This window comes from Rhineura floridana, chromosome 4, assembly GCF_030035675.1.
Source record: "Rhineura floridana isolate rRhiFlo1 chromosome 4, rRhiFlo1.hap2, whole genome shotgun sequence".
Classification (NCBI taxonomy): domain Eukaryota; kingdom Metazoa; phylum Chordata; class Lepidosauria; order Squamata; family Rhineuridae; genus Rhineura; species Rhineura floridana.
The window spans coordinates 88,986,864-89,058,952 of NC_084483.1; the positions used below are offsets into that span (position 1 = coordinate 88,986,864).

The following is a 72,089-nucleotide window of genomic DNA, read 5'->3' on the forward strand; positions in this document are numbered from 1 at the left end:
CAGTAATCATGCCTTGATATCACCAATTCATGTGTCACTGTGGACAAATCAACTGCTTCCAGGAACGGGTGCAGCTAGTAGACCAGTTTGAGTTGACTACCACACCTTAATTGAATACCTTAATTGCTGCTTGAATACCACCTGATATTCAAGCAGCAGGGCAGGATCCAGGAGTACTCTCAAACTGCAGACCTGTTCCTTCAAGGGGAGTGCAACCCACTCCAGAACAGGTTGCAGCCCTGTTCCTGATGCTGTTTTACCCTTGACCAGCTATACTTCCATCTTATCTGGATTAAGTTTCAGTTTGTTAGCCCACATCCAGCCCTTCACATCACAGCCTCCAGGCACCCGCTTAGGATGAGCACTCCCTCGCTGCAATCAGGTGGAGTTGTGTGTCATCAGCATATTGATGACATTGTGCTCCAAATCTCCAGATGACCTCTTCTAGTGGTTTCATATAGATGTTAAAGAGCATGGAAGACAGAATGGAACCCTGAGGGACCCTGTAGGCCAGCGACCAGGGGGGCCTGCAGTAGTCTCCCAGCACTACTTTCTGGGACCTGTCTGCCAGGTAGGACTGGAGCCACTGTAAAACAGTGCCACCCAATCCCATCCCAGCTAGATGGGCCAGAAGGATACCATGGTTGATGGTATTGAAAGTCCCTGAGAGGTCCAGCAGCACCAATAGGGATGCACTCCCTCGTCTGATGCCCGGCATAGGCCATCAAGCAGGGTGACCCAGGCAGTCCCATGACCAGGCCTGAAGCCTGATTGGAAAGGGTCTAGATAATCTGATTCATCCAGGAAAACTTGGAGCTGAGTAGCCACTACCTTCTCAATCACCTTGCCCAAAAAGGGAAGATTAGAGACTGGGTGGAAGTTGTTATGATTGGCAGAGTCAACGAAGGCTTCTTTAACAGAGGTCTTATCACAGCCTCCTTCCAGAATGATGGGATAGAACCTTCCCTTAGGGAGGTATTAATTAAATATGCCAACCAGCCAGCCACTCTTGCAGATTTGATTAACCAGGATGGGCAAGGGTCAAGAGAGCAAGTAGTGGCCCTCATTTCTCCCAGAGTCCTGTCCACATCCTCAGGCTTTACAAGCGGAAAGGTATCCATAGAAGAATGACAAGAGGAAGCCTTGGGGACATCTGGCACAACTGTAGTTAATGAGGAGTCCACTTCGGTCCAAATGCAGGCAATTTTCTCTGCAAAGTGCCTTGCAAACATGTCGCAGCAAGTGACTGAGGGCTCAGGATCCAAAAGAGCCCAAAAGAGCCTGGACCACTCAGAAAGGCATCACTGGATGACACTGAGTGGACACAATGGTGGTGACAAAGAAGTGAGCTTTTTTAGCTGCCATCACCGCCACATGATAGGTTCAAAAATGAGCTCTAGCCTGTGTTCGGTTGGAAGTAGTTTTTCTCCATCGTCGCTCTAGCTGTCATTCCTGCCATTTAATCAGGCTGAAGGTTTGAGTAAACCAAGGTGCATTATGAGCCCTCCCTGGTGGGAACTTCAGAAAGATAGTGTCCACCGCCCAGATCACCTCCGTATTTCAGAGGTTTCAGAGTATTTATTCAACACCATTAGAGTTATATTTTCTTATGTTGCAGTTGTTTGTTTCTTTTTCTGTATAATGTTGATATGTTTTTATAGTTTTAATATTTTATAGTGCTGGTCTTTTACCATTATAAATTATTCATTGATGGATGGATGGATTGATTGGTATTCCAGAGATTAACCAGGGCTTCAGCAGTATTGCCAGTCATGCTGGGAACATCCCCCAGAGCATTCAGTAGATCATCCGGATCCATAAGTCTCCGAGGGCAGACCATCTGAATAGGCCCTCCACCCCTGCGAAGATTACAGGGGGCACATAGCCTAAACTTTGTCAGGTGGTGATCTGTCCGTGACAAAGGAGTCACTAAGAATCCCTCCACTCTCTGATCACCCTCTTTCTGTCCCAAACAAAACACCAAATCAAGTGTGTGTCCTGCCACATGCATTGGTCCAGATGGTATTAGAGACAGCAACGTAGTTGTCATGGTGGCCATGAAGTCCTGAGCCAGATCTGTGAGTCCACCATTGGCTTGTATGTTGAACTCACCCAGGACAACCAGCTTGGGGAATTCCAACACTAATGCTGAGGCCAACTCTACCAGCTCAGGGAGGGAGACAGTTGGGCAGCGGGGTGGACTTTACATCAAGGGCTCATTCACACAGGAACTGAACTCCATATTAAAGATGAAGCTATTGCCTTCATGATAGATTTGCAAAGTTCACACTCCTACCTTCCAATCTGTTGTTTTCCATTTATACTGAAGGGAAAGGATCAATCATGCAGCTTCCTAATGACCCCACCCTCTTAAAGGCAAACTACCACTGGTTACCTTGGCAACTGAGCATGCTCAGTTTGTTCCAGAGTAAGTTTCATAAAAAAAGAAAAAATCCTGAAGTGCAATTATTTGTATATTCACAATCCTGCTGAAATACAAATATTTGTTTGAACAGTGTTATGCTTTTTTGCACAAGTTGGGGGGGGAAGAAAAATAAAGCACTGTTTGCAGCAGGCTTGCAGAACGGGAGCCAGCAGGAAATGACATGAACAAAGGGAGGAGGAGGGAGTAGCTGTGGAGAGGGGAATGATTGGCACACCTACCTAAATGCATCGGAGCAAAACATCTGCAAGCCCTAGAGATATGAACTGGAGATGCTTTTTCTGTCCCTTTTCGGATTATAAATGGATTGGTTTGATACAGGAAAACTGTGTGATAGCTGCTGATTGCCTGCTAATTGGCTTCAATGTCACGTGAACCATCCAAATTAAATGGGGATGCAAACAGCACCTATCTCACAGTAAGCTACTGTGTGAACCAGCCCCAAGAGAATCCCCACTCTGTCTCTCTGACCTAATGCCAGGCACACACACTCAAAATCTGGAGGTGTTAGAAACAGGATACCTGACAGGGGAGATGGGTTCTCTATAGACATTTCCCTATAGACAAATGCAGCTCCCCCTCCCCGTCCCCTTAATCTAGGCTGCTGGAGTGCTGCAAAGCCTGGTGGACAGACTGGGAAAGACCTACTCTGCTTTGGTCATTTAGCCAGGTTTCAGTGATTCAGGCAAGGTTCTTCCAGGAATGTTAATAGTTTTATAAATCACTGACCTTGCATTCATCAGCAAGACCATAAGAACCAGGGGATTCCCAGCATAGTTACCAGTGCCCCAGAGGTTAGAAAGGGGACCAGAAGAAATGCAAACACAAAGATGTCTTGCATCCTTTTCCTTGTAATGGCCAGTATGCCTCCCACCGCTCTTACATCCTTTGCCCAATGTTACTTCAATGACAGGCCCCGACTGCTCCTACCCTGACACGTTAAAAGGCGCCACATACTGAAAAATTAAATTTAATAAAAAAAGATAAACTGAGGGAAGAAGCCCCCCCCAATAGAATCCTCTATAACAATCCTATTCCCTCCTCCCCTGTCTTCCCTACCCCTAGAAACTTATATAGCCACACTTGCTATCTTGGTAGCCTTCTCAGCAGCGCTTCAGCATCAGTTCTCTTTATTGGGAGAGGATTCCTTGATGATTCCACAACTGCCTGATTTGTGTTTGGCGATTCCTTGGCGACTCCAAGCATGACACTAAGTGCGCACTTAGCGATGCACTTTGTGCACACCAAGGCGCTTGCCGTGGCTGGAAGTGGTTTTTTATAAAGGAAGCTCTGTTTCCCTCCTTCTTTAAAGTGTGGGAAACCTTCACAGAATAACAAAAGAAGAAAGCTATGCAACAATTGTAGCCACTGTGATTGGGCGGGCTTTCCCCTGCTTCTGGAAGGGCTCCTGTGCCTGGAATCCCCATGTGGCAAACAAAAATTCAGCAGGTGAGTTTTCTCAGCTTGTGGAAGCAGTCATGGGGAAAGGTGCATGTTTTGGATCTCTGTTCCTCATGCAGGTATTAAGCCACAGGAACCATTTTGGAAAACACATTTTGGAAAACGGGCTGCTATAGCTTTTGTTGTATGCTTTTGTTTATGATTTTCTTGTGACCATCTGTCTCATGATCTTCAGTCAAACTGTTTTCTCTGAGTGTGTGGGTTTTTTTTAAGTGTGTTGTTGGAACAGTGCTCTGTATAGAATTCCTCCAAATACTCAAACTCAGGGCTTTTTTTGTGGCGTGGAACTAGGTGGAACTGAGTTCTGGCACCTCTTTTTTCGCTGCTGTGCAGGCAAGGGAGTGGAAGGAACAGCACGGGCACAAATTATATAAGGATAGAATGCACTCAGTTTCCATAGTTATTAAAAAAAAAACCTGCCCAAACTATACCAATCATAGGCCTAGCCTGAGTCTGAGCTGGACCATCTAGAAACCCTCTAAAAAAGCTTCACTGGTTGGCAACAACTTGATTCTACAGACAACACAAAATGCTCTGGCAGAAGGAATTGAGCAGACCATCCTGCTGATTGCAGAGCACACACTGAACACAACTGCCAGTCTGACTTTGGATATGCTTTGATTCCATTGAGTCGCCAGGATGAAGAAGCAACTTGAGTTTATTGCTGCTTTGTTGTGGAATTTTTTTTTAATCACATAAAGCCAAATATCAGTAGGTTTCTCTCATTCAAAAGTAATTTTCAGACAATCAGTAGATCAGCATATATTTCAGTAGATCTACTGATCTGCAGCGTTTAAGTGTCCTCTGTTTCTTTGTAAAGAAAAAAGGTAAAGAGAGAACTAGAGCGGGAGTGGAGGCATATACCTTTTCTCCCAGCAGAGAAGCAACTGTGACAGCAGGGACCCCTTCATTTCAGTTAGTAAGACACTTTTCAGTTGACTCAGGTGCCCTGTATCTGTACAACTGCAATACTTACATGTCCATGGTATCTTTGCAAGTGAGGAAGATGGGGAGAATAGTAGGACAACTGGCTAAGCCCTATCTGAAGACACCGGGGATGAAACCTAGGGCCTTTTGTGTGCAAAATATGTACTCTACCACTGAGCTCTGGCCATTCCCACATAGATGACTTTGAGATGATTTGCTGAGGCTGTGGGATTTCCAGCAACCTGGGAGTTTCAGAATGGGGACTTTCACTCCTTTCCATATGGCCACAAATGTCAATTCATACAAATTTATTTATTTATTTACTGTTACGTTTATATTCCTCCTCCCCTCTAACGAGCTCAAAGTGGTGTACAGGGTTCACAACAACCCTATGAGGTAGATTATGCTGAGAGACTGTCACTGGCCCAAAGTCACCCAGCAAGCTTCATGGCTGAGCGGGGATTTGAACCCTGGTCTCCCCAGCCCTAGTCTAACACTCTTACCAAATGAAAGTACACCAGTGTCAGACAGAGATTTTTTTTTTGAGAGTTTACAAGTCCTAATCACCAAACAAATAGGGGGAGGTGAGGGAAAGAAATGTCAAAGGGAATTACCACTCCAAAACTCTCTCTCTCTCTCTCTCTCTCTCTCTCTGGTTGTGTGTGTGTGTGTGTGATGCAAATAATTTCCAGACTCTTGCAGAAATTTAAATGCCCTGAATTTTGCAACGAAAAGGCCTGCAAGAAATATCCACACTTTTTGTTCATTCTGCATGGCCACTAGAGAACGGTGACGCAGAATTAACAGCAACTGTGATTATTCAAGCATCACTGTTTGCAGGTGGTGGATGCATTCATTTTTAAAAATCAGTTTCATGAACATCATGCTTGTAATCCCTAAATACCAACAGAAAACTGAGCAACAGAATATGACAGAAGGTTGAGACTGATTTGCTTGTCTGTTAGCAGCAAGGCTGTCTGGGCAGCTGGCTTCCATTCCATTGGTGGGAAATGCTAACCACAACAGCTACACAATTCAGCTGCTAACCTGCTTTGCAGTATATCTTGCTGCCTAATGAAGTGCGTAAACACTACCCAGCTCTGATTAAAATTGGAAGAAAAGAATAATCCCTCTGGGACTGCAGCTAGTGATGCAGATATTTGCACTGTAAACTTTTACTGTACATCTTATCTGATTGCCATGTTGGTGCTGGGAAGGAATTTCCCCCATCTGGTTGGTGAGCCTGGGATTTGTTTTTGCATAGGAATCTTTTGTTTTTGCCATGCTGGTGGATTTATATCAATTTATTCCATAGGTGTCACCCCCCCAATTATGGTGCTCCTTGATAGCTTCTACTCTCTGCTGCCCCAGTCCTCACATATTGCAATGAACAACATATATACATTGTAATGTAACTGATTTTATTTATTTATTTATTTGATTCCTATCCCACCCTTCCTCCCAGCAGGAGCCCAGGGCGGCAAACAAAAGCACTAAAAACACTTTAAAACATCATAAAAACAGACTTTAAAATACATTAAAACAAAACATCTTTAAAAACATTTTTAAAAAAGCTTTCAAGACATCTTTGAAAAAAGGTTAAAAACATATTTTTATTTTAAAAAAAGGTTCAAAAATATATTAAAAAGCAATTCCAACGCAGACCGGGATGAGGTCTCAACTTGAAAGGGGAAGGTCTTTATATGTCTGCATTGCTCATTTCTCCAATGCAGAGTGGGCCATCATCTATCTTATGTTCTTAACTAGTATAACAAAGTAGTGAGTGACTCAACAGCTCTACTGCATCATGATGATAAGCAATCCTTTAAAGCAGGGATGGGGAATCAATGGCCTTCTGGATGTTGCTGGACTACAACTCCCAGCAACCCTGACCACTGGCCATGCTGGCTGGGGCTGATGGAAGTTGGTCCAACAACATCTGTGGAGCCACAGTTCTCCCACCATTGCTTTAAAATTTCTGTAGCATGTTCCCAGGGTACACTCCATAAAACCGTAGGCATGCTTTAGTAATCTCATTGATTCCAGGATTGATAGGGAGGCTTTTTTTGTTTTTCAACAGCCTTGGTTTATTAGACTTTGTTTGGTAGATCTCTGCACATTGTCTTTAAAAGCTAATAAATCTTTACTTGCCCCCAAATTAATGACTGAAAGTGAGAGGGAAAACCCCTATATTTCTCCATAAATTTCTGTGAATTGAAAATAAAAGGAATAAAAAATGTGAAAACACACTTTTTTAGGGCTAGGGTTAGGGTCACTACTAGGGATGGGTGAGAATTTCAATTCAGTTCACATTTCAAGTGGAATTTATCAAATTTTCAGTTTCCAAAACAATATGAGGACCGAAACACAGCCTTCCGAAATTCACATTTATTAGAATTTTGGGATGTAGTTTGCCAACTAAACAACATTTACAAAAATGCATATATTAGGGGAAAGTGTGCATAAAAATGAATACTTGAGTGAAAATAACATGTAAAAGGCATGAAATGATGAGAAATGGCTTGCAAAAATGTGTACCTTTGTCAAAAATGGTGGAAAATTCTCGTGAGGATTTTTTAAAAAAAAGTTTGCAGATTGCTGCAGAAATGGAGGGAACTGAATTTAACATTGGAAAAATGAGAAAGAACCGAAACAGACAGATCTTTCCATCCCTAGTCACCACTTGCCTCCAAGCTTGGTAAATTGCCTGCTGGATGCCAGGATGTTTTTCACACTTCATCACTGAGGATTACTCTTACCAAGAGCTCCAAATGCTTTCCTCCCAGTTCTTGTTTTCTACATTCCTTTTTTTACCCAGTTGACAAGCACAAAATTAGCTGGGGGTGGATTTATATCCTGTCCTGCTGTGATAATCTTTTGTTGGGCAGCCTGCACAGTTCCAGAGCTTGTTAGGGGCAAATGGAATGCTCAGATTGGATGAGCACAGTGGACTTTCTTTCTTTCTTTCTTTCTTTCTTTCTTTCTTTCTTTCTTTCTTTCTTTCTTTCTTTCAGAGCAGGGAGACTGAGAAACATCTGAGCTCTTAGGGCAGCTGTAGTGGCTTTATGTTTCTGGTAACCATAGCAGCCAACATTACATTGCAGGGAGAAAATAAAAATCCTGTGTCATATTCGCATTGAATTCACCCATGAGGTTTTGTATTAACAAACCAACCTATTGTACATCATGTCTGGTGGAATTGTCTGTTTCAGGTCGTTGTAGCATTCTTATTATTCTAAGAGCTTATTTTGTTCAAGTTTTATTTTTACAATTCTTTACGGATGTTTAAAAAGATACAGACACAGACCTTCACCCTGTTTTCCATCACCTCATGGGGAATTTTGACATTCATTTATTCTGAGAATTTTGCAAGGGAGAACTCCCACTGATTTGTAATGTAAATGCAGCAATAGCGTGCGTCCAAAATGAAAACCAAAACTTAAAAAAAAAATCTTCCAGGAAAAAGAGTTTCAACTGAATGACAGAAAGTTTGACATTGGTCGGAAAAAGTTAGAATTATTGTTGGGTTTACCCTGGGCTATAGATCTCTTGCAATCCCCCATACAATACCTCCATTCCAGAACTGCCATTTTGAAATGTAAAGCAGCTGTTTTTCATATGCAGTATATTATATGTACAGTAAAAATATGCAGTTGTATCTTTTCTTCTCCACCCAGATGAGCTCATTTCCCTTCGTCAGTATTACTTTCATTCTCTTGAAGTGGAAGGAGGTGGGAAAGACAAAGTCAACATATTAAACATACAAAATACACATATTAACAGAGTAATCATAACTAAAGAAAGCCAGTGTAAATTACACTGGCATAAATTATGTTGGTATAAATTACCACTATTCCGTACTCTGTTCAGGAAGAATTTGACCTATACTACCTTTTTGCTGGGTATGTTTCACCAGGTTGCTAGATCTATCTGATTTAACCCATGCAAACCCACCCAAGCTGAGTTGTGTCCCCACACTTCCAACAATGCAACTGAGCTGAAAGGGATTTGGAATAGGTTTAAGTCTCTTCTTGCCCTGTCCTGTCTGTGCCACACTCCTGGAATGCCCCCCTTTTGGGACTTATGCTGGTGTAAGTTATAGCAACATAAATTCCTCTGGCTGAGCACTGGTTGAGCCGTGATGAGGGACTTATGCCAAGATATATCCGGCTCAGTCAGGGTGATTGACATTTGCTAGCTGAGCCAGGAAAGTCCAAGATCTGCCAAATCCAAACCCTCTTGTCCAAGCAGATCTTGGACTTGGATTGTATTGTTAATATGCATATTTTGACCTCAATTCTCTACATGACTGTAGAGAATTCAGTTCTCTGTAATGATTGCTGAAATGCCTCTTCACTTTTTTTGGAAAGTGGTTTAGGCTGCAGTCTCATACATGGAGGAGTAAGCCCCACTGAACTCAGTGGGGCTTACTACTGAGTAGGAAAAAAAAGTAGGATTGCACTATTAGGAAGTTTACAGGCCAACCCTGGCATTTAAATTATGAATGGGGAACCTGTGGCCCTGCAGATGGTCTTGGACTATAAGCCCCATCGTTCCGGACCATCAGCCATGACGACTGGGTCTGATGCGAGGTGAAGTTTGACAAAATTGGGAGGGCCTCAGGTTCCTCTTCCCTGATTTATAGTGATCTACTGCAATATGCATTTGATTACATGTTGTTTGCTATACAAACATAATATGAAGGCCCCAAAGAAAGAGCAGTTGTTATTGAAACACAAGGTTTTGCAGATTTGGAACTTAAATTCATTTTTAGAGATAGCTTTTCCTCCAGGCTACAAATAATGTTCTAGAAAGAGAAATTTGGCAAACATAGAAAGCTCACAGGTTTTCTGACCACTGTTAAGCTTTTGTGAAGGTGGAAGAAGGAAATGAGGGTATCTTGCTCCTTAGTGCCTCAGACTGCGGAGCTCTCCAAATATACATCTCCAGTTTAGAGGACCTTTTCTGTTTCTTGCACAAGGCTATTTTGAAATTAATCCCACAGCTCAGAAAATTAGTAGCCATTGACTTATTACAAGGGGATATCTGCACTTTGTAGGAAAATTAAAAATACTGGTTGCTTTTTTAAATATGAAAACTGGAATACTTTCCGTAATGTGGATTTAGTGAGGAAGGGGAACTTCCTGGCTGCATTTGAACACTGTTATCTTGGCTCAGTAGCTGAGATATACACAAGCTCTTTGCTCCTGCATGCAGTTCTTTCTTTCCTCTTTTGTCTGAACTGAGAAGCTATGATTGCCAAGTTAGAACAAGGCATGTTCTTAAACCAACTTCAGAGTTTGGTTTGAACCTAACTATAGTTTTCCAATTCAGCCAAAAATGGGAAACTACGATTAATGGGAGATTTCTGGATTTAATTGCTCTCTGACATGAAGGAAATAGAAGGGGCTGCATGCAAGGACAAAAGGATTGTGCTTATCTCAGTTTATGAAACCAAGGTATGAGTGTCTGTACCAGGCCCCTTTCTGCCTGCACCAAAACAAGGGGTCTCTTTCTACCCAAGTGCAAGGAAGATGCAAGAAATGCCTGGCAGTGTATGGAGAAGAGATTAGCAAGTGCTGAATCCCAGCCAGTTGGAACTACAGGAGTCCTGCAGCTTAATTCTCCATGATTACATACCCTGAAAGCAGTCTTGAACAGTTGTAGAGATAGAAGCAGAGATGAACCAAAGATGTGGGAGGGCAAAGATTTAAAAGCAGTATTATTGTGCATGCCTGTAGTTTGCAGTTCCATACACTACATAGAAGAATGCTCATTCTCAGAGCTTATCTTGGACCATAGCATGTTTTCTTTTCCCCTCCCATGGCCATTTACTGTTTGTCTGTACAAGATCTTAATTCCTTGTGAGGGTGTGTGAATCCGACCTAACAGATTCCAGTATTTACAAGGCTGGAAATGGTCTCTTTTAGCCTAGAGTCACTGGCCTACTTCTCATGGAGGTGATACAAACTTGCAATTGGATCCACCATTATGAACAGCTAGTGGGGGTGGGGGTGGTATTAGCAGGATTCAATGCTTGTCTTCCCCCCCCCCAGAAAAGAACTAAAAAAATAGCTGCACACAGTAAACTAACATGTCAGGGAAAAGGGTAGACCATGGAGTCCTTCTGCCGGAAACTAGTTTTGTTGTTGTTGAGATAATTGTTTGTAAGAAGACCATCCAGTGATGTGAGTCTCATGACAGTGCTGTGTCCACTTAAACTGAGATAATATGGCTTCTTTATGCATTATATGTATGGCTGCCTCTGAAGAATGTTCAGAAATCAGCTTAATTGCACTGGCTACCAGTTCATTTCTGGGTCTATTTCAAACTGCTGGTTTAGACCTTTAAAGCTCTTCATGGTTTAGCACCAGAGTTCTTGAAGACTTGCTATCTCCATGTGTACCTGCCTGTACATTAAGATGTTTGGTGGAAGACCTCCTTTAAGTTCCTCCACCATCTCAAGTGAGGCTGTAGCTACTGAAGAGAAGATCTTCTTGCTGATGGAGCAGCAGTTGTGGATCACCCTCCCCAGAGAGATTTGCCTAGCACCAACTTTACTGTCCTTTTGATACCAGGCAACCCCTCCCTTTATTTTCCCAATCTATTCAGAAACAGTTTTAATGCCACTGACTATTTTATGCTGCTTTTCTGATTTTATGACTTTTCATTCATTTAATTTTGTTAAAATTACATTTTTAATAATTTTATTCTTGCTGTAAACAGCTCCAGAAATATGACTGAAGGATGGTATAAAAACAACCACCACCACAACTATTACTGCTATTACTACAAAATGGGAACTGATGCAGAGGCTAAGAGTATGGTAGGAACTCTCCTGCTTAATCCTTACCTTGACCATGAATTCTGCCTCAGGTAAGGCACTTATTTTTCATCACCCAACACTTGATCTGCAGTATGAAGATTAACCGACTTTCTTTACAGCATTGTTGTATATGATGAAAGTGCTATAAATGCTTCTATTTATTATTGTTGTTATTATTATTAATAATAATAAAAATAATGCAATTAAACTAAAATAATATAAACAAATTATTAATTTTATTGTATACTGCTTTACAGCCTGTGTAGAACAGCTGAATGTATCAGCAAGTTATTTGTAGCTTATTCGTTTGACATGCAATACAAGCAGCCCTAATGTAGTTATTTTTATATGTCTGCCAAAATGCTTTATCTTCACATTTTCACATACTACCTAGCTAGTACCAGTCTACAGATTTATATGGCTCCTTCATTGTATTTCACAGATTCTCTTCCAGGTCTGGCATATGATTGACAAATGATTTAACCTTCTTACACATTGCTTTTTTTCCCCTAGGAAGAAAAAGTGTCTCACTGGATAACAAGTAAAAGCTCCAGCATATCACAGAGCAAACCATGAATGATCCTACCATTACTAAGATGCTATATATATGGGTCCTAATAGAAAAAGCAGGTGGAGTCTATACAAGTAGTGGAGCAGGTGTACCTGTTGTATGTCCTTAGTCCCTGCAGACTTTGTACCCTCACACTTTTAGCCAGAACACCTGAATATGATATGTGAAAGGCAAAGGTCAGGTGGAGTGAGATGAACACACTGGTGACCATTTCTCAATAGTATTTACCCGTAATAAACCACCACTAGGACCATCAACAGCAGCACATATCCAGGTGGCTCTGGGGAGAGAAGGAGGAGGGAGGCGCTGCTGCAGGCACACTCCACAATAGGGAGATGGCTTGATTGCAGCTCCTGAGTCCTCCTGACTGACTTTAGGATGGAGAAGGAGATAGGAGGCTAGGTGCCCCTCCTGGGTGGAAGGAAAGAGTGGTACAGTGGCTGCTGCGGCAGTTCCTCTGAGCCAGGCTAGATTATGAAGGAGGAAGATGATTTTTTTTTTTGTGGGGCAAGCTGTAGCCATTCAGTGGCAGCATTGTGTGTGTGTGGATGCTTGAATTATGGTGGGTGGAGATTTGGCTGGACTCAGTGGGCTTGGGCAGGGAAGGGAAGTGTGACCAGCAGTGAGGAGGTCAACTGCAGACAGGGCTTGCACACCCTGCTATCCACTGTTGGGGAAATCCAGTGTCAGTACAATGGGACTGACTCGCAGGTAAGTGAGTACAGAGTTACTGATTAAGTGATACCTAGAAATTATGATGTTCATAAAAAAGGTTAAAAGACAACCAGTGAAATTCAAAAGTGTGTATTGTTTTACTTTGACGATAGTGGCTTCTATGTTGGTCAAGATTTGTATGACTTGAAAGGGCTGAGGCAAGGGGGAGGAGGAGTGTGATTTGAAGGAGGAAAGGGATTAGTGCTACCTAGGCCAAAAACTGTGCACAAGGTGCATCTTGTCACCCGACAGGTAGTCCGTATGAAGTAACATCATGCCCCTTCCTTTTCACTGCCAAGAAGAATCGGGGGAAGCAATGATATCATGGAAGGAGGGAATACTCCAGCAAAGCCAGAGCGTGAATCTGATCCCTCTAGGCTGACGTAGGCTCTCACTCTTTTATATTGCTATTGTATTGAAGAATAAGGGATCAGTGCCTTAGAATAAAGATTATCACTTTAAATAAGATAGGAGGCATTCCCATTTGTAAAGCTACTTAAACAGTAACATTTTTGCTGGCAAGTGTACAGAGTCACTTGGACGAAAGAGTGGCCGTTAGTAAGTTTCTTCTGCGTTATAGATCCTTATGAATGTACTCCTAATGATATGATACCCAAGGTACTGATGATACATTACATCATGTCTCCTAGTTCAGAGACAGGTGGGCAGATAGAATTATGTCTTGGTCTGAAGTATGCTAGTTCACACAATCCTCCTGTCATCAGAGACGACAGTGCATAAACTCTTGTTTCATTCCCCCCTCCTGTTTTTTTTTAATGACAAGAATTCAACCAATAGAATTTTGGTTTCAGTGAACTATAAACACGATTAATGCCATTTAGATTGGGTCTACTATGATCAGACACAAGGTTGAGTTCCTAGCAGGAGTTCTGCTAGGGCAAATGCTGATGTCTTAGATCAGGGCTGGGGCACCTGTGGCCCTCCAGATGTTGTTGGATTCCAGTTCCCATCAGCTCCAGCTTGTGTGGCCAATGGTTTCCCACCTCTGCCATAGAAGACAGATCAGAGAGATGACAATACTAAAACTACAGTTTAAGGGCACACAGATACTTCATTTTTCTGATTTCTTGCTAAGCCTTCAAAAGTTTACTTAACACACTTCTATTAATGCATAATAAAATATCACTTACCATGTATCACATAGCATCCAAGCAGTGTAGGTCAATGAGCAGGCCACTGAAAAACACAATTACTATGTGATACTTGTAGCCTGAAATGTTTAAAAGTTTGATATGTAGGGAAGAAATCTAAGCAGAAAGTGTGTTGGAAAATGCATAAAAAATACTGAAACTGCAAAATGGCTTATTTCCAGTTTCTCTGTTCATTTTATTACCTTCTCTCTTGTTTAAACTATGAGGAAAATGAGAGGAGATAATATTGATGTTTCCACAATTTTTAATTTCTGGAGGAGGAGAGAATCCAAGAAAATTTGCCAGCTAATAGTAGAAATTATTCCAGCCCGCCTGCCAACACGAGACATCCCTTCCTCTTACAGCAAAAGGTCAACAGCACAGCAGACAAAAACTACTATAGTTTGGAAGTTGTAGTTAAGGAAAGCTTTCAACATAAAAACAAGCTGCTGTTAATATTGAGGAAGACCTGTAGTTCGGGAGAAGGGCTTTGCTGTGAGACAATCCTGTTTGAAAAGCTAGAGAGCTGCTGCCAGTCAGTGTAAACAGTACTGAGCTAGATAGACAGATGGTCTGACTAGGTACAAGGCAGCTTCCTCTCTCCTATTGAGGGCCATTATGGGCTCGAACCAGGGCTGCTTTCACCTTGAGGAGGGACAGAGTAACTGGATGCCATTACACAACACAAAATTGTCTGATGCTTAATTTTTATGATCAACAGCAGGTTTGACTGAGTCAATTAATGAACCAAAGTTAGAATTGCCTATTAACTTCAATGGGTATGACTAGCATTGACTACCACCCAATATGTGGGAGATACCACCACTTCCATGATGACCGTAATGATTTGTTTTTGCCATAGCCACCAAAATGGCTTGGGGTGGCTTTGCCACACGTTTCCTAACAATCCGTTCATGGAAAAGAAGTTCCAGTTTGGCTAGTTAATCTTACATATATCTCAGGTCTCTCTGTGGCTAGTCTTTCATGGAAACTTGGAGGGGAGAGAAAAGGGGAAAAAATGAGCAGGCACTCTGCTCATTAATTTATCTGGATGGACGGCAATAAGTACAATAGCATAAGAAATGCTCTGATAGCTCAGCGCAAGGCCCACCCATCCAGCTCAGTGTTCTGTTTCAACAACAACAGCCAGCCAGATGCCTTTGGGAAGGTCACAAGCAGAGCATGAAGGTGATGGCCTTCTGCTGTTGTTTGTTCCCAGCATTTTGACACTCAGAGGTAGAGCATGACAGCCTCCCAACTAGAAAAAATGAGAGGAGATTCCACAGGAGATAAAAATGCTGCAATAATTTGAGGCAGACAAAAGCCATTCGAATGTTGCTGCGTGTATCTTGGCTTCTCAGCTAAATAAAGTGGGAAAGGGATAGCCATTCCAGCTCCCTCATGCAACCCCCAAATGCCTTCTCTGTGCAGACATTATCTTGTTTATGAACTGGCTGGCTTGTGTTGTCTGTGGCAATGTGCATAGTTTATGGCACCACTGCTCTCTATGCAGCAGAGATGAAGTGGGGAGAGACCACACAGGAGCGGCTGATGGGCACTTGACCATAATGTTTATTGGTAATAAAAGGAAGAAATACATAAGAGGCAATTTGTTAGTCTCTGAACACAAGAGCTCTGAGGTCCATTAGAGGTTCTCAGATTGCTTAAGGAAGCACTATCCACTGCACTGGACTTCAATGGATATAATACTTAGCTGTAAGGCTCTGCTGGTTGCATTATTAAAAAGCTTACTTTGGTACTAACCAAGCAAATGTCTTTGCTTTGAGGCGCAATGTATAACAAGCCCTTCATTATTTTTAGTACAGCGTTATTTGGAGATTCACTATGTTTGGAAAGCAGTGGCATCACTAGTGGGAGTGCGGGGGGGTGCGGATCTCCGGTGCGCGTCCTCCCAGGTGCATGGACGGGGGTGGCTGGTCTTGCATCGCGTGCACACACACACACACGGACTCACCACGCGCTCCAGGCTGGCGGTGGGAGGCCTGTCCTGGCTTCACCGCCAGCGAGCGGGCGCCTGATTTTGGTCTCGCCTGCCCACCTCCGAGGAGGAATTGGCGCGGGGCAACAGCATGGGGCAGGGCGGCTCTGGGTGTCACCCCCCTCAGGGTGTCACCCGGGTGCGGTCCGCACCCTCCACACCCCGGTAGTGACGCAGTCTGGATCAGTGTTCTTCAACCTTGGGTCCTTAGATGTATTGTAATATAACTCCCATTGTCTCCAGTCATCTTAACCAACGGTCAGGGATAATGGGAATTGTAGTCTAACAACCTCTGGGGACTCAGGGTTGAACAGCATTGGTCTGGATTATTTGTTATTTATTACACTGTCATCCTACCCTTCTTCCAAGGAATGCAGGGCAGGAAACATTACTCCCATTCCCTGTTTTATCATCAAGACAACCCTGTGAGGTAGATTAGGCTGGGAGGTGGTGATAACACAAGATGACTCAGTGAGCTTCAGGGCTGAACAGTCATTTGACCCATCCCTCTGTTTCTAGTCCAGCCTTCGCCAACCTTGCACTCACCAGATGTTTTGGACTGCAACTTCCATCAGCCCCAGGCAGAATAACCCTTCTTGGCTGGAGCTGATGGGAGTTGTAGTCCAAAATATCTGGAGGGCACCAGGTCAGGGAAGGCTGGATTAGTCCAATGTGCTACACATTGTTCTATATGCAAGCCATTTGCATCAGTAGTGCTGACTGTACATCTCACTGGCTTTCAGGGTTAAACAGAATTCAGCAGATGAAGAAACAGACAAATTGCAGCATGGCCATGATAGTGTGAACATGATTTAGCAAAATAAAGAAGCCTTAGGATACATTCGCATGGCTCTAATGTAGGAGTCTGGAAGGTCCTTAAAGAATACCTTGTGCTGTGTGTAAATTTCTCAAAAGTTTCTTCTCCTGGAAGATGGTTTCCATTCCCCCCCCCATTCTCAGGGCGCTTGAGAATTTTAGTAGAATAATTTCTTTAGAATTGTAGTGTGTGTGGCTTTTTGAGATTGCCTTATCTTTGCAAGGTATGAAGGGTGATGTATGTGTCTTTCTTTCCAGTAAACATTTCTCTAGCACTCTGCAATCTCCCTGGCTTTCTAATCTGAAAAAGCCTTGTGGGAGGAGTTACTGCCTGATGCCTTCCCCTGGGATTTAACTGAGGGTAGAGACACACTTACTGGTCTGCCGATTCCAGTGCATCTCCACCTCTCTGTTCTAAAAACAGGGGCACACGATGCTAGTCAATAACCCTGCTGCTTTTAACTGTAAAACCTGATGGGAGCAGCTCGAATGCATTTTTTTAAATTTAAATTTTAAATTTAAACAGATTAAACTGATCAGCAGATCAACCTGTTGCCCCTCCATTTGTGGCTAATGGAAATCTTTTGCTGTAGGTTACTAATGTGCTCACAGCCTGAAGTACAGGCAGCTGGGAAGGCTGCAAAGTAGATTGGCAAGATGATCTGGAGAATGAAATATAAGATACTCACAAACACTCCGCAGTCACCTGGAAAATAAGGTAAGCACATCTCTGCTCTCAACTCAAGATTATTTTTGACCATTTTCAAATACAGTTTCTTTTCTCATTAATTGATGGAGAATGGCAGACATTTTTGACACAGCACTAGCATACACGGGCAGCTGATATTGGCTCTTGCTGGGGCAGACAGTTAACAGCCAGTGAGTACAATTTACTGTTCCCTGTCATTTTAATAGGACTTGTAAATAACTTTTCAGATTATGTCCAGGGATGCTGGCTGTTATGGAAATATGCAGAGAAACTCAGTGTCTGAGCTGCCTGTGTGCCAGTGTATGTATTTACCTAGGTAGCAGGCGTTTACCCTGCATTTAGGTCACTGAGACTTAAGACTCAGTAAAATAAGAAAAGCTATTCTATTTATAGAAATACATAGCAGATAAGAAAGACATACCCAGTTCTAACTAAGTTGGAGGCACAATGCCCAGACTTGGGTATTGCCTTCATGGCTCAGGAGAGGGAGCAAAGACAAAGATGTCTCCTCTCTCCTTGGACAGTCAAAGAAGACAAAGGAAAGAGGGGCAGGTCAGCTTCCCTGAGCATATCAGTTTACAACGGAAGGAAGTTAGGTAGAGAAGAGCACAGATAAAGGTAGGCAAGCCTAGCCAGCTGGAGGACCCTAACTCTATCTTCCTTCTGGAATACAAACAAAAGAACCCAAACAGGAGTTGCTCTTGCCCCACTTCCAACATTTGCCACTACAGTCTGTATAGCTGCTGCCTACTTTGAGTACTGGAGGCAGTGGGAGGAGAACATTTTGCATAAGAATAGGTATCTGCATCTTCTGCACTTCAGTGTACTACAGTGCCAAACCAAGAATACAGAAAGCAACGAGTGCATATGCAATTGTTTATAGGCATGACTTGGAAGAATCCATATTCGCATGGATATATCATATGCATATATTAGTTAAATACAGATATTTGCCAAATATCCTAATGCAATGCTTGCTTCTTTTAGTGCTGTTGATAATATTTGGGAAACTTTCAGTATATCTGTGAAATTTCAAAACAGTATTGAAAATTGTTGTTTGTATTGTTTTTGCTTTATTGTTGTTTTTATATTTTTTTACAATGAAAACAAAAGAAAGAATGACAAGGAAGGGAGAAGGGGAGGGAACGTATCTGATGGTAGATTAAGTAACAGAGCACTCCAGTAAAGCTGTACATAGGGCTATTATCTGTGGCTTTTTTGTTTCAAAATTAGATAACCAAGGCTCAATAAATTTGTCTTGCTGGTTTTTGCTTGAAGCTCTCCTTTGGTATGCTTGCATTGTCATTAAGGCTATTTCCCAAACTTTTCTTAACAAATTTGTTACCAGAAGAGGATTTTTTGCCTCTCCACTGTTGAGCATTATAGAATTAAACGGTGATAAAACTCCACTTTCAACACCACTTCATCTCTAATGTCACTTCCAGATGACCTGCTTATTGAGCATTCATCTTTTGTAGGGAGATAAGACAATGGTGGCTATTTAATGAGCATTCATCCTGATTTGTCTGCATGGAGGTTAGATGATGTTGCATCAAAGCAAGCACATTTTCCTCTCACTTTCCTTATCGCAAAAAATCTGAATTTTTTTGACAAGCAGGTTTGTTGTACAAGAGCTCCCAATCAGCTATAATTGTACATCCTCAGTTTGCTGATGGGTGATTGAATCCCTGTTCTGCCTGGCAGAGGTTCGCACATGCGGCAATAACTTGTAACTTGTTGTATGGTCCATCTTCTATAACTTATTTTTTTAGAAGATAAGCCATATAACACAAGAGAGGAGAAAACAGATACACAGACTCACATTCCTTTTGTTGCTGAGGAACTCCGTATCAGCACAGACATAGTTTCAGCATGCTGTGGTACATGTCACAGTCCTGGCCCACAGAGAAAGGGGTCTTTTAGGGTTATATGCATCCCTAACACCATTTACCATAAACATATTCATGGTTACATAACTGACAGTACATGAGTCACACCTGACACTGACTAGTCCACCTCTCTTGGCTCAAAACACTTGGCCTTACCATCCACACTCCCTAAATTCCTATTCGAGGTCAAAAGCAAGTAGAAGGTACAGCAAAGACTTAGGCATAAGGAAGGATTACTGTATACACCAATGTCTAACCTCACCATACCATCTGTGTGGTCTCAACACAATCCCACCCGAAAACAGTGATAGTCTGGATGTACCCACTGATAGACCATTCAGTCACAGATGCACACAAAGGGATGTTTCTTTGTATACAGATATAGATCAATGCCTAACTTGTAGATCAATGTCTAATTCACACATGTTCATCTCTTGATACCTTGTCACCTCAATAGTTGTAACTGAATGACTCCCAACAGAATGTGTGAGTTGCTGCTACTGAAAATTAATGTGTTTGACAGAAAGTAGGGTATTGGGAAAGCTCTCCCTCTGGTGCTTGATCTGTGATGGCAGTTTCATACATGCAAATCATCTCCTCATGCTGCAGTTATCAAAGCATTGTTCTTCAAACTGCTATAGAAATTTAAAGACATAAACAGTATTGGCATGAAAGTCAGTGTTGCTGATTTTTAAAGGAAACAGAAAGCATATAAAATTGGTTTTGTATAGATGCCAAGAATATGAAAAATGTTGGAAAACTAAACGCTGGCAAGAGGAAGAGGAAGTGGCTCAGGTGAAACTACCATGAAATGGCTTTCATATTCATTATTATTCTTGCTTGCCCAGTCTAAAGGGTAAAGCAGTGGCTCCCCCTTTATAAGCTCACATGCATCTCCACATCTCCAAATATCCCTTTCCATAAAAAGCTCCATGCGGACAGGGAGGTGTTGCTTTCTTTTCTTAATGCAAAGGTCCAATCAAATTGGTATTTCCCCACACACCCATACACACACTCTGAAGATGTACAGTCCTGTCTCCCAACACCAGTGGGTTACAGTGATGGGCTAAGATCCAGGTTCAAATTCCCACCAGCCATGAAGCCCACTGGGTGACCTTGGGCCAGACTCAGTCTCCCAGCCTGACCTATCTCACAAGGTTGGTGTAAGGATGAAATGGAAAGGGGGGGGAGAACCATGTGCACCACCTTGAGCAACTTGGAGGAAAGGTGGGATATAAATGCAATAATAATTAAATGAATAAATACAGTATGTGGACCCCAGCATCAGCCAACCTGCTGAGCTTTTTAAACATCATCATCATAAAGAAGCAGCAATATGGTAGTGGTGGGGATGCTAGATTGTGAAGAAAAGAGGGTGGATAGGTTGAGGAGAGGGGTTAGTTCTTTTAGGCCTTGGAACTGATAACTTGGTTAGTGTGCACTTGGGGGATGAGAGCGGAGCAGAAGACACATCCGTGCATGCAGACACACACAAACACACCTGCCCCTCCTGCAAGCATCTGTAGGTGTACATGCACTTGGGCATTTGGGAGCGGGGAACCCTCAACTGCTGCAACATCTTGGAGAGAGAGGTTGGGGGGACAGAATGTAGATGGAAGAAAGGGGAACACTGGCACACACACACACACACACACATAGCTCAGAGATGGGGGGCAAGCAAGTCCTGAGCTTCCTCACTGCTCCTTGGGTCAGTCTGGGCCAAAGGTAAGATCTGGGCAGCCTAGCAAATAAGAACAATTTTTAAAAGGAGGTAGCAATGAAGTAGGAGTGAAGAAAGGCAGGCAAGCTGGCTGTCAGGAAGGAAGGGGGAAAGCGGCCTTCCCTTGCAGCCTTGCTTCTTTTTGCTTCACAAAAAGTCCTCTCATTCTGAGTAAGGGCATCATCATCAGCGGCACTGCGAGGAGCTGGGAGCTGGGATAGTAATCCTCTCCTTCCTGGTAGCACCTCCCTCAGCCTGCTTTGGCATCTGCCATGTGTGATGTAGGCTGATGCCTGCCCTTAGTGCACCTGAAGGACGTGCCAGCGCTTCAGAAAAGTCCTCCCCTCTCATTTGGAGCGAGGGGGGGGGAGGTGTCATCTGCAGCAGCAGAGGGTAGCAGACAGCATCCAGGTAGTGAAGACTTTTAAAAAATAATAATAATAAATAATTCATTTCTTTACTGTTCACAGCCCCCTCTGGATTACTTTGTGCCCCCTGGGGGTCATACCCCCCAGGTTGGGAACCACTGGGGCAAAGGAAGAGCAGAGGATGAGGACCACTGCAGACACATGGAACCCCTGGGGGCTGTATTCATTTCAAAAGAAGGCCATAAGAATTTTTCTGCTTGGGCCGATTGCCACTTAGATCATTGTTCATCCTCAAGTTTTGCCCTTTCCCCCCAGTTGTGCAAGAGTGAAGTGATTAAAGGAGTAAATTGGATGGCTGCCTACCACTGAGATCTCTCAATAAGAACAGCTCATTTAATTGCTTTTGTATGGACAGGAAAGACTGTCTTTGCCAGTAATCTGTGTTCAGAGCTGAAAAAATATATTTTTATTAGACTGGCGTGCTGATAAAAGGAACGCTTTTACCCATCTGTAAGCAGATAAGAAAAGCTCTTCTGGATCAAACTCGTGAAGCATTCTGTTCCAACAGCGGCCAAAACTACAAGCACAATAGCACTCTCTGGAATATATTTATGCTCTTGATTTATTTCTTGGATCTTCAGACATACTCTAGTGCAGCCTTCCCCCAGCTTAGGCCCTCCAGATAGTTTGGACTCCAACTCCTATCCACCCCTGGCAGCATGGTCAGTTGTTAGGCATGATGGGAGTTGTAGTCCAAAACATCTGGAGGACTCCAGGTTGGGGAATCATGCTTTAGTGAATCACATTTATGTGATCATCACATTTAGGTGTTCATCAGAATTCACGTTATCAACATTCACCAATTTTTGGGATGTCACTGTAGCATGCTAGAATCTATATTTAATTCTTATCTGATAGAAGGGAAAGATAGGGGACTTCATAGCTATATATGAAACAATTAAGTACCTTTGCATCATTCAGGTAGCTCCCTCTTTTTGCAGTGAATATTGAGTGTAGAGCAGGGGTTTCCAAACTGTGGTCCATGGATCACCAGTGGTCCATGAGCTTCATTCAAATGGTCCGTGGCATGTCTGTAAAGAACACTTACAATTTGAATCCTATAGAATCTTACGGAATTCAAATTGTAATACAATAAAATAAAGTATGAGAAATAAAAGAATCAATAAAAATACAATTAAAAATCATACAGCATCTAGCACAGTGAATTACAATTGCTACAACAGGCAGAAAAAAATCATTAAGTGGTCCACCAAGAGCATTGACAATTTTCAAGTGGTCCATGGGGGAAAAAAAGGGGAATTACTTGGTTATAGTATCATCTTAGCACTTCTGTTAGTGGCTGACCTTTAAAACAAGATCCAATGATGGTGCTTCACCTTTTACAATGCAAGCCAAGGATTGTGTTGCTATAGTACAGGTAGCACTCCTATACTAGGCAAATATAATTGTGTCACATCCATATAGCTTCTACTAAGTAACTCTGAAAACATCCAATATCTCTATACTCCCATTATTATATGGATTTGTCAGTCAGCAATAGTGATAGGGAGTCCAGGGTGCTCTGATGTCCCTTTTCGTGTTTTTCAGGGAACTACTGGTAGCCCTGTCCCCCTGTGGCCAGTTCCTTGCCCTGAAAACTGGGGCTGGTTACAGGGATCATACGACTCCCCTGTTACAAAAGCTCCACTGGTTGCCACTCTGTTTCCGGACACAATTCAAAGTGCTGGTGATGACCTACAAAGCCCTATACAGTTTAGGTCCAGGCTATCTGTCAGACCGTATCTCCCTATATGAGCCTGCCTGGGCCCTGAGATCCTAAGGAGAGGCCCTTCTCTCAATACCCATGTCCTCACAAGCACGACTAGTGGGGACGCGAGACAGGGCCTTTTTGGTGGCTGCCCTGAGGCTTTGGAATTCCCTTCCTAGGGAGGCAAGAATGGCCCCCTCCTTGCAGTCCTTCCATCGGCGAGCAAAGACTTTTTTATTCCAACAAGCCTTTGAAACTGAAGGCTGTTAAGGACAGGGCTTGAAGGGTGCTGCATTGCTATTGTCTAATTGTATTATTTTAAACTGAGTTTGAATTATTTTAACTGTATGTATGAATGGTTTTAATACTGTAAATAGTTTAATTATATTTTAATCTAGACTTTTGTATGTTTTTAATTATATGTGTTCTTTTATCTGGAAGCCACCGTGAGTTCCAGTTTTGGAAAAAGTGTGGGGTAAAAATAATGATAATAAATAAATAAATAAATTTGCATCCTAAATGCACCTACGGAGTGATGGCAAAGTAATGTCAGTAGCTGCTGCACTAGTGCAAGATGTGGTGTCGAGTCCTAATACTTTTGTAAGGGATTGAATAAATTTCCCCTTGCACCCACGTGTACACCAGATCCTTACTATTCCCCACAGTCACCCCCAGGTGTTGAGCACAGGTACAAAGTAGGGATGGACAAATCCATCAGTTTTGGTTTCGCTCCATTTCTCATGTTTCTAGTCTTCAGTTTAGTTCACCACATTTTTACAGAAAAGTCCTCAAAAATAGTTAGCATTTTAGTGTGCCTTTATTCTAATCTACACCTTTCTTCAAGCAATTTCCCCTAATATATTGCATTTCTGCATGTTATTTTAACTAATACATGAATCTTTATGCACACTTTCCAACATGCATTTTTGTACACATGGTTTGGCTGAAGAGCCGCATCACAAAATTTGGAGAAATGAGAATTTCAAAAGGCAGCTGCAGTTTGGTTCACATATTTTGCGAGGTGCAAATTAGGTGGGTTTGCATTAAAATACAAACCAAATTGAATTTCTCCCCCATCCTTAGTTCAGGCAAGTAGTGTGATATTTTGGGGATATAAAAGCATTTATAGGAAGCAGTATATAGGAAGCAGTTTACAAAGTTGTTACCTAATCCATGATAAGTATGAAATACTTGTATTTGAAATAGTTGAAAGATCAGTTCCACTTCCTTCCTTCCAGCCACATTGACCATTTGTGATTCTGCTGACCCCCCATTTTTAAACAACAAACAAGTGTTTGTTTATTGTACCTGGCTACTACCCAAAGTTAGTTTTTAACATCAAAGGAAAAAATATAGGAACTGCATTCCTCAAATACATCAGTTTTTCTGTAACAGCATTGTTAAAATCATCAGTCGTTTATTTCTTTCACCCACAGGAAGGAGTTTTAAAAAGAAAGCCCAAAGGCCCAAAATAGTTTGGTGCTTGATTAATAACAATAGCAGATTCTTTGGACAGGGGAGCGTATATGTTTGTTTCCACTGTGGGAGTGAAATGAATTTAAGGCCATTCCTTGCCAAGGCTAGCAACAGGAACACCTGGTATCCCACACTCCACCCAAGATTATAGATAGTGGACTACACAGGAAGACTGTATGACTCCATAGTCTTGGACCATGGCTTGAGCATGACTTAAGTAAGTTTTTGTAAGAATAGTGGTCCCAGGGTATAACAATTTCTTTTCTTGGGACCTTTCCAGGCAGTCATTTTTTTTCAACAGTAAATGCACAGTGATAGAGTATACTTTTTTGTTGCTGCACGGGTATAGGGTGTGTTCCAGATATGGCCACTTGAGGTTCCTCTTCTAGCGCAAGCGTATAGCATGTTCCCATAACACCATCAAACACCAATACTTGCTTGCTGGGAAAAATGTGATTCTTCCCTCAACTAGTATAGTTCATAGATGTGTAAGAATCTTTCTTTTAGTGATACAAGCATAACAATTGAGCGAGACATTGTTCTAGATGTGTATTTCCCTCCAAACCAAATTGTCTAAACTTCAGGTGTGTCCTCAGCATGTGGCTCAGAATTTCAGTGGAAATAGGTACAGTTGTATTGCTTGGGCTGCTGTAAATTGTTAGCTGTGCTAACAAATGGAAGAAGGGTGGTGGCGGCAATAAAGACCATCTATCAAAAAGTCACCACACACACACAAAAATGTTTGAAGAAGCTTCCAGACTAGCTGTGATTGTGACTGTATAACAATATATTTCTAACTACTGACTATTAAGATTAATTTAAATTAATAAAATTATTAATTTTTTAAAAATGAGCACAAGCTGGCATTTTGATGCTGATGACACCTAGTGGATGCTGTGAAAACCATGTGTGCATGAGAAGTTGCAAAGGGCATATATGTCTGTATCATAGCACTGAAATGACTCGGGCTCTAAAAGGGGAAGCAACTGGGAACACCCTGAAGGGAATAAAGGATCATAGCTCCAACCTAAAAGATGCAAGGGCTTTATGCTAATGAAGCATCATAACCTTGGGCATTGATCACTCGCATAGCGTGGAGAATTTTCATACCACAGCTGCAACACAATACTTTCTCTTGGAGGTCTCTAATCCGGTGTTGCCTGATTTAACTATGTACACTGGTACAGGTGAGGCAGAGGACAGAGTCTGTGGATCACATCTGTAGTTGAGAATGTCTGTAGATCATACCAATACTTTTTAAGTTAAGACAGATTTGTTTCATTTCTTAAAATGTCACTGTCATAATACCTCACATTCTCTCTAACCATCATTCTTGTTTGTCATCATGAAGATGGAAGATAATGAGAAATTGTTTTAAACTAGAATTGTAAGCTACATGAAAGCGCTAACAAAATTGGAGGGCAAGACCTTAAATTTGATAAAGAAACAATAAAATAAGGACTTTGAACGCCCCTGGAAAACAAATTGCAATAGGGGAGAATTCTGGGAGAAGTGATACAAGTACAGACGTAACTGCATTGACTGTTCATCCTATGTGATGTTACTTGAGTGGTACAGGAAGGAACTATGCTACAGTGGCTCTCATGCTAGGAAGGTAATATTGAATGGGATCCCAAAGATCTCTGAAAGAGGAAGCTCTGCAGGTGTAGGCTCCTTGTCACAGAACTGAAAGGACGTGGGGGAAAGTAATTTATCCTTCAAGCTCCTGTGCAAGTTGTTCAGTGCACATGGGTCTAGTCTAGCACAGAACTTAACAACACTAGCTTGAAGCAGATAAATTGTTCTTCTGACCTCACATCAAGGTTACACTTATCTTCCTTCGCCAGAGTACATACATCTTCTTTCTCCCCAAGGGATTTATGGCACTCTACACAGCTGCCACCACCAGTCACATTTATTTCCCTAGGGAGGCATCCTAATAATCACTGCACCTGTCCTGTGCTCAGGAAGATAGCATAAACTATGCCATTATCCTTGACTGGTTGGAGTTTAATCAAAAAGTATTTTCACATGCTTTAGAATGGTCCAGGAATGAAGTCTGCCCTCTCAAGCAGGACCCTAGTTTTTTCTTTTGTTAGATAGATGTAAGGAAATTGCAGTTGAATTTAAGTGGATGTTTTTGGCTGTCTCTGAGTGACCCAGGCACAAAGAAGCTCTAATGTCTTTAATCATGAAGAAAAAGAGGAAATTTAGATAGGGACTACTTGTCAAGCAGGGATGAACTTCTGTTGCCGAAATGCCTTTGTTTATATTATAATGTCTGAATTCTCCTCATTCTTCTAGATCTAAATGAGGACATTAGATCTAGAAGAATGAATAGAAGTCAGAGGTAGGTGCATCTGAGGGGATGGCTTATTGGCCCAATGCGTTTCAAGTCTTTGTTAGGGCAAAGTAATTTAGCTCTTTCAAAATATGTTTGAGGCAGTGTGGAAAGTAGATTTGGGCTGCAATCGTCACCCTGGGAGCAAGCCCCATTGAATTCAATAGGCCTTACTTCTGAGTATACATGGTTAGGATTGCAGTTTTGGACATTTTCTGAAAGAGCTAAACCAGTTGCCCCTGAAGAACAGACACACACACACACACACACACACACACACATACATGGCTGGGCCAATAAAGCACCCATTGTGTGCCTTTGCAGTTTCCTGCCTTTGTTCTTGTGTTTGATGCGCTTCAGATTTACACCTGACTCAAACAGAGCTCAGAAGCATCTGACCTAATTCTATGATTCTATGAAATGTGTGGTGGTGGTCTATTAAAAAAGAATGAACCCACCACTGCCTTTACCTCACAAAGTTGGACTTCAGGATTATATGGGACACCAGCTATTTCCCCTCTTCATTAGGACATTGCACATTCTTGAGATGAAGTTTGGATGTTTAAATATCTGCCTGAAAGGGAATGGTCTGGTAAAAATTACTCCTCTTGATGCAAGCTAGGTTGCTGCTTTCCTTTCCTCCTCCATCCCAGGACTCCTGTGCCTTTTACAGTTGCCTGACAGCAGAAATTCAAGAGCTAAAGATCTTCCCTAGAATTTAGATGCAGTGATAAGGAAAGTCACACACTTCATCCATTTGATGAAGTAGACTATCATCTACAAAGGCTTATGCCATAGTAACTTTGTTAGTCTTTAAGATGCTAGAACCACATGTTGTTTTTCATGGAATTTGAGACAGCATTCCCACTGGTGGTCTCTCATCTGAGCGCTGCAAGCCCTGTGTAAGATTAGCAAGATTATTGTATCATACCACTGCAGACCATGCTCTTGGATGCAGTGTCAAGTAAAATAAATAAATACCCAGCATGGGGGGGGGGGAAGCTGGATTGGGACCATGGCATGGGGGATAAGGTTTTTTAAAAAACTTTTTATTCCCACCATAGTCGAGATTTGAATCATATCCCCATACCTACTGTTTATAATGGGAGAAAATAGGAACATTCTTCCCATCTGTGAATAGCAGGCATGGGGGGACAGTTCTGATTGGGATCATGGCAGGGACAAAGGGTTAAAATCCCCTTCTCCCATGCAGTCTTCCCAACCCAGCTCCTTCCATGTTGGCTTAAAAAGAAAACTTGCATGCCAGTGGTAATCACTGTGATAAACATAACCAGGTATTTAATTTTTTTAAAAAAATAATTTTGAGCATTAACATTTTCATGACTGTATTAAATTCTGTATCTAGAATTTGAAAAGATTCACCCAGCAGTTCCTTTTTATTTGGATCATATTAAGATAGTCTCCAGATTTAAAATGCAACATTTGGTCACAAAACATACAAGAGAAATAAGCTAGGTAACATGATTATGTTACTGATCAAATTACCGACAAAGTTCCAATCACTTTAGCCACCTTATTTTTCTCTTCACAGCACTGAAAATAAAATGTACTGGAAATCACAGTAAGTTGATTACATTGTATCTTGTTCTGCCCATGCAAAATAAAAATTTATACACAGCTGTTGTCACTCAAGAATGTTTTGAAATCCAGAATAGCTTTTAAAAGCATCTTTTCCCAAATCAAAATAGGTTCTCCTGAGGGCTACCGAAGAATAGAAGGGCGCCCTCTAGTGTTTGTTTCATTTGTCTTTTGTCAATTAAGAAAATGTGTTGATTCCTTTGATCTTTTTTTAAAAAAACCTTTAGATATCACATATTTACATGCCCATTGTGGGTCAGATAAAAGCACATTTCACATTGTGTGGGCATAGCAGCACTCTCAATCAACAGCTGTTGTAGGAGGTATCGTCACATCCCCCCATGTGCACTGAAGGGAAAGAGACACTTCTGCATAGTTGCCAATTCCCCACATTTAACTCTTTTATTGCCACACATCTAATTTTCCTAGAATTTAATTATTCATTATATACTTGCACCAATATACTGATGTAAGTATTATAGTTGCCAAGACAGTGCCCTACAGATGCGGTTGAACTTTAACTCCCATCAGTTCCAGCCTCGTATCCAGCAATCTGAATTGTAGTCCAGCAGCATCTGGATGGCACAAGCAAGCCCTGGGTTATTAAACAGATATATCTCCCATTTTCTCACTCTTGTGCCTTCAAGAATGCAAAATAGTGAATGCTGACCATCTAAGGCACTGCTCTTCAACCTTGGGTGCCCAGATGTTGTTGGACTACAACTCCCATCAACCCCAGCCAGCTTAGCCAATGGCCAAGGATGATGGGAGTTGTAGTCCAACAACTTCCGGGGACCCAAGGTTGAAGAACAGATATTTTAAAGGCTATTAAAAAAAAAGTTATGTTTTTAAAGATGTTAAGTTTTAATATGTTTTAAAATCTTTTGTTTTTAAGATGTTTTGGAGTGGTTTTAGTGTTTTTGTTTGCTGCCCTGGGCTCCTTCTAGGAGGAAGGGTAGGATATAAATTTAATAAAACAAACAAACAAACAAACAAACAAACAAACAAACAAACAGTGATCTAGGGACTGAGGTGTTGGGGCATTGCAAACTATGGGAAATCAGCAATGATTTTTTAAATAGTTTTTAAATTGTTTAAATTTGTTTTTAAATTGTTTTTTGTGTTTGAAAATTTGTATATTTGTTTTTAATGTTTTTAATTGCTGTGAACCGCCCAGAGAGCTTTGGCTATGGGGTGGTATATAAATGTAATAAATAAATAAATAAATAAATAAATACTGAAACCATTGGGAAAAATAGGAATAACATTGTACTTTCCCCACACAGTCAAAATGTAAGCTAGGCTCATGCGTACCATCAACCAATTAGCCATGCTAGCAATAAATATTAAAAGTACCTAATTAAAGATCTGTAAAACAAAACAAAACCCAAACCAGGCAACTGCTAACAATAATACAAGCCAGTGATCTCATAAAGAATAACTTAATGAGTCTTGAAATTTTATTCATTAAGCACATTTTCAGGAGACAAGGAAGCACTAGTTTGTAATTGTTGTAATGTTTAAAGGTTTTACACTGAGATTTTATTAATTTGTTCACATTAGGCATTTTATAGAAAACGGGCCACTGTTGGGCTTTTCATAGGTCCTTTTCCTTTAGCCATACCGGCTGATGTTTGTGCTGCATCTGGTATGGACCTCATAAACTTGCATCTGATAACACCTAATAAACATATTCACCTCACCAAAAGGCACACACAGATTTCATTCCTTTCTGACATCAGAAAGGAAGCCACTGCAAGAACAGGATACTGGGCTAGATGGGTCTCTGGTCTGATCCAGCAGGGCTCTTATATACTTATGACTGTATGGCCTGGTCTTGGTTACTGTGTTATACTTTATTTAGATTGTTAGTTTTAATAATGCAAAATGTGCTGCCCTAGCTTATAGACCTATGAAATCTATAGTCCTTGTGCTACTGGAACTGTACATCTATAAAACATATAAAAATATATATCTATAGATTTTATTGATCTGTGCGTTTACCAGCACCATCTGCTTATAGATTTTATAAACTAGGCCAGGCCGGTTCATTTCGGGTAATTAAACATAGCTAGTAGCCACCACAGATGGGACCCAAACTTGGCTCCCATTCAAAGGTGCAGCGCCACCTGCCCAGCACTGAAATGGCTCTGAGGGCTCAGTGGGAAGGGTGGTGACTGGTGGCCCCGGGGAGTGGGAGTGATGGTGTTGCCTCTGATGCATGGTTGTGAGCAGTGCAGGTGTCCTGGTCTGGCTGGGGGATGTTAGGGGACAAGGGGGCATTGCTGACCCCATGCATGATGGTGCCTAGAATCCCTCCCTGGTTGGGGAACCCCTCAGCGACACTGTGCTGAGGGTCTTCTGAAGTCTGGCACTCACCCTGCCTGAGTGCAACAACCCTCTCCCCACTTATGATTCCCAGCAACTGTTATTCAGAGGCATACCAACTCTGATACTTGCGATATTGCATAGCCTCATGGCTAGGAGCCATTGATAGCCTTGTCCTCTGTGAATTTGTCTAACCCTCTTTTAAAGCCCCTTTAGAACAGTTGCACTCCAGGGCTAGAGTAAGCCACAACTGCCAATTATGCTGAAGATCGGAATGCGCAACCGACTATCGTTTTGATTCTGTGGTTTTGGTACAACAGACACAATGAAATGTATCTGTTTGAATGCCTTCTGAACCTACCCTAAATTGCCAGGGGTGAGCTTCAATGTCCAAAGAATCTGAAAAGGCAAGCCATTGTTGGGTGCCTAGGCAATTAGGGTGTTAGAAACAGTTAAGCTGCGAGAGTAAAAAGTGAGTACAAGTGTGCTTGCAAAAATTTCTGGAAGAAGAAAATATAGAATTGAGGTCAGGCCATGATGTCAATTAGGCCTCTTTCCAAGCAAGCCTGATGCTCCGCATTGGAATGGAGACTGACCAAGGCTGCTTGATTCCTTCCCACTCTGCCCCTTGAAACTTGCTGTATATCCCTCCAGAGAGCATGGGGTAGGTGCACAGACTGCAACTAGAAATTGGGCATTTTTTATTTTTGAATGCAAACATGTGACTGCCCACTGAGGAGGAACAGTATGGAAGTTTGCTGTGGATGGCAATAGCCCTCGATAAATGCTACCTGATGGAATGAAATGCAGATGTTCCCCCACCCCGGGCCTAGAGCCAGTGAACTAATGCTGAAAGAATTCATTCACACACCCACATGTGCACACTCATGCACAAACCCCTTTTTGTTTCCCACACTGCGATGTAAATAAAGAATGGGAAATGTTTGTTGCAGATACTAGTAAAACCTTCATTTCCTATCCACAAAATATGCTAGTCCCTTGAGAACCAATGCAGATAGTTTAAAGGGGTAATTAGAGTTGAACAGGCTTTGATTTGAGGAAAAGGCTTTGATTTCTGGGAAACTCTAACCTGATTGGTTTTGGTTCTTTATGGCAAGAAGAATCACATAGAATTGTGCAAGCTTCATTCTTTATAATGGCTGAGAATTATAATTCTGACTCTCTGAATTGATTCAAACATTCAGAGACATATAGTGCAGGCTACCTTGTGGCTGTACCACACCAAAAGAGATTTAATAAGGTGTAAGTATGTGTGAGAGTCCCATTGATTTCAATGGGTCAGCTCTAAGCATGATTAAGTCTGGATCCATTCCATTGTTTTCTGTCCTGGTATGAATGACAGATGCTAACTAACTTTGTCAGATACATGAAGTGATAACAGTTCATGCATCCGATGAAGTGGACTCTGGTCTATGAAAACTTATACGGTAATGAAATTTCTTGGTCTTTAAGGTGCTTTGTGGAACAAATTTTTTTAACCCAGATTACTTGTATTTATAAAGTTTGTAAAAGAATCTAAACTGATCTTTTCTGGCCAGATTGCCAGCTTTTGCCTTTTTTTGCTTGGACTTGCCTCTTAGGTTTCTCAGCTTCTGAACTTTGCTGACCTGTTTTGCATTTCCTCAGTTGGCAGAGCCTATTTCTGAGGGGAATCATCAGGGCCAGCACGAGACATCACACCAGCTGAGGCAGCGCTGCTGCTCCTCCACATGCTACTTTCCCACCTGTGCACTGACCTCCTCCCTGTTGCCAACACGTCAGCAGCAGCAGCATGGAGGAACTAAGGCTTGCTGGGGCCTCCCATCTGACAATGCCTCTCTCTGACTAATCTAAAGTCCTTCATAAGGATGGGCAAATCTATCATTTTCAGTTTGTCTCTCATTTTTTCCAGTCATTTCCATTCCTCACATTTCTGCAATTTGCTATTTTTTAAAAATCCTCATGATAATTTGGCAGCATTTTAGTGTGCTTTTCTCCTAATCAACCTGTTTTTATGTGCTGCTTTAACTAATCTAAACATGTTTGCAAGCGGTTTCCCCTAATACAACATGCTTGTATGTTACCTTCACTAATATATGCATTTTTATGCACACTTCTCCTGATATACACATTTTGGTGCACATTGATTGGTTGGAGATCTGCATCGCAACATTTGGAGAAGTGTGAATTCTGAAGGATAGCTGTGTTTCAGTGCACGTATTGGTTCAAAAAAGTGCAAATTAGGTAGTTTCTCATTAAAATGCAAAAGAAATAGAACTTCTCCCCCTTCTTCCTAATCCTAACCCTAACCCTTCCTCAGAAGAAGGTGTGGGCCACTTGGTACCACGGGAGAGGCCTGTAGGAGTGTTTCTGACTTCGCTGCTGATGTTCCTCCCAGAGTGCTAAAAGAAGACTGGTCAGGGAAGGGAGCCCAAATCCACTGCCCTTCCCAAGCTGCCACCTGAGGCAAAGGTCTCAGTCTGGCTAATGGGCAGGCTGGCCCTGGAGATCATGCTTATCTTGAGTTCCTGCCAGTATCAGCAAAGGTAATATATCCTACTAGAAGAAGTCATAGATCTTTGCTTAGAGATAGATATGTTGGAGGTAGTATATTCATGGTTGCTTTACAGCAGTTCTGTTCAACTTATGACCCATTGAGTTAAAACACATCATCATAACCTGGCAGTTCACTGAGGGTTTGATAAGCCTATTGCTTTCTCTGCTTGCCTGGCTCTGTAACCATACCTGTCTAGCATTTATTCAAGACTGGACAGGCTACAATACCTGGCTAGCTGCAATGTGTATACGTCTGCTCTAAAGGACATCTTTTCAGGCATGCATTTGGCACCAAATAATGCTCCTGGATCTTTTAAAGGTGGTGTGATAAATAACACAATGGATGTCTTGCTTTGAAGGGAGAGGTATGTCATTATTGCCCTTTTATCCTGTATCCAGTTATCAGTAAACGTTCTAGAGATGCTGCAACAGAACAACTGAGGAGGAAATATGCTACAAATCTTATAATACAATATGTGAAGTAATAGAATTTCCCCAAAGGTTTAAGTAGTCTCAGAAGGCCTATTTTGCTGTGCTATCAGGAGATGATTTAAGAACCACACTTTTTTTTACAAGGTCTTTTTCATGCTGATTAAAATGACTGCCTCTATAAACCCATTGTTTAAAAGACTGTGGTCATATAAGAAAAATGCAGATGATCTGTTTAGTGTCATTGGGTGGGAATAATGAAATTTAATTGTGTGTATCTGCAACATTTTATTTGGCTATTTGCATGGGCCTATTCCCAATAGTATATTAACCCATTGCCAAACAGAATGAGAGTAAACCTCCCTGATAATTGTATTGCAATTAAATTTAAAATATGGGGCTGCAGAGATCCTATGGGTTGAATTTCAGGCTGTAGTTTGACAAGAGACACAGAAGATGGCAGTATATAACATTTAGTAGTTTATCAATCTTATTCCGAAAGGGAACTGAAGGGAACCAGCAAGATAATATCAGTAGGTCCCCTTAATTGTTTCCCTTGCTTGAGTGAAACAGCAAAAAAGAAGTCTTGCATGAAACAGAGTGCACTCAAATATAGGTTGCATTTAGCAGTTCAGAAATGCTAAATCAGCAAAATGGATTGTCTCTGATTTTATTGGTTTCAGAATATGACTAATGTGGAACATTATGATGCGTGTTTTTGGTGGTGGCTGCTATTGGGCTTTTGAAACTGGGATTTAATTTTGTTTTATTCTTTTTATAAAATGAAATCTCAGTAGTTTTACTTTTTGACCACAACTGAAAAATAAGTGTATGTTATGCAGATAGGCTTTTGCAGCAGTTTAGATTGATTAGCCAGTCATTTTAATAGTGTTTTATGCTTTATTGTTGTACACCACCCTGATATTTTATGATATGGTGGTCTAGAAATACTGAATTAAATAAAATATTTTTATAATAATGATAACGGATGATGATGATGCATTTTAAAGCATTCGGAACACTTTATGTACTTTAGCTCAGTTGACAGCCTTGTAAGGTTTGTGCTTACATGACTGTAAGTATTTTGTCTTCATATAGCAGAAGGGGGTCTGTGGCTGAGAAGAAGTATTTTGCTCAAAGCCACCAGGTGAATTCATGGAAGAGGCATGTTTTGAACCAGGGTTTTCACTTTCCAAGCTCATTAATACCCTGCACTATTCTTTCAGATTATATGTTAAATGCTAGAGGTTTAAAATGGAAAACAAATTGAACGTACACTAATCTTTCCTGATAGGGACAACTAAGATCTTTCTCACGCTGCAAACATTTCACAGACAGAAGATATAAGGCTGCCACCAAGGGATCGAATGATCTGTCAGTTTTGGTTCTCACAGTTCCTCATTTTTCAAATCGTAAATTTGGTTCTCCACATTTCTGCAGTGATTTGTGTGTATTTTTAAAAAAATCCTCATGAAAATTCTGCATTTTAATGCTAATGTCTCCTAATAAACACATTTTTGCAGGCAGTTTTGACTAAGGTACATATTTTGCAAGCAATGTATTCCAATATAATGCATTTTTGTATGTTTTCATCAGTATATGCATTTTTCCTACACAGTTCTCCTTTATATATGCATTTTTATAAACAGTGGTTGGTTGGAGAAGTGCACCGCCAAATTCAGGTGAGTGTGAATTTCGAAGGGTGGCTGTGTTTCGGTTCTCTTGTTGTTTCAGAAAGTGCAAATTTGATAAATTCAGCTTGATATGTGAATTGAATTTCTTGCCCATCCCTACTGCCATGATAATCTATGTTGGAGCCATGTAAACAACATTAAATCTTTAAACAACAACAAATGAGCTAGCTTAGTATTCCTGACAAAAAGAATTGGGCTGCCATGACATCCAGGAAGCAAGAACATTCACTGGAAGGCAAGGCAGTCCTCTGCCTCATCAACCATTCTCCCACATGTAGTTTTGTTCTTGCTTCTGCTGAGACGAGCCTGCATGAGGGAGACCTGGAGCAGGGAGCAGATTCTGAATACTTCAGTGTGGTCTACAGGAGAACCTAGGGATGAGGGAGAAAGCCATCCAGATCACATTCTAATGCAAACCTACCAAATCCCACTTCCTAAACCTATATGCAAACTGAAACACAACAATCCTTTGACAATTGCACTGAATTTTGCCATGTGTAGAAAACAAACAAACCACCACCAACAAACGCTCCACACATTTATTAGACGAAAGTATGCACAAAAATGCATATATTAGTGAAACTAACATATAGGGGAAATGAACACACACACACACGTATACGAATGTTTTTGCAGATGTTTAAAAACGTTCCCCAACTGATGCAGAAATGGGGCAAACTGAACTGAAGACTGAAAAAATTAGAAAGAGAGAGAAACCATCCCTAGGACCACTTTATCTTGTGATGAATGTTCTGGGCACATACTGAGAATAACTGCAGCTGGACACTCAGCTGGCATGGGGGGGAAGGACTACATTGTCTTCTTCTGGAGCAGTTCTGCAGGCTGCTGTCCATCCACTGCTGCAATCAGGATTGCACATATCACAGCTGGGTTCTCTTCCGTATTGAGCAATAGAGCAATATTGTTCACAAAATAGGGCTTTGGTCAGTAACTATTTTTCCTGGAATGCCACTTAGAACTTAAAAAGCTGCCTAACACCAAGCCAGACCATTTCTATATGTAGCATAGGAACTGCATACTCTGACCAGCAATGGTTTTCCTGAGTCTCAGGCAGAGGTTGTTCTCATCACCTGCAACGTGACACTTTTAAAACTGGAGATGCCAGCAGTTGAGCCAGAGACCTCCTCCATGCAAAGCATGTGCCCCACCACTGAGCTACAGCCTCTCCATTACCAGAAAGGCAATGTGGGACAGTCCTTCAACTTCCTAGAGTGGCTTTGGCTACTGTTATAACAGGTGGAACATTCTGCACACCATCTCTTGGCAACAGATTAACAATGGAGGAGAAGGGGCAGGTAGGCAACAAAATTTAGTGGACTGATTTGGACCTGAAGCTTCATCTCTACCATAAAGATATACTTGATATAGCATATTTAGCATATTTCAGCATGCAGAAGTACACTTAAGCCTTTAGGATACCTTGTGAAAAAACCTTTTTCCCATCCCCCCCCGACTCATTGCCAACCCCCAAACAAGTGCAAGTATGAAAGTGATGTTATTACTTTAAAATGTATTTAATACATTTTAGCCTAGGCATGCATTATTATTGTTGTTAATAATAATAATAATATTAATAATAATAATAATAATAATAAACCATTATCCATTCTTCACCCTAAAGCAAGTTTAAAATACATAATTTAAAAACAATTAAAAGCAACTTAAAATCACATCACAAAAAATAGGATGGGTCTTAAAAATTAACATGTAGCTATTTAACAGGTGCACTGCATATTTTATATGGCTTTAATTTTTTTCCCCATTTAGTTATTCATCCCTACCACGTTGGCTGCTGAGGTAGGTATCCCTTTAGAGAGCTCCAAACTAATCACTTGCCAGAGCTTTCCCCTCCTTCTTCCATTCATTTCAGTCCCCTCCCCTTGTCTTCCCCAACCCCGCCAGGATCCTTCCACCATCCACAATATATTAAGCCAAGGGCCGCATGAGATTAGGCCAAGGGCCACATGCCCATTTTGCTTTAATAGAGATTGGAAAGTCAGGGGAATTAGAGTAGAGTCAAAACTTTCAGCAACAGCTTTTTTTCTCCAGAAAAAGGGATGAAGGGGTAAAATAAAAAAATCAGCGGGAAAGGGAATCTTGTCTCTGATGTGAAACTGATGCATTAGAAGGAGTTGACATGAAAGAGGCAGTAGTGAGACCACTCCTGAAGAGACCCTCTGTGGACACAGAAAATCTTAATAAATATAGGCCGGTAGCAAATGTTCCATTCCTGGGCAAGGTCCTTGAATGAGTGGTGGGAGACCAGCTCCAGACCCTCTTGGATGAGACTGATTATCTGGATCCATTTCAGTCGGGTTTCAGGCCTGGTTTTGGCATGGAAACAGCCTTGGTCACCCTGTATGATGACCCTTGTCGGGAGAGAGACAGGGGAAGTGTGACTCTTGATGCTCCTTGATCTCTCAGCAGCTTTTGATACCATCGACCATGGTATCCTTCTGGGAAGACTGGCTGAGTTGGGAGTGGGAGGGACTGCATGGCAGTGGTTCTGCTCCTACTTGGCAGATCGGCTCCAGAAGGTGGTGCTTGGGGAACATAGCTCGGCACCCTGGACTCTCCAGTATGGGGTTCCACAGGGGTCAGTTCTGTCCCCCATGCTGTTCAACATCCACGTGAAACCGTTGGGTGCGGTCATCCGGAGCTTTGGAGTGCGCTGCCATCAGTATGCTGATGACACGCAGCTCTATTTCTCCTTTTCATCTTCTTCAGGTGAGGCTGTCAATGTGCTGAACTAGTGCCTGGGGGTGGTTCTTCTGACTTGATGGTGGATGTCCAACCTGTCCTGGATGGGGTTGCACTCCCCCTGAAGGAGCAGGTTCATAGCTTTGAGGTTCTCCTAGAACCATCTCTGTCACTTGAGGCTCAGGTAGCCTTGGTGGCACAGAGTGCCTTCTACCAACTTTGGTTGGTGGCCCAGCTACGCCCCTATCTGGACAGAGATAACCTGGCTTCAATTGTCGATGCTCTGGTAACCTCCAAGTTAGATTACTGCAATGCGCTCTATGTGGGGCTGCCTTTGAAGATGGTTTGGAAACTGCAGCTTGTGCAAAATGCAGCGGCCAGATTGGTAACAGGGACCAAATGGTTTCAACATATAAAACCGATTCTGGCCCACTTTCATTGGCTGCCTGTGTGTTTCCAAGCTCAGTTCAAGGTGCTGGTTTTAACCTATAAAGCCTTACACGGCTTGGGACCACAATACCTGATGGACCTCCTCTCCCAACATGAACCCCCCCGTACACTACGCTCAACATCTAAGGCCCTCCTCCGGGTGCCTATTGGGAGGGAAGCTGGGAGTCTGGCAATAAGGGAGAGGGCCTTTTCAGTGGTGGCCCCCAAATTATGGAATGATGCATCTGATGAGGTGTGCCTGGTGCTAACACTGTTATCTTTTCGTTGCCAGGTCAAGATTTTCCTCTTCTCCCAGGCATTTTAGCATGTGTTTTAATTTTTTTTAATTTTTTTTAATTGTGTTTTTAAATTGTTTTTTGTGTTTTAAAATTTGTATATTTGTTTTTATTGTTTTTAATTGCTGTAAACTGCCCAGACAGCTTTGGCTATGGGGTGGTGTCTAAATGTAATAAATAAATAAATAAATAAATAAATTGACTTGACCTAGCTTTGCCCACCTTGGATACCCGGAGCAACACCAGCACAGGCTGCAGGGACTTTTTTTTTTTTTTTTGCTGTAGTCTACTTCCATCTCTGTCACCAGGAAACCACTCTGTCTTGGAGCTGGCTGTGAGGGCCTGCACCTGGTGTCAGGCCAAGGAGACAGTAAACTAGGGTTGCTGCTGGTGTATCATCCACCCTGCTGCCCAGCACCTTCTCTGACTGAGTGGAGGAGCTCAGAACAGTGGTGTGGCATGATTTCATGCTGAGGCTGCCTCTAGTGTTCTGCCTTGGGACTGTCTCAAGTTGTCATTGGTCCAACACAAAGGGCAGAGCACACCCTTAATTTGTTTTTTGCTGTAGATGGAAAGAGGGGTGGTGTGGAGATGGAGGATTGGATGTCACCCCATTGTTGTGGTTAGACCACTTCCTGGTGAAGTTTAGACTTACAGCTACAATCCTCTCCTGCAGAGGTGGTGGCCAGATTAAGATAGTCTGTCCCTGGAGATTAATGGAATCCACTGGATTCCTGAATGCCCTGAGGAAGTTTCCAGTAGACAGAGCAAGTGTCCCTGTTAAAGCCCTTGTTACACTGTAGAACAGTGAGATGTGTCAGGCTCTTAACACGATTGGCCCTGAGTGTCCTCTCCAGCATTGTGGAGCCCAGTTTGCACCTTGATACACCAGTGAACTAAGGAGAATCAAACAGGCTGGACAATAGCTAGAGTGCAAGTGGTGAAAAACGTGCTGTGAGGTTGATTGGGTACAAGTAAAATATCATAAGTGAGCCTACTCTGAGGCGGTGAGGGTGGCAAAGAAGGCCACTTCTCTGCCTCCATCACATTCTCAAGTAGCCATTCAGTGGAGCTTTTTCATATTATCAGGGGTCTGTTAACATCAACTTCAGGAAATGAAGTTTTAGACCCTTTGGAGCCCACTGTGAATTGTTTGCAAGGCACTTCAAGGGTAAAGTTGCTCACCTTGGTAGCAATCTTGGTGCCCCATCCACAACTACTGTAGCCCTGAGTGAGGTGTCCACTGCAATGTCACTGCAATGTCTGCTGCAAATTCTTGGGATCATATTCAGTTGATGTGGCCTGATGATGTGGACAAGGTGCTTGTGACGATGCAGCCAGCAACATAGCCTCTTGACCCTTGCCCTTCTTGGCTTATTAACAATTGCCAAGGGGGTATGACTGAATGGATCCAGGGAGGGGATGCTTCCAGCTGCCCTGAAAGAGGCAGTAATCCAACCGCTTCTGAAAAAGCCCACCCTGGACCCATTGGTTTGTGACAGCTGTTTAGTATCTATATGAAGCCCTTCAGAGCGGTCATCAGGAGATTTGAAGTGAGGTGTCAGCAGTATGCTGATGATACCCAGCTCTGTTTCTCTGTAACTTCTGAATCAAGAGAGGCCATGCAAGCTCTGGAGCAGTGCTTGGACTCAGTGGTGGGCTGGATGAGGACCAATAAACTAAGTTTGAATCCTAACAAGACAGAGATGTTGTGGGTTGGTGGTTCTCGAGTTTGGATAATAGGTCAATTGCCTACTTTGGATGGGCTTGTACTAACTCTGAGAGAAGGTTCATAGTCTGGGGGTGCTCCTGGATCCAACTTTGTTGCTAGTGGCCCAGGTGACCTCAGTGACTAGGAGTGCCTTTTACCAGCTTTGGCTGGTGAGACAGCTGTGGCCATTTCTGGACCGGGATAGCCTGACCACTGTTGTCCATGCACTGGTAACCTCCAGGCTGGATTATGTAATGAGTTCTGTGTGGGGCTGTCCTTGAGGCTGGTCCAGAAGCTGCAGTTGATGCAAAATGCAGTGGCACAACTGCTCACTGGGGCAGAGTATCGCCAACATGTTATCCTGCTGCTGAAAGAATTGCATTGGCTGCCCATTAGCTAATGGGCCAAGTTCAAGGTTCTGATTGTGGTGTACAAAGCCTTCTGCAGCTTGGGACCAGGATATCTGAAAGGTCACCTTACCCCTTATATACCCAGCCAATCACTGCTCTCTGCAGGTGAAGGCCTCCTACAGATACCCCTTATCAGGAGGTCTGTTCCGCACAACATAGGAAGCAGACCTTTAGTGCTGTGGCACCGACACTTTGGAATTCCCTCCCATTAAATATTAGGGCCCGTATATATGACTGTATAATCTGCAATGTTATTTCTTTGTGTCCTCATTAATTCACCACCATCCATATGACATTGCAAGCTAGTACGGATTTTTGCATTCACAAATCTGCATTAGAAATACCACCGAAAAACTGATGCTTTCCTGTTAATAGATCGCATTAACAGCCATGCACTCTGTTGCAATGCTGCTGACTTTCCTGCAATAGGTGGTCCATGGGCGTTCCTCTGTCAAATGCCAAGTCCCCATCTCCTTTCCCCCTAATGGCCAGTTGCATTTCCGGTACTGATGTTGGATCCACCCTCTGTCCACGCCTCCTCCTTCTCTCTTACCGTTCATTCCTGCTTCTGGTACTGAACTGGGGTATTTCCTCTTTCTGGCTTCTGTAACTGTATCACATTGTTTTTGTTTTTCTTTACTAATTTGTGATCAAATGTAAAATCAAATGTTTAATGAATCACATTTCCACTTAAAAGATATTTTGTGATATTAAGCAAACAATTCATTAAAAACATGGAGTTTAAAGGAGAAGGTTTTTAACTGAGCTTCCTTGGGCTGATAGGGGGAAAGGGGGGGAGTGGAGCAAGCTCTAGTACTTGAATGTGCCATTGATCTTGCAGCCTATCCAGCAGCAAGCAAAGACTCTCTTTCCCTGCCCAACAGCTGATGGGTATGGGAGGGGAGCCAAACAGACCAAGAGCCAGGCAGCAAGATCTCTCTCTCTGTGTCTCTCTCTCTGTGTGTGAGTGTGTGTGTGTGTGTGTGTGAGAGAGAGAGAGAGAGAGAGACAGCTAGAGACAGCGAGAGAGAGTGCACACCACTGTTAAGTTGTGTTCTTTTCCTCCAGCCTGAAACTGACTAATCTGGGGCCTCCCTTTGCTAACTTGAAACTGAATGATAGATAATCTCTTGCTTTCTCCCATAGTGGGCGGAGGAGGATCTAATACAATTTGTGAGAAGGCATGAAGAGGAAACTTGGTGGGTGCACTGAGAAGAAAGAAAGCCCTTTCAAAACGGTAACAGAAGGAGATAGTGGGAAACAGTCGAACATGGAAAGGGATTTGCCTCCCAGTTATATGTAACAGTCCAGATGTTTATTTTGCTTGCACGGGGGGGGGGTTCCATTAACTTTTCCCTTGTGTACATCCACAAACCTGTGCATTCATGGGAATTAAAAAAAAGATATACATTTGTGTGGTGTTCCAAAAAAGCATGCAAAACACAAATGACTGTAATGAACCAATCACTGAAAAGGGGTGGACTTAGGGGAGTGGCCAATGCTAAAGTGATTTAGACAAAAAAAAAAGCCCCCACATATGGATGCTTGACAATTGGGTTTTCACAATATAAATCCGACCACAAACAGGACATATATGGATCTTGAGGCCACCAACTGAACATGGAAAACGTGGATTTTGCAGTTCGGCATGGATGGGCCCTTAGACAGGGACAATCTCTGGTTTTTTCCCGGCATCTCTTGAAGACCTTCCTCTTTCAACAAGCCTATTAAGTAGAGACCTTATCCCAGTCTGCATCTGTGCTGGATTGCTTTTTAAGATGTTTTAAAAGTTATTTTTTAAAGACATCGTTTTTTGATTTTGTGATCAAACATAAAATCAAATGTTTAATGAATAATATTTCCACTCAAAAGCTATTTTGTGATATTATGCAAACAATTCATTGAAAACACGGAGTTTGAAGGAGGAGATTTTTAAAATATTTTAAATGTTTTTTAAGATATTTTGTTTTAATATGTTTGTTGTTATTATGTGCCTTCAAGTCGATTGCAACATATGGCGACCCTATGAATCAGTGATCTCCAATAGCATCTGGCATGAACCACCCTGTTCAGATCTTGTAAGTTCAGGTCTGTGGCTTCCTTTATGGAATCAATCCATCTCTTGTTTGGCCTTCCTCCTTTTCTACTCCCTTCTGTTTTTCCCAGCATTATTGTCTTTTCTAGTGAATCCTGTCTTATTTTGTGTCCAAAGTATAATAACCTCAGTTTCATCATTTTAACTTCTAGTGACAGATCTGGTTTAATTTGTTCTAACACCCAATGATTGGTGTTTTTCGCAGTCCATGGGATGTGCAAAGCTCTCCTCCAACACCACATTTCAAATGAGTTGATTTTTCTCTTATCCACTTTTTTCACTGTCCAACTTTCACATCCATACATAGAGATTGGGAATACCATGGTCTGTATGATCCTGACTTTAGTGTTCAGTCTTTGCATTTGAGGACCTTTTCTAGTTCTCTCATAGCTGCCTTCCCCAGTCCTAGCCTTTGCCCCCACACCCAAGAAGACACGTGACCCAAGATTGGAATAATGTTATATTTATTAAATATAACATACTAAATCAAATGCAATACAGCCAATTATTCATATCAAACTACTTCGGGCAGGTGAGGCTAAGCCTAACTATGAGGGTTTACCCTCACCTTCTAAAGGCAGCTATTCTCCTCAGTCTATAACTCCAGAGTCAAGGACGTGGGTGAATTCCTCCCTCCTTGCTCTTAGAGCCAGTTATGTGGTTCCAACCTCCACACCATGGCCCCGCCGTACAGGCGTTCACCATGATGCGCAAGCCGGTCCCACAAGGACACTACCCAGATCCCCACCAGACCTGAAGCCCTGATGGTTCCCTAGGGAGTGCCCCTTTTTCAGAATGCCTTAATCACATCAATTTAACCCCCGAATACCTCACCTGCCCGAATTCTATGCCACAAGAGGGGATCAGCTGAAGCTTGGTCCACTCAGCCCAAAGAAAATAACAAACCCCTTAATCCCAACATCAGATCCTCTAAAAAGAAATCACACCCCTGCTCTGAAAGGTGGACCCCATCATCACGAAATAATTGTGGGGCATGAAACCTGATCCTCTCATGAGGGATGTATGCCCCACCCAGAGATAAGACCAAAGCCCAGACTTTCCTATTCACCCATTTCCTGGATCTGTCAATCCTATTAGGGTGAAAAGCCCCCCTCCACACCCTCCTGACTAGCATATCCGACCACACCAATAGCAGGTTGGGAAATGAATGAATAAGCCACGTGAGATCGCGAGTGACCTTAAGAAGCAGGTCCATCCCTGGACGCTGCACCAAGTCATTTCCCCCCAGATGAATCAACAATACGTGAGGCCGATCTGCTGAAGACATAATCCAGCAAACTGATGGCAACAGCGCATCCCATAGCATGCCCCTAGGGGCTTCCCATCACACTGTAGCTACGGCCGAAAGCTGCAGCCGTGTTCCAGGTATAGACGAAGAGGCACGCCGGTGCGCCCAGAACAAGATTGAGTGGCCGCACAAGACAATCCTCACGGGCACTGGGAGGCTCAACAAACCTAATGGAAACAAAAACACAATGCAGTATAATTAAAACCTGATATAAGACTTAAATGCATCTGAACGCCACCTACCAATCGCCTGGATATCGCTAATGCTCATGCCCACAAGGGCCGCAGCCGTAGCCGCACCAATCCGAAATGAATGTAGCCCATAGACTCCAGCATCGCGACCACTGGCCAACAAGGCCCGCCGAACAACGGCCCAAAATTGAAACTGAGTCAGGGCTGAACCATCCGCATGTATGAACAGATAACTCTGGCCCGCTGGCTGAATGGACAAGAATTGCCTCATTGCAGACACAAGGCACAATTCAGGGACCTGGCAAGTGCGCAAAGACACTATATTGCCACGGCCCTTCTGATCAGTCTTAGAGACTCGTAGGGAAAACCTCACTATATCGGCACCTAGTGTGCAATCGCAAAAGCATAAGGCCCTGTAGGCAACATCGCGCTTAGAGGGGACCAATACTTCGCTAGGGCGAAAAGCACCATAGAACATTGTCAGAGTTACTGCGGCGAAAAGGTCCGACTCATACTGAGATGAGCATAAGTAATGAAACAATGCCAGGATCTGGAGAAGGACGTCGGGCGTGATCGGCCTCCTCTGGTCAGCGGGCCTGGGAGCGGAACGCGACCAACCCTCAAGGACCTTTCTGACCCTAAAGTCTACAGAATGATCCGGCAGTCCCCGCACCTTAGAAATAAAGGCCAGCGCTGAAAGATGCCCAGCGATAGTAGAAACAGAATTATTGTGCCCTTTTAAAAATATCATAAACTGCAATAAGTGCGAAACAGGAAGAGGCCACTCCATTGGCAATTCCGTACTGGCGCGAAAATCCTGGAACTTCGCAAATGAACGCTCATACGCTTTTTGAGTACTGGGAGCAAGGGTGGCTGCAATAGCGGCCCCGACTTCTAATTGCCAAGATTCCACAAGAACGGTGGGACTGGGACTGGATCCAGCGCCGCTCCAGGTGCTAGCTCCCGAAAGCGCACCATCTGTAAGCGGGAAAGAGCATCAGCAACGCAATTCTGTAAGCCTGGAACATGCCTGGCTATAAACAAAATATTAAATCGCAAACATTGTAAGACAAAGGCTCGCACCAAGCGCATTACACGAGGAGACTTTGAAGTCTGAGCATTAATAACGCTAACGGTGGACAAATTGTCACACCAGAAACGCACTGTGTGATTTTGAAATACCAACGGCCATATATAAACCGCTACCACTACTGGAAAAAATTTCAAAAATGTCAAATCAGTAGTAATCCCAGAGGCCTGCCACTTGGCAGGCCATCTTGCAGCGCACCACTGGGATCTAAAAATTACTCCAAAACCGAGGCCTCCAGCAGCATCAGAATGCACCTGTAATTCAGCTTCCAATAATAATTCGTCTCGCCAGAAAGAGAGGCCATTAAAATCCAGCAAAAACTCAAGCCACATATGTAAATCTGCTCTCATTCCAGAAGTAACCCTGATGAAATGGAAGCGAGAGCAAACTCCCTTCATGGCGTCACAAAGACGCCTGAGGAATGCACGGCCCGGTGAAATAACTTTGGATGCAAATACCAAATGACCTACAAGTTCTTGCAACTGAACCAGTGTAATTTTCTTTAGTCCTAGAATCATGCGAAGCCGTTGCCGAAGGGCAAGCAACTTTTCCTGTGGCAAACTTGAGGACTGAGCCACAGTATCTAACTGGATTCCTAAAAATATAAGCGAAGTAGTAGGACCCTCAGACTTCTCTGGAGCTAAAGGTACCCCTAATTCTGTGGTTAAAGCTGTGAAGGATTGCATCAAATGGAGGCAATGTGAAGACCCAGCTGGCCCTATAAACAAAAAATCATCAAGATAATGAGCAGAGAAGGAGGAAGAGGCTTTCCTCCGCAATGCCCATTCAAGAAATGTGCTGAATGTTTCAAAAGCAGCACAAGACACAGAACAACCCATTGGCATAGCCCTATCTACATAAAACTGACCTTGAAATTTAAAACCAAGCAAATCTATGTCCTCGGGATGAACCGGTAGGATATGGAAAGCGGATTTTATATCACACTTCGCCATTAAAGCGCCCCTACCGCCTTACAAACTACTCTCACAGCCTCATCAAAGCACGTATATCTAACTGATGTATATGACTGAGAAATCCCATCATTAACAGAGGTGCCTTTAGGGAATGACAAATTATGGATTAAACGATATTCCCCAGGCTGTTTCTTAGGGATAATACCTATAGGAGAAATCCTCAAATTTTTTAAAGGAGGAAAAGGAAATGGGCCAGATATCTGGTCAGCCATGATCTCCTTATTGAGCTTTGATAATACCACAGGAGCTATGTTACTAAGAGAGGGCTGATTTGCCGAGGAAGTAGCAATCCTAGGACCCTCAAATGGAATACGGAAGCCTTCCGTGAAACCATGAATCAGAAAACTAGCGGCTTGCCTATTGGGGTAAAACCTCAACAACCTAGCCAATGGGATTAACTTGATGGGACTACTGGCCTTGCGACGTACCGCCGCTATTGCCAGACCCTCGTTTGTGCTGTTGGTGTTCCCCTGTACCCTGTCGAGCTGTACACGCTCGCTGGCACAATGAACTGGGGTGGCTGCCACCACATAACCCGCAGACGTGTCTGAATTTACATGGCCGTCTGAGGCAGCGGCCTGTACTATTAAATGTCTAGCAGACGTGCTGGGATTGAACCCAGCGCCCGCCTTGGCTAGAGCCAGGGGCGGAAGTCTGTGCGCGTGCTAATATATGTCCACTATCTGCTCTATCTCCTAAAGTGGGCCTGGCGGGAGTCATAGAGCGGAGCCACAGGACCGCGTGCTCAATGTCCCAGCGAAGGGTGGGGTCCAACGCCGCCCTTTGCCTAAAATTTTCATCGTACCGCAACCAAGCGGTCCCAGAAAATTCGCGGAAGGTCCGATGAACAATGTCCTGATATTTAATCATGGACGAAGCTCTAGCTGGGTAAGCCTGGGTCATAACACCCATATAGATAGTATAGGCGCTCGGCCAATGAGGCCACACACGATCGACCTTCCTTTTCATGGCTGCTTCACGCTCCTTAAATTCCTGACCTTCCTTGGGTTTTATCTCGTTTTCACAAAACAAGAGAGTGAACAAGTCAATATACTCTCCACGCCAAATTTTTTCTTTAGTAGCTAACAGTAAATGATCTCCCAGAGGAAGGGATGTGTTGCCATTTATTTATTTATTTATTTATTTAATTTGATTTATATACCGCTCTAAGCCCAAGGGCTCTCTGGGCGGTGTACATAAAATAAAGCAATCAGGAATATATAAATACAATAAAACAATAGAATCAAACCAACAAAGGTAAACAAAAATAATCAAACAGTAGCAAAATACAACAATACATATAATAATACGCATTAAAATGCCTGGGAATATAAAAAGGTTTTCACCTGGTGCTGAAAAGATAGCAGCGTCGGCGCCAGGCGCACCTCATCAGGGAGACCATTCCATAGTTCAGGAGCCACAACCGAAAAGGCCCTATTTCTAGTCACCACCCTCCGAGCTTCTCGATGGGATGGTACTCGGAGGAGGGCCTTAGATGTTGAGCGCAGTGTACGGGTAGTTTCATATTGGGAGAGGCGCTCCACCAGGTATTGCGATCCCATGCCGTGTAAGGCTTTATAGGTCAAAACCAGCACTTTGAATTTAGCCCGGAAACAAATAGGAAGCCAGTGCAGACGAACCAGAATGGGTGTAATATGAGCGGACCTTCTTGTCCGCGTCAACAATCTGGCCGCTGCATTCTGGACTAACTGTAGTTTCCGAACTGTCTTCAAGGGCAGCCCAACGTAGAGCGCATTGCAGTAGTCCAATCTAGAAGTTACCAGAGCATGAACGACTGAGGCGAGGTCGTCACTGTCCAGATAGGGACGTAGCTGGGCTACCAATCGGAGATGGTAGAAAGCATTCCTTGCCACTGAGGCTACCTGAGCCTCAAGAGACAAGGAAGAGTCGATAAGAACTCCCAAGCTACGAACCTGTTCTTTCAAGGGGAGTGTAACCCCGTCCAGAACAGGGTGAACATCCACCATCTGGGCAGAGAAGGCACTCACTAACAGCGTCTCGGTCTTGTCTGGATTAAGCTTCAGTCTGTTAGCTCCCATCCAATCCATTATCGCGGCCAGGCAACGGTTTAGTACGTTAACAGCCTCACCTGAGGAAGATGAAAAGGAGAAATAGAGTTGCGTGTCATCAGCGTACTGGTGACAACGCACTCCAAAACTCCTGATGACTGCACCCAGCGGCTTCATATAGATGTTGAAAAGCATGGGGGACAGTACCGATCCCTGTGGGACTCCACAATGGAGAGTCCAGGGTATCGAGCAGTGTTCCCCAAGCACTACCTTCTGTTGACGACCCACCAAGTAGGAGCGGAGCCACTGCCAAGCATTACCCCCAACTCCCAACTCCGTGAGCCTTCCCAGATCGATGGTATCAAAAGCAGCTGAGAGATCAAGGAGAATCAACAGGGTCACACTCCCCCTGTCCCTCTCCCGACAAAGGTCATCATACAGGGCGACCAAGGCTGTTTCGGTACCGAACCCAGGCCTAAAACCGGATTGAAACGGATCAAGATAATCAGTGTCATCCAATTCCCCTGGAGCTGGTCGGCCACCACCCGCTCCAGAACCTTGCCCAGGAACGGAACATTCGCCACAGGTCTATAGTTGTTCAAGTTATCTGGGTCCAAGGAGGGTTTCTTCAGGAGTGGTCTCACTACCGCCGCTTTTAGGCAGTCAGGGACCACTCCCTCTCACAAAGAGGCATTGATTACCTCCTTGGCCCAGTCGGCAGTTCCGGTCCTATCAGCTTTCACCAGCCAAGAGGGGCAAGGATCCAGCACCGACGTGGTCGCCCGCACCAGTCCAAGGATCTTGTCAACATCCTCAAGCTGCACAGACTGAAACTCATCCAATAAATAAGGACAAGACCGTGTTCTGGATGCTTCATTGAATCCAACTGCTATAATATTGGAGTCTAAGTCCCGACGAATGCTAGCAATCTTGTCCTGGAAGTGTCCAGCGAACTCATCACAGCGGGCTACAGATGACTCTATAGTATCCCGAGGGCCAAGATGTAAAAGCCCTCGTACAGTTTTAAAAAGCTCCGCTGGGCGGGAGAGTGATGCCTTAATACTGGCAGCAAAATATCTCTTTTTTGCTGCCCTCACCGCTGCTGTATATCGCTTAGAGCAGGCACTTACCAAGGCATAATTGCATTCGTCGGGAGTCCGCCTCCATCTGCACTCAAGCCTCCTCCTCTCTTGCTTCATCACTCTCAGCTCCGGGGTATACCATGGGGCTGCATGAGCTCTACATAGGAGGGGGCGCATGGGAGCAATCGTGTCAACTGCCCGGGTCATCTCCGTATTCCACAGTTCAACCAGGGCTTCAACAGGAGCGCCAGTCTTCTCAGTCGGAAAATCCCCCAGAGCCCTTTGGAAACCCTCAGGATCCATTAATCTCCGGGGGCGGACCAGTTTAATAGGTCCCCCACCCTTGCAGAGGGAAAGGGTCACTGTAAGCCTAAACCTCAGCAAGCGGTGATCTGTCCATGACAATGGGGTAGATGAAAAACCCCCAACCTCCAGATCACCATCTCCCTGTCCAGTGGCAAAGATCAAATCAAGGGTATGTCCCAACACATGCGTCGGGCCAGTAACAAACTGAGACAGCCCCATGGTTGTCATGGACGCCATGAAGTCCTGAGCCGCCCCAGATAAAGCAGTCTCGGCATGGACGTTGAAGTCCCCCAGTACCAGCAGTCTAGGGGTCTGCAACAATACCTCCGAGACTACCTCTGTCAGCTCAGTTAGGGAATTTGTTGGGCAGCAGGGCGGGCGGTACACCAACAGAATTCCCAGCCTGTCTCTCTGGCCCAGTGCAAGGTGGAGACACTCCAATCCAGTCGTCACCTGTACAGGGTGCTCGGTGAGTGAGAAAGAACTCCTATAGACTACGGCGACCCCGCCTCCCCGACCTTCGGCTCTACCATGATGCTGAACCGTATACCCAGGTGGGCAAAGCTGGGAAAGAGCAACTCCTCCTGTATCACCCACCCAGGTCTCGGTTATGCACGCCAGGTCAGCCGCCTCGTCCACAATTAAATCATGAACAAGGGAGATCTTATGCTGTACCGACCTGGCATTTAACAACAGCATATGGAGATCCGAAGGCTGACTGATAGGACAACCAGCAGTCCTGGGGATATGAGGAGAACCGGAACGGGTCACAGACACTACTTGTCTGGGACGGGTTCCCCTTACCTGGCATGTTCTCCTCACAACACCATACCTCCCATTACCCGTCACTACGCTAATTGGGGCCCCCGAAGGTCTCCCCGGTTGGTGTATAATACATTCTCCCAGGCACATATTAAAACAGATAAAAGCACCAATACACACACACCGAATCACATTCACACGAATAATAAAACACACACAAAACACACACACACACTTGATCAATAATATAATACAATAAACATACACAAAATACACTCAAATAATATTAAATCATTACAACACATTCCAACTAAAGACGCATAAATACTAACAGCTCAATCATTCACAAAAAAACAAATACACATTCAGCATATTTATTACATCCAGGTGGCAGCAATGAGTTAAAATGTTGCAATCTCAGAGTCGCAACTAGGTTAACAACACTGATCGTTCTTAAAGGGGCCGTATACACACTCATACACAACATGCATTCAGCAAGCACCAAACATCCAATTAAAATTCACACATCATACATAATCCCGCACTCCGCACATGGACGACAGTCCTGGTCCTCTCTTCTTCGCAGGCACCGTCCTCAAAAGTTAAGATGAAAATTCAAATGAAGTTCAGATGACGGTGATGGTAAAGAGGTGTAAGCCGCCAAGGCTAAAGGCACCCTGCAGTGATAAAGATGAAAATCCCAAATGGCAGCGAGAAACGTGGCGACAGCACCAACAGTATCAGGCACAGCCACGCCCACGGCAAAACGCCGCGAACGGGACCCGCAGCCCGGCAGCGACCAGCCACCGCCCCCCGACAAGCGACAAGGGAAACCAAGCCACAGGGAGGAGAGCAGAGCCTGGCAGCAGCAACGAAGAGGGCACAGCAACCGCGACGAAGGAAGCAGCAACCAGGACACAGTGACGGCGACGGCGGATGGGAACGCCGCGGCAGCAACACCAAAAGCCGCAACGAAACACAGCGACACAAGCAACGGGGACGACCCAGGCCACTCCAGCAGGCAGCACGCAACGGCAGCAGCCCAGAAGACCACGCAAGCCGCAACAAACAGCAGCCGCAAGAGGCACGCAGCGCAGCACACACCAGCCGACAAAGGTAAAAGGCCTCACTCATCCCCGGCCTCGATTTTCCTTTCCCTTCAGAGCCCACCGCGACCACTATCCAGCCACTGCTCCACTGTTCTCAAGGCAAATTCTCGGGGTAAGGTAAGATGAATAATACCAAATACAATCCCAAGCAACTTCCTCACACTCCTGAACAGGCACAGGCACAGGCACAGAATATTTATGTCCAAAAGACGTTAAAATGATGTTAAAAATGATGAGCGGCAGGAGCTCCAAACACAAGCTCCTACACCTAAGCCGCCATGTGGATAAACTCCCTGGGGGAGAGGCAAAAAAGCAGGAGATTGAAGAGAGGAAGCCTCTGGCGGCTGCCACGGAGTCACAGCAGCCGTCGGCCAAGGAAGTTGGGGTTGTTGCGGAACCAACACCCCGCCCATAAACACCACTGGGTGGGTAGTATCACATGACAACTGAGAACCAGCCATTGGAGCAGCCCGAAGAGGGGCACTGGAATCCTGCACCTGTGTGTTGTGAGCATGTGAATGTGCGCATTGCTCACCTGTGTAAGCAGCAGGAGAGGCAACCACTGGCGGTGCCACGACTCCCGAAGCTCCAACAGGCACAGCCAAGGCCGCTGGTGACGAAAAAGGCATCTGTACTCGAGGAGGCACAGCAGCAGGTAGGACTGGAACCGCGGGAGAAGAGATGGTAGCTTGAATTTCAGTCAAACCAGCAGGAGGCACAGCCACTACCAGTTCTGCAATAGGAGAGGTAGCTTCCAGAACACCAATCCTGGAAACCAAATCAGCAAGAATACTGGATTTAGGGATTCTGGCCGCCAAGCGGGCTGATTTCTTACCTGCAGGGGCGGCACTTGGGCCCGCCTCTACGTCCATTGGCTGCCTGCGTTCTTTTTCCAATGCCTCCACCCTAGCCACCAAAGCACGGATAGTCCCCAAATCCTCCTCTTCATCAGAAGATTGAGTATGCTGCGATGGAGGGCGCTTTGCAGCCTGCTTCACCACCCGAACCCCTTTCTTCTGCTGAACTTTCCTGGGCGGCATGATCAGAAAAACCAATAAACAACAATGATGCAAGTGAAGTTAGAATTCAATCAAAATTTGACTAAGCAACTTCCAAAAATGTTAAAGTAATAATAATTACTCAGACAATAATAACAATAGAACTATAACCAGGAAACTCTAATATATATTTTTTTTAAAAAAATATTTAAGTCTTTATATATTTATATCTATTAAAATATTTTTGTTTTATTTCTATTTATTTAATATATTTATTTATTTATTTATTTCTACAGGGGGGGAGGGGGGTAAGGGTTAAATGGAAGGGAATGAATCAATCAACCGTTATACACTTATCCAATTAATACAACTCTTTATCATATAAATTATAATAAGCAGGAACTATATTTATATAACCTAAAATTATATCAATGAATGGGATAAATACCAAACAGCCAAAACTGAAAGAACTAGCAACTAAGGGGGGGGAGGGGGGTGTTGTTTAACAAACAAACGGACTCAAGGAACCAACTGCAATTACGCTAAAGAAGATAGTGGGGGTGGGGGGAGGGGGCAGCAGCCGAGCAACAATAACGAAAACAATGAGGCTTTTATCAAATAAATCTAAAATTATAAAAGAGCAAAGAATCCACAAACTCCAACCACCAAAGGAAACTTTAAAAAGGCACAATAGGAGAGCTGAGGCTTTAAAGTTCAAAAGGGGACACAACAAGGAAATAAGCAGCCGACGAGCCGGCGCGCCGCCGCCAGGCGCGTGGGCGGACGCCCGCAGCCCAGCTGACGAGCGTGGAGAAGAGCAAAGGCTTTAAACCCCAAAAGAAACACAACAATAAATTAAACAGCAGGAGAGCCGAGGAGCAAGCGTCGGCGCGTGAGCGGACGCCCGCAGCCCAGCTGATGTGCGGGGAGAAGAGCAAAAAAGGGGATCGGAGAAACACAAACTGAAGGTAGTAAATGAGAGTGGGGGGTGGTGGTTAAGGCAAGATAAAGGATTACACGGAACGATCACTCAACACGCCAACGGAGCCGCAGGAAACGAGGACAAACCGCAGATGCCGCAAGGCAAAAAAGGCAAGCGTGTGGGGAAAGGAGCGGCTTTATATCTGCCGCTCCAACGCCCATACTGATTGGATGAGCGATCTCACGTGGCACCCTGCCTAACTTTCGAGAACCTTCCCGCGTCTTCCTTAATTAGGCTGGAGGCAAACTACGCCCCTTTACAGGAACGTCATCTTCTGATTTCTTGACTATTATCTCCATTTTGGTTAATGACTGTGCCAAGGTATTGATAATCCTTGACAAGTTCAATATCCTCGTTGTCAACTTTAAAATTACATAAATCTTCTGTTGACATTACTTTAGTCTTCTTGATGTTCAGCTGTAGTCCTTTTGTGCTTTCCTCTTTAACTCATCAGCATTCATTTCAAATCATTACTGGTTTCTGCTAGTAGTATGGTATTGTCTGCATATCTTAAAGTATTGATATTTCTCCCTCCAATTTTCACACCTTCATCTTGATCCAATCCCGCTTTCCGTATGATACGTTCTGCATATAGATTAAACAAATAGGGTGATAAAATACACCCCTGTCTCACACCCTTTCCAATGGGGAACCAATCAGTTTCTCCATATTCTGTCCTTACAGTAGCCTCTTGTGCAGAGTATAGGTTGCGCATCAGGACAATCAGATGCTGTGGCACCCCCATTTCTTTTAAAGCTTTCCATAGTTTTTCATGATCTACACAAGTCTGGCTCAAGAGTTTTGCTCTGTGTTTATTTGATAATTCACTGGAAAAGGGGGAAAAACAACTTGAATTTTGGGGAAAGAGGTGAAAATGGTCTGGAATGTGGAGCTGATGCTTACTTCCCACTACTACAAGGGGTGTGTGTTGAGTTTTCTTCCTTAATCAATTCTCCACTCTTGGGCACTGCTCTGTTGCCTCTCTGCCTACATAGAAAGCCCATCAGATCCCTCCTGCCATGGAGGTGCCTGCAGAGTACCTGGAAGTGGCATGATATATTAAAAAAAGTTAAGTGGATCTTCTTTTTTTACTTTTTTTTTTTTAAAAACTGTGTACTATTTCCAGTCTCTTTGTAGGCAATCTTGAGAGTGCTTTCAAAGGTTACAGTGTAAATACATGTCTATTTAAAAATAATCCCCATTGAGTTTAATGGGACTTACTCCCAGGGAAGTGTGCATCAGGTTTCAGCCTTAGCGGATATATCATTAGGATATGAGGCTAGCTATACCCTGAAATAAAGGGGAAATAAATTTTAACCAGGTTAGATTGCCGTTATTCTGAGACATAGCTGTAATTTGCTTGCTTATCTGTTTTGTGAACCACATTAAAAATAACAACCCACTGCTATGTAATACTGTGCATAGTGTCCCTTCGTCAGCACTGAAAAAAAAGAGAATTCATCAACCATTTAAATGCCCCTACTCATTCACAGTCCTACTTTCCATTCATATTCATAATTACCAAATGCAGTGATTAGCATACTAAACATGGAGAAAAAAGGGCAACCTGTTAACCAAAGCACTGTCAATTTTGTGACGTTTAGAAAAAAAGTCACAGGGCTACGGTTTCTACCTTGGGAAAACAATACTGTGTGTTTGACACAAATATGCACAGACCTCTTGTACAAATCAGCCAGTGGCATTCCATAATAACAGTGGTTATTGTTCTCACTAGCTCCGTCAGGCATCAGCAGTGTGTTTGGTGGGATGTGCTGATTTTGGATTGGATGCTATGGAAAGCCAGTTAATTCATGCTCTTTGTTACTATGCCGACTGATCAGGGCACTTCCTGAGGGTCAGTTTCTCAGCTTTGGAGCAGCTTTTCAAAAATGACTTTAGCACAAAGGCATTTTTAAATCTGCCCCTCTTCAATAAAGAAAAAAAATCAATTAGTGAATTACTACCTCAGCAAAATAGTACTTGTAGTAAAACTGTATTTATTCTCTTCGCGTTTCTCTTACAGGCTGTCCTTTCTGTGACCTCACAGAATGAGTTGCAGCAGCTCAGCAGGGATATTGACTCCATCCTGGGAAAGCCATGAAATATAATCAGGTTCTTTCTTTTGCTGTGAATTTTAATGTAATAAACCATGCTTCTTTTAACACTTAAAGTTGCAGCTGCTGCTTTCATCTTATCTTATAGCTTGCCTATGTGAGAGCATTTTATCAATCTCAATTAATCTCTTGTTGCCTGTGGTCCATGTCATAAAATTAGCGCCATGCCAATATTTTTCACCAATCTGTTTTTTGGCCATTCCCGGGGGAGGGGGGGGAGAAACGGCTCCATAGTAATTTGGGAGGAAGAAATTTCTCTGAAGATTCCAGCATGGTGGTGATGACTTGCCTTAGTTGTTTTTTTTTTTAATGAGGTGGCTGTTTAACTTTTAAAAGTGTTTCTTAACTTTTAAAAAAGCACATAGTGACTCCAGAGTTGCTGCTGTGATGCTCACTCCCCTTCCGCCCTGTCATGTGTGGGGAGGGAGGAATCGCTTACCTTTAAATGAGGTGGCCGAGGGGAGATGTTGATAACTGCCCCCCACAGACATCTCATTTAAAGTTAAGCAACCCCACAGCCGCGGTGAGGCAGAGACCAGCAACTTTCGCTATGCTTTTTTCAAAAAATTCCCTGTGGAATTCCCTGCCTTTCAATATTAGACAGACATCTGTTACCTTTTTGGCACCTATTGAAGACCTTCCTCTTTCAACAAGCCTTTTAAGTTGAGACCTTATCCCAATCTCTGTGTGTGTTGGAATTGCTTTTTAATATGTTTTTAAACCTTTTAAAAAAACAATATGTTTTTAACATTTTCTTTTAAGATGTCTTGAAAGCTTTTTTAAAAAATGTTTTAAAATATATTTTTTAATGTATTTCAGTCTGTTTTTAGGATGTTTTAAAGTGTTTTTAGTGCTTTTGTTTGCAGCCCTGGGCTTCTACTGGGAGGAATGGTGGGATATAAATCAAATCATAAAAAAATAAAAAATGAAAAAGCCCCCCCTAAACACACACATACACACTGCTTCAGCCAGCTCATTTAAAAATAACCTAAGGCAAGCCACCACCATTCAAAGTGAAATTTCTCCCCTAACCCAGAAACTGCAGAAATCATCCAGCATTTTTGTGGGTAGATGGCTTCTTCAACTAAAGTGCAGGGTGATTTTCGGGACAGCACTACACAAAACACAGTTAGATTTTCCTGCTCTTTTGTACTACGTTAATGAAATCCCAAAAAATCAATTTTTCTGCTCTGTTGCACATGGCAGCTCTTGATTTTGTGAGGAAGTTTCGGATTAGTGCTAGGAATGACAGTCATCCAATAATGTCAAAGATATACAATGAGTAATGACTTTAGGCCCATTCAGGTATACATTACAGGTGATTAAAATTGGTTGTGATTACTTGGAGGGGAGAGTAGGCCTTGCCCACTGGCCTTGCGCATCCACCACCATCCATGTGATATTTTTTCAGGTCCTTATATGATGTGGAACCGTGCTTTCCCACTCCATAAGAACTGAACACCAGAACAGAGTTGTTGTTGTTGTTGTTGTTATATCCTGCCATTCCTCCCAGTAGGAGCTGAGGGTGGCAAAAAACACTAAAACACTCTAAAACATCATAAAAACAGACTTTAAAATATATTAAAGCAAAACATCTTTAAAAACATATTTTTTTAAAAGCTTTAAAAACATCTTAAAAAGCAATTCCAAAACAGACACAGACTGGGATAAGGTCTCTATTTAAAAGGCTTGTTGAAAGAGGAAGGTCTTCAACAGGCACTGAAAAGGTAACAGAGATGGCGCCTGTCTAATATTTAAGGGGAGGGAATTCCAATGTGTTGGTGCCACCAGAGTCGAGAGGACATGTTGCTGGCTGCATCATCGCAACACATTCTATATTTTTTATATCTTCACAATATTATGTACCCTTTCTTCCCCATTTTATCCTGCATCACAGGAAAACTACTGGAAACAGCAACTGTGCTTACCGTTCACCACAGCTGTAATTCAGTGTGCGAGGCCTGTCCTTGTATCACTTTGGTACCTGGCATGGAGAATTTCCACTCAAGTGCTGTTATTTCTGAAAGGCACCTGGATGTTTGCATGGAATGGGTCAATGCCACATTCCAGACTGACTGATGACCAGCTCAATACATTATAGCTGTGATGGGAATAACATATTATGTGAAGAACATTTCCAGTATTCTCCACACGATTATGTGCTCTAGCTCACAATGTGTTACAGACATTGCACCATACTTGGCTGCCATGTCACTTCAGAGCACAAACTTTCCTCCAAAATATAAAATAACAAACATTTTTTATAGAATATGGTTATTTATTTATAGAATAAAAGAGGTTGAGGTCCCAGGCTGTGGTTTGGGGTCACATAATGTAGCCATTTGCTGAAAGCAGGTTTGGGTCTGGTCAGTGCCTGGATGAGAGACCACCTGGAAATCATGAATGCCACTTTAATGAAATAAATGTACTAAAACAAAATACCTATTAATATTTTGCAGCTGAGGTATGGTGCTAGAATAATTGATTGCAATGTGTGTTGATTTGTATTAACTTTTTTCCTTGATGGGAATTTTTCCTCTTGATAAAGAAGTGCTTTCTTTCTTTGTGGATTTTTACAGTTGATTTTGATATAATTGGTGGGAGACATGCCCACTCTTTGCTCCTCCTGTGACTTACCATTACCACCAGAGCCCTGCAGGAGAGTGTGGAGGGTAAGATACTTCCCTCTACCTCCTTGCTTTGGCTTCCCAGTGGATCACTTTCCCTGTTAGTGGCAGGAGAGGAAAAGGGGCTCTAGGTAGATTGGAAGGAGGAAGGGGGCTGGCTAGGAAGAGAATTTCTCTGCAAGCCAGATTAAAATCCAAGCCAGAAAAGAGTTCATACTTTAGAAGAGCACTATGAGCCCCTAGCACTCATATTTTGATGCCCAGAAATACCATAATGAAGACATCACTAGCAAAAAACAATGTGTTTTAGTTATTGCTGAAAAATGCAGCAGTAAATCTGAGTGTACTTTCCCCCAGTGTAGCTGCCCCCAGCATCAAAGTTAAACCAGGTCGCATAAAATATGGCTTTCTCTCTGTGCATTAATGGACTGCTCCTATGCTCTGAGTTTAATTCAGTTTATCTTAACAAGATAAGGATAAATAAAAACCAGAGTCCATTTTATTGATTAGCAAGTCCTATTAACCCAGGGGTCACCAACATTGCACTTGTGGGCATACATGTGCCCCCAGAGTCCTTCCCTTACACCTACAGGGTCCTCTTCCCCACCCCTCCCACATTAGGCTTTAGCAAAGCATCCTAGTGTAAATTCCAGTGCATACTCACAGCAGTTGCCCTAGTTTGCAAATATGCCCATGGGCCCAAAAGGTTTGTGACTTCTGTATCAGCCTGTGGAATGATCCTCCAAGGGAAATGTTGCACATTTCCAAGTTAAGCATATTTACGTACCAATCTCAAGGGTTGTGGTGGGGGTGTGGATGGAAAAACACCCTCTGTACAAATATATCAAAGCACAATCTCATTATACAAGGAGGAATATTAGCTGCCCTCTTTGATCCATGGCCCCAAGTTGACAGAATGGGAACCGAAAAGTAACATTACTACAGATGCTTGGAATTTAGAGCCATACACATGCAGCTCAACAAGCTGCTATGCCCTGGGGTGAATAGAGCATTCTCCACACATGGAAAGAAGACATGTTACAGATTTTGAGTTTCTTGCAGTGCTTTAACAAGGACACATTTTTGTCTTTTAACACTTTCTGAGAACTTGTGATGATGAGAACCAGCCATTTTTTATTTGAACGAAAACCACAAAACCACAAGGATGTATTTAACTTGAATTAATTAAAAAGTACGTGCATTTTTCCTGTTCCTGTGAACAAACACAGTCTGAAAAATGGACACTGTTGGCCACTTATTTCCTTTTTTGCCAAAGGGGGAAAACAAAATATTTGACCTTCCTTCTGTACTCATATAGACTAGGAATTTGATCATGGTGAAGTAGACTACAACATGCATATTTTGGGGTGTATGTTATTTCATAGATGCAGGGAAAATCGACAGTGACAGAAGAGTTTCTTTGTGAGCAGCCTTATGGCTCATTCCCAGATATGAAATAGTTAAGCTGCAACCTTATGCACATTTATCTGGAAGTAAGTCTAAATGAACTCAATGAGATTTAATTTGGAGTAGTCATGCATAGGACTCAACTCTTGCAGTGCAATATCAGTCCAGTGCAGTCCAGTGTAGTCCATATCTGCACAGAATTTAGTGTGGCTTACTCCCAGATAAGTGGGTATAGGGTTAATTAATTAACCCTTAATTAATTAAGAGATTTTTTTACTCCACCCTTCACTGTTAACAGTTCCAGAGTGGCTTACATGAGATAATAAACTAATAACAATGTTAAAACATTCCAAAATGATTTAATAATAAAACAGCACAAAACAAACAAATTCACATTAGAAAGCAGAGCAAAACAGAAGTTGATCAAAAGCCTGGATACATTTGTTGTAAAAGCACAAAGGTTTGTATGGCACTGAAAACATATCAAAGTGTTTTGCCATGTGAACCTTTCTGGGGAGAGTATTTGACTAGAAGGTGCCACAACTGAAAAGGCTCTCTCTTATTGAATTGAATTGAAACTTTATTTTTACCCCGCCCTTTTTCCAAACTGGAACTCAGGGCGGCTTACAAATTTATTTATTTATTATTTATTTATTTATATTTATTTATTTATTTTTATTTATTTATTAAATTTATATACCGCCCGACTAGCAATAGCTCTCTGGGCGGTGAACATAATAGAACTACATGTAATTAAAAACATAGAAAAACATACAATTAAAATACCATTAAACTATGCACAACCTTAAAACCTTAAAAGGCACTTAAAAATCTAAAAACAATTTAAAATAATACAAATAATAATATAAAACAATAAAACAAGCCTTGTAAAGCCCAATCCTAAACACCTTCTATCCCAAAAGCCTGTCGGTATAAAAAAGTCTTTACTTGCTGACGGAAGGATGGCAAGGAGGGGGCCATTTGTGCCTCCCTAGGAAGGGAGTTCCAGAACCTAGGAGCAGCCACCGAGAAGGCCCTATCTCGCATCCCCACCAATCGCACTTGCGAGGGTGTTGGGACTGAGAGAAGGGCCTCTCCTGAAGATTTCAGGGCCCGGGCAGGCTCGTATAGGGAGATACGGTCTGACAAATAGCCTGGACCTGGGCTGTATAGGGCTTTAAATGTCAAAACCAGCACTTTGTATTGTGACCGGAAACAAACTGGCAGCCAGTGAAGCTGTTGTAACAAGGGAGTTGTATGGTCCCTGTAACCAGCCCCTGTTAATACTCTGGCTGCAGCTCTTTGTACCAGTTTAAGTTTCTGAACAGTCTTCAAAGGCAGCCCCACACAGAGCACATTACAGTAGTCTAAACGGGATGTAACTAAGGCATACATCACCATAGTCAAATCAGGCATTTCCAGGAATGGGCGCAGCTGGCGCACTAGTCTTACATGGGCAAAGGCACTCCTGGCCACGGCCGAGACCTGGGCCTCCAAGTTCAGAGCTGAGTCCAGGAGCACACCCAAAGTGAGAACCTGTGTCTTCAGGGGGAGTGTAACCCCATCCAGCACAGGCTGAATCCCTATTCCCTGATTTGCCCTTCAACTGACCAGGAGCACCTCTATCTTGTCTGGATTTAGTTTCAATTTGTTTGCCCTCATCCAGTTCATCACTGATGCCAGGCACTGGTTCAGGACCAGGACAGCTTCCTTGGCTTTAGGTGGAAAGGAGAAATAGAGTTGGGTGTCATCCGCATACTGATGGCACCGAACCCCAAACCCCCAGACAACCTCTCCCAGCAGTTTCATATAGATGTTAAATAACACTGGGGACAAAACTGAACTCTGAGGGACCCCATAGATCAATGGCCAAGGAGTCGAACAGGAGTCCCCCAGCACCACCTTCTGAGTTTGTCCCTCCAGAAAGGAATGGATGTTGGCTATTAAACCGAGAAAGCAGAGGTTAAATTTCCACAAGTGAGCTACGTGACTTAGCAGCGAAAGTTGGCAGAGCTCGAGCCATCTTCAAGGACACGTTGCTAAGCAACCTAGGCTCGGGCAGCTGGCCTTATCTATATAGAGGGCCAGCAGACACTTGTGAGTGTGGGGGTCGAGGAGTTTGTACAGAGAGAGCTTGTGATATATTGTCAGTAAAGTGACTCTTAAAACTTATTGCTTGTCCGGCTCATTGCTTCAACTGGCATCTAGCCTGTCACTATACTGTTCTGCATCCTGGGCATCTGCTTGCGCCAGATCCAACATCCAACAAGTGGTAGCAGAGGATGGTTACCTGGTGCTGATGGTTACCTGGTGCTGAGGATTACCTGGTGCTGAGGATTGCAGAAAAGCGGCAGAGAAAAGCCAGAACTGCAGACCAGCGAGTAAAACAGCAGAGAGACGGAGAAACCGAAAGCTGAGCTGAAAGCTGTGAGAGAGCCGTGGGAAAAAAAAAACCTGACTGAAGGACAGAGGTGAGAAGCTCTAATTACAAAGGCGGTGAACTGTGAAAAGTGAAAGTATGTCTATTACGTTATCGGCTGGGATTCCCTTGGAAAGGGTGACAGGGAAAAATTATGGCACTTGGAAACAGAGAATGCAGGCTTTTCTAGTGAAAGAAGACCTGTGGAAACTATTGCAGAAGACCCACCCGCCGGGGTGCCTATTCCAGCAGATTGGAGAAGGCTGGATGAGAGGGCAAAGGCGTTAATTGTTCTTGCTATTGATGATTCTCAATTACTGCACGTGCGTGATGCAACAACAGCTAAGGAAACCTGGGAAACTTTAAGAAATATTCATGTGAAAAAAACTGCCAGTTCGAAAATATATCTTGCCAGAAGATTGTACCAGATGTGCTTATCTGGAGATACAACCGTGTCAGAGCATTTGTTGGAAATAAACAGACTGTTTACTGAGTTGTCAGAACGTGAAATTGAACATTCTCAAACGCAAAAAGTGTATTTCACATTAGCTTCACTAGATTCAAGTTATGATAGTCTGGTGAGCTCTTTGGAAGCAATGGACGATGCCAATCTCAATATGGATTATATAGAAGGCAAACTTTTACAAGAATTTCAAAGGAGGCAAGAAATGGCAAAGCAGGAAAAGACTGAGTCTAAACACAACGTGGAAAAGCAGAACAACAAAGCAGCACAAGAGAGACTGTATGGACAAAAGGCATGTTATTTTTGTGGTTCCAAGCAACATCTTCAAAGGAATTGTGAAGCAAGAAGAAGAGAAAGAGGAAGAAAACCATGTGTACAGGTGATCTATGCTAGTAAGAATAAGCAATGTATTAACAATGAGCAGGGAAATAACTGTAAAGATTTATGGGCAATTGACAGTGGGGCAACAAATAGTATAATCAAAGATAAATCCATGTTTCATACATTTTGTGACGTAGAGGATCATGTAATAATGGCTGATGGATCTAAGAAACTGATCAAAAGTAGGGGTACAGTGAAGTTAGCAGGTTTCAATACCATTATGACAGATGTGCTGTTTGTTCCTGATATCGAATGTAACATTGTGGCTGTGTCAAAACTCAATGAAATGGGGTTCACAGTAATGTTCAAAAGGGGTTCAGTGCATGTAATGAGAGGAAAAATATTCATGAAAGGAATAGTGAGGAACTCATTGTTCTTCTTACACGTGAAACAAACAAATCATGTACTCATGTGTGCTAATAAGAAACCCCATAATAATTGTGTTCATTTATGGCACAGAAAACTAGGCCATATAGGATATGAAAATGTGGTGAAAACAACAGAGAACAGTAATGATGTGACATTGAGAAACTGTGAAAAATATGTAGACTGCCACGTGTGTAAACAAACTAGGGCAGTTGTGGCTGCAAAGAACAAAGAAGCCATGCCCAGTACAAATGCACCTTATCAATTAATACACGTGGACTTAGTGGGGCCATTTCAACCTACTCAGGGGGGTGCAAGATATTTCCTGACAATAGTTGATGATTTTTCAAAATTCTGCACTGTTTATTTACTAAAAGCGAAAAGTGAAGCTGCAGAGAAACTGAAAAGATTTATTACAAAAATTGAAGTGCAGTTTGGTGTCAAAATACAGAGAATAAGATCAGATCAAGGAGGAGAGTTCTTAGGACACTCTTTTACTGAATACTTGGATAAAAGAGGAATAAAACAGGAGTTAACAGCCCCTTATAGTCCTCATCAGAACGGGTTAGCTGAACGCTGGAACAGGTTGCTTCAGGACTCAATAAGATCAATGCTATGTGACTCCTCTTTAACACCAGGTTTCTGGGGAGAGTGTGTTTTGTATTCTGCTTACATTCAAAACAGAATATTCCATAAGGCCACTGGAATGTCTCCTTATCAGAAATTGTATGACAGAAAACCCAGATTAAACCATTTGATTAGGTTTGGAGCAGAATGCTGGGTACATGTTCCCAAAAATAAAAGGACAGGGAAGCTGCAAAGGAGAGCAGACAAAGGGTACATGCTGGGATTTGAAAACACGTATTACAGAATATGGCTGCCAAAACAAAGGTCTGTAGTGTTAAGCAGAAGCGTGCAAGCAATAGAGCAGGATTGGGAAGAGAAAACATATGTGGAGTTGGGAAACACTGAAGGTAGTAATGAACAAGAACAGGCAGACACAGTACCAATAAAACAAGAAGAAACAGGCAGCAGTAGTGAATCAAGTTCTAGCTCTGAGAGAGAAACAGAGGAATTGCCTGACACAGACACAGACACTAAGGCAGAAATACAACCACGCAGATCAGAGAGAACAACAAAAGGTATTCCACCCGTTAGATTTAAAATAAATTCCATTAAACATATAGACTTCAGTAACTGGAAAAAGTGGGATGATGGAAATCATAAAGAGTAATGAAATATAATGAAAATGATGCTGAGATTGCAATGGAGTAACTGTATTACAAATGAAAGTGATGTAACCTGAAATAAAAGGAAATGTATCAGAAGTATAAAACCAAATGATGTAAATGTAATGACATGTAAAATGTAACACATGTAAATGGAAGAGAAATGTAACTGGCTGAATGTGGAAATTTAAGGTGGGGGATTGTTGGCTATTAAACTGAGAAAGCAGAGGTTAAATTTCCACAAGTGAGCTACGTGACTTAGCAGCGAAAGTTGGCAGAGCTCGAGCCATCTTCAAGGACACGTTGCTAAGCAACCTAGGCTCGGGCAGCTGGCCTTATCTATATAGAGGGCCAGCAGACACTTGTGAGTGTGGGGGTCGAGGAGTTTGTACAGAGAGAGCTTGTGATATATTGTCAGTAAAGTGACTCTTAAAACTTATTGCTTGTCCGGCTCATTGCTTCAACTGGCATCTAGCCTGTCACTATACTGTTCTGCATCCTGGGCATCTGCTTGAGCCACATCCAACATCCAACAATGGAGCCATCTTAACACGGTGCCCCCAAGTCCCATCCCAGCAAGGCAGTCCAGAAGGATACCATGGTCGATGGTATCAAAAGCCGCTGAGAGGTCCAGTAGAACTAACAGGGACACACTCCCCCTGTCCAGCTCTCTGCGAAGGTCATCCACCAAGGCAACCAAAGCTTTCTCTGTCCCGTAACCAGGCCTGAAACCAGACTGAAATGGATCCAGATAATCCGTTTCATCCAAGAATCTCTGGAGGTGGGCAGCCACCACACACTCTATTACCTTGCCCAAAAATGGAATGTTGGAGACTGGCTGATAATTTCCCATTATGGAGGGATCAAGGGAGGGCTTTTTCAACAAAGGCCGTACAACTGCCTCTTTTAGGCATGATGGAATTCTGCCTTGTTGTAAAGGGGCATTAACTACTCCCCTCACCCACTCGGCCAGTCCCCCTCTGGCACTTTTGATGAGCCAGGAAGGGCAAGGATCCAGCAGACATGTGGTGGCTCTCACCTCTCCAAGGATCTTGTCCACGTCCTCGGGCTGTACAAATGGAAAGGAATCCATTATTATTGGACAAGCAGGAGCCAAAGTTACATCCCCTGAGACTGTATCAATTTTAGTGTCCAAGTCGGAGCGAATCTGAGCGACTTTATCTGCAAAGTGCCGTGCAAATTCTGGACAGCGGGCTGTTGAGTGGTCTATATAGAAGGTGGGAAAACTAGAGAATGGCCTCAGAGGAAGATGTTACTGTGTTCAAATAATCCTACAAGTTTTAATGGGACTTACTACTAAATAAGTATGCTTAGGGTATAATTTATTATTTTCTTTATTATTATACTTTCCTTCCAAGTAGCTCAAGGTGGTGTACGTGATTCCTCCCTCCCCATTTTACCATCACAACAATCCTGTGAGATAACTGGCCTAAGGTCACCCAGTGAGCCTCATGGCTGTGTGGAAATTTGAACCCTGGCCTTCCAAGGTTGTAGTCCAACACCTCCACACCCTGGCAAATGTATACACATCTAGGCAACTGTAAATTGACTCACTGAGTTCAGTGGGACTAATTCTCTGCTAAGTGGAAAGTGGGCAGCATGGTGGGGCAGCAGGAGTGTGTGGCATGTTGGGACGGTGCCAGGGAGCCACGCTTTCATCATTGGCAGTGTTGCTGCTTGCTGGGTCGGTGTGAGGGTGGGGCAGGGTGGCAGGGCTATGCAGGTTAGGGTTGCCAGGTTCCTGGCCTGAGACTGATCTTGTATCTCTAGGAGAAGAGAAAGTCAGCCAAGTGCAGGTGTTCTTGCAACCCTGTAATGGGAAAAACCGCAAGGTGGAATCCTCCCTTCCCCCTGCACAACTTTTAAAGATACAGAAGACCTCTTGGTTGCCAGGCCAATCTATTCAAATTCAATCTAATTTTTAAATATCCAGTGAAGAAACTTACTGAATACTTAAATCTGGAAATTAGATGAAAAATAAGATTTAAAGGTACTTCTTCCAGCTAGTGTTGTAACAACACTTATACATGTCTGAAGGGAGCACAATTGCCACATAATCTTTCTTCTCCTTGCCAGCATCCTAGCCTGGATCTTCTGGCAGATTATTAAGGTGTTATACATCCCTAAAGACACACAAGTTAGAACTTTAAAAACAAAAAAAGTGCTGCTAAATTTGCATTTTCTCTTGGCAGTTGTGTCTATGCTTGAGTCATAAAAGAGTAGTGACTGGCCTGGTTTGCAAACTCTATTGACCAGGCCACCCATTGTGGAGTCACAAAAGGCTTTTTGGATCATTCACTTTATAATGTTTGAAAGCGTAACTTGTTATCTTCCCTTTTTTCTTTTTCTCCCAGTTTACCGGGAACACAGAATAAATTTTAATATTTGAATAAAATTAAGTGTAAGTTGCTCCTACAGCTTCTGAGATGGATTCAAATGCTTTCCTCAGTGTTCAAACCCACTATATTTATTTATTATTTTGTCTTATAGCCAGCCAAAAAATCTTTCTCTTTCTCTTCACAAGTACATAAAAAGAGCCCTGCTGGATCAGACGAAAGGCCTATCTAGTCCAGCTTCCTGTTCTCACATTGGCCAACTAGATGCCTGTGGGAAACCTGCAAGCAAGACCTGAGTGCAACAGCACACTCCCCATTCATGTTCCCCAGCAACTAGCATTCAGCAGCAAACCAACTTCTTTTATTCTAGGACAGCTGCTTCAAGCCCTTGATTATTTTGGTTGTATTTTTCTGTACCATTTCCAGTTCCACAATATCCTTTGTGAGTGAACACAGTATTCCGAGTGTGGTCCCACAATAGATTTGTGTAAGGGCATTATGATATTAGCAGTTTTATTTTCAATCCCTTTCCTAATGATGCCTAACATGGAATTAGCCTTTTTCATAGCTGCCACACACTGGGTCGACACTTTTATAGAGCTAGCCACCACTGTCCTGGGAGCTGTTTCTTAGTTTGTCACTGCCAGTTCAGACTCTGTTAGCGTGAAGTTAGGACTTTTATTTTGTATGCCTCAATGTACACTTGCTTACACTGAACTGGATTTACCATTTTAATACCCATTGTTCCAGTTTGGAGCTCATTACAATATTTTGTTTCATGACCCCTTCACTGTTCACTCCTAACACTAGAACACTTACAAACAAGTGAAAAAGCACGAATCTCAATACAGATCCTTGGGGGACCCCACCTGTTACACCCCTCCATTGTGAGATCTGTTTATTTATTCCTACTCTCTGCTTCCTATTCTTTAGCGGGTTACTGATCCATAAGAGGACCTGTCCTCTTCTCCTCTGACTGCTATACTTATTCAGGGGGTTTTGGTGATGGCCTTTGTCAACAGCTTTTTGAAAGTTCACGCTCACATTGTCTACTGGGTCACCTTATCCACGGGCTTATTGATATTCTCAACACTAAAGGTTAATTCAACAGGACTTACCTTTGCAGAAGTCATGCTGGTTCTTCAGCAAGACTTGCTGTTCTATATGCTTGGTAATTTTATCTTTACCTGTTACCTTGTCACCTGTTTTCCTAGAACAGATGTTAACTGGCCTGTAATTTCCCACATTCCCAACCCCCCAGTTCCCTTTTTAAAAATGGGTGTTATGGAACTTGATCTTAGAAGTTGTGTAAGACGGTAATCATTTTCACATTTGAATTCTTTCAGAACTCTTGAGTGGATGTCATTTGGACCTAGTGGTTTGTTAATTTTTAATTTGTTAATAAGGCCTAGAATTTACTGTGCATCAGTTAACACGTACATAAAACATGAAGTCGTATTCCTGTGTTAGCAAATTCTTCTTTTTCCATAAGAGCATTTGCCCACATATTTCATATTTCCAATCAAAAGCCATCTACTTCTGCTGTCTTTTTTCTACTCAAGAGAGCCAAGAGGGCTCCTGACATAAAACTTGAACGTTTTTGTCCAGTTCATATTCCCCCATATTTTTCCCCTCCTCAACCCATACTTTATCGAACTGCTTTTGCATCGGTATCATGTATGTAAGGGGCACTTCCAAACTTCCAGTCAATATTTTGCCGGTGGGATTCAAGCACACCGGCAAATGCAGCTTGCACAGTTAAAATGGACGTGGCACTTTTGCATTATAAATCCACTCCCAGCCTCCACCCCGTGCTGCACCCCAGACTTTTTGCAGGGATGGGAAAATTCACTGGAAAGTGTGGGATGATGATTGCTTGATGCAACATCAAAATACCCTCCTGCAAACAGATCTCAATAAATACACAATTAAGGGGGGGGGAGAGAATGGTGCTCCTCTTTTGCAGCTGCATATTCAAGTCTCACTTCCTAGTAAAATGACCACAATTGTTTACTGCAAGGTCTCTAGGGGTGCAGTTAGGGTTGCCAGGTCAGAAGCATCCCAAAGCGGGCCCTAGTGATGTCATGGGGTCAGGTCATAGTGATGTCATGGGGATGGGCTGTAGTGATGTCACAGAGGCAGGTCCAAGTGATATCATTAAGCATGATAAATTAAGCATCAACCACAGTTGCTTGGAGCATACAATTCAAACAAAAACATTTCTGTGATTGGAAATTAAAATAGAAATCTTAGCTGAAAGAGCCTGGGTAGGGAACATTTAATCTAGCCTACTTGCTTCTGGCAAGAAGGATTTAAGTGCCCTCAGGCCAGGCCAGACCAGCCACCAAAAGGCCATTGTGGGAAGAAAGGAGCATAGTGTTGTGGAGATGTTAGATAGGAGCACTCAGGATTACAGATGGATGCCCCTGAGGGCTGCAATTCTAAACACACTTACTAAGCCCCATAGAACTCAACAGGCATTACTTTTGAGTAGATGTGGTTTGGATTGTGCTGTTGGTAAAGCTTGACTAGGAAACCTCTGCAAAGATATCCATATCCAAGCAGGGTTGGCAACCCATTGCCTTCAATGCCCTGCCTGTACCTTTCAACGTGTCTGCTCCAAACTTCTTTCCATATTTGATCCTTCACTTCCAAAAGAGGTCTGAGAAATGAAAAAGAGTAAGAAGATTCTCTGCCCTTTTCTGTATACCTTGTGGGCTGCCATAAATTCACTTTGACAGCCAATCTAGTTCCAGTGAATAATAATTGACAGAGAGAAAACACACATGCTTTGATCTACCTTCACAGACAGCAGCTTGGGAACAATTACAATTGCAGCCACACTTCCCAGTATGTGAATTCTCTTTTGCCACTATTGGGCAAGAAACAAACAGTCATGCAACCAACAAGATGCGTCATCACTGGGTTTAAGGGGGTGAGCTGAGCGCATGGAACCACTATTGTTGCTTCTATGGATGTAAGGGAGTGAGTTTAAAGGTAAATGAAATGCAAACAGAAAAATAAAAATAAAAGACAGTGATGATTTCCTAAATGCAATACCATACCAACAACAAAATTTCTATGAGTAAGGCAGAGAACTCAGCATTCCACAACCAGTCAGGATTCCTAACCAAAAACCAAAACTAAAAAACTCCTAGCAGCCAGTCACCCAAGGTCACAGAAATCCCCATGCAGCACAACTTGACCCAGGGGCTGAAGTTAGTGCAGAATGCTGTGGCACGATTGCTGACAAGAGTGAGACCCTATCAGCACACAATACCTCTGCTCCGAAATCTGCACTGGTTGCCAATTTGCTACCAGGCTAAGTTCAAGGTGTGCATTCCATGCTACAGGGGCCACATAGTACTTGTTCTGCTCTTGGGAGAAATCAGTCCTTTTGTGTGGCAGCACCCACACTTTAGAACTCCCTGCCTATTGACATTAGGCAGACCCCTTCACTTAGACTCCAGTGTTATAGCAGGTGAATCAAGCGAGGTATCCAGAGCACAGCCTTGTCCCAATTTCTTGGATGAATTTTAGTTGGTACAGTTTGAGGATGTTGACAAGGCGTTTGGACAGGTTCGGACCCTCCCTAGACCCAGAAAATCTTAATAACTATAGGCCGGTAGCAAATGTTCCATTCCTGGGCAAGGTCCTTGAACGAGTGGTTGTGGGCCAGCTCCAGACACTCTTGGATGAGACCAATTATCTGGATCCATTTCAGTTGGGTTTCAGGCCTGGTTTTGGCACGGAAACAGCCTTGGTTGCCCTGTATAATGACCTTTGTTGGGAGAGAGACAGGGGCAGTGTGACTCTGTTGATTCTCCTTGATCTCTCAGCAGCTTTTGATACCATTGACCTGATACCATCCTTCTGGGAAGACTGGCTGTGTTGGGAGTGGGAGGGACTGCAAGGCAGTGGTTCTACTCCTACTTGGTGGGTCGGCTCCAGAAGGTGGTGCTTGGGGAACACTGCTTGGCAACCTGGACTCTCCAGTATGGGGTTCCGCAGGGGTCAGTTCTGTCCCCCATACTGTTCAACATCTACATGAAACTGTTGGGTGCGGTCATCCAGAGCTTTGGAGTGCGTTGCCATCAGTATGCTGATGACACACAGTTCTATTTCTCCTTTTCATCTTCTTCAGGTGAGGCTGTCAATGTGCTGAACCGGTGCCTGGCTGTGACAATGGACTGGATGAGGGCTAATAAACTGAGGCTCAATCCAGACAAGACTGAGATGCTGCTCGTGGGTGGTTCTTCTGACCAGATGGTGGATGTCCAACCTGTCCTGGATGGGGTTGCCCTCCCCCTGAAGGAGCAGGTTCGTAGCTTGGAGGTTCTCCTAGAACCATCTCTGTCACTTGAGGCTCAGGTAGCCTCAGTGGTACGGAGTGCTTTCTACCAACTTCAGTTAGTGGCCCAGCTACGCCCCTATCTGGACAGGGAT

The 72,089-nt window shown here is 43.1% G+C and overlaps 1 long non-coding RNA gene across 1 annotated transcript; it reads left to right on the forward strand.

Annotated features, from left to right (window-relative positions):
• The first annotated feature begins 17,344 nt into the window (after nucleotides 1-17,344).
• On the forward strand, nucleotides 17,345-56,392 carry LOC133384379 (uncharacterized). Its single transcript, XR_009762542.1, has 3 exons — nucleotides 17,345-17,626; nucleotides 42,499-42,589; nucleotides 56,304-56,392. It is a non-coding gene; the product is annotated as an uncharacterized LOC133384379 (long non-coding RNA).
• Nucleotides 56,393-72,089: the final 15,697 nt, after the last annotated feature.